Raw genomic sequence first — 72,089 nt, 5'->3', positions numbered from 1 at the left:
TTACTGTTAGAATACAGTAACTTTATTCCAAGATGCTTCTATGAAGATTGCCCCCATCCTCAACACTGACTTCTAAGCAAGTTTCAGTATCATTGGTAAGCTGCCCTCATCCTTTCATCCTTTCACCTTGGAAGAACTTGACCTGTGAACATCCCAGGAATTTTGTATAGCAGACTGCAATTGTCATTCACAACATTCCCAAACAAAACATGCTTGCCTCCCAATTGGTTCCTGGAATACACTGCTTTTATGAAGCCCTTCTGAGATGGCAGGTCTCTGCATTAATATTTGAAAGGGACATGCTTATTGGTGCCTGTGAGCTGTGATTGTGGGGGATGACAGTGCAACCTGAAACAAGTCACATCTCTTCTTGATCCTATTAATCCCCGTTACTGCTTTTTGTTGGTGGTGATAGTGGTACCTTGGTTTAAACTCAGGGCTCCTTACTTGCTAGGCTGGTGCTTTAGCACTTGAGCCATGCCTCCAGCTCTTCTTGCTTTAGTTATTTTTCCAGATAGAGTCTCAAGTTTTTGCCCAGGACTGGCCGCCTCAGCCAGTGATCCTCCTGCATAGCTGGGATATGCAGCTGGGACATACACCACCGAGCTCAGCTTGTCCGTTGAGATGGATCTCCCTAACTTTTTTGCCACAGGTTGTCTCAAGCCACAGTCCTCCCAGTCTCCACCTCCTGACTAGCTGAGATTACAGGCATTACCACCACACCTGGCTTTTCTAAATGTCTTAAATGTAGCAGGTACGTTGTAAGTATAATACGTATTTAAGTTGATAATTTACCTGCTATCTATAAAGTGCTGTTTCTAATCCGTTTTGCACATCAGTATCATGCTCGTTAGTCTAAAATATTTAATCGTGTCAATTTTTTAATTTTGATTAGCTCTCATTGCTTTCAGCAGCAATTGCCAGCTATCCTCAATCTAAGTCATTACTCACGGTTATTTAAGAAAAGGAAGGAGAGATTATGTAGGTTTGAGACATGCTACGTGCCAGGCCATACTCCTATCTGGGAAGTTTATAATGCGCACCAAAATATTAAGGACTGTTAGAAATTTCACCTAACACTTCCCAAAGGTATTGCACGTGGAACCTTTTTTGCTTGAAAATACTACTACAAAGAAATTTAATTTCACTTGAATGTTCAAAGCCTTCCATTTTCCCCGCTTTTCTTTTATAACAGCATCTTCAACTTATTCCCCTACTTACATCACCTGCATACTAACCATTTATCTTAAGTGAAACATTTGCCCTCCAGAGTATGTAAGGGGTCAGTATCCTGAATATAAAGAAATTCTATAGACAGCTAGGAAAGAGACAACCCAGTAGAAACCCAAAAAGCAAACAGGATAGGAACAGGCCTTTCACGAGAGAAATCTGAAATGAGCAGGAAGCATGTGAAATGTGATCACATCCACTATGAATGTGGAATATTTGTTTTCTCTAAAGAGAAAACTAACAAGTCCTGAATAATTTTTTAAATTCATCTCGTTCAGACACAGATTTCACCTTAAGACACATTGCAGTCTGGCATTGTGACTACCTTTGTTACTCACATGCTCTGTATCAGTAATCATCTAGGAACTTGTTCTAAATGTAAAATCTTGACCCTCACTGCAGACTTACTAAATGGGGATTTACAGATTAACAAGATCCCAGATGATTCCTAAGTACTTCAACCTTTGAAAAGCATTGGCTAAGGGTTTTGTTGAGCATTTTGAGACAGTGTCTAGATTCAGCGGGGAAAGAATTGCATGACTGAGGGTGATGGATGGTACTGTATGTAGAAGAGGAATATGGTGGCACTGAGCTAGTGATGAGGACTATGTGGACATGGCCATTTTTACTCAACTGTGGCATGACATTAAATAAGTATTTTATTGTCAAGTAATGTCCTTGCTTTCTCTAAACTAAACCTATACCTGAGTACTTATAAGTTTAATTTTCTACTTTATTCTTCTCTGGATCTTTTTGAATTTTTTTTTATGTTAGGATATTTTTAAATTGTTATCTAAATAAAGTAACATGGACTGTTCCATATTTTTAAGCACTGAGTACAGTGGTACATGTCTGTAATCCCAGAACTTGGGAGGCTGAGGCAGGAGGATTTTGAGTTTGAGGCCAGCCTCGACTACAAAGAAAAGATGGAAAGCAATTACAGTAATACATGCTGTTCTTTGACTTTTCTTTTCTGAGGTGGGTTTGTGGTTGCTTTACTAGGGTTTGAATTCAGGGTCTTGGGTTCTTAAGCAGGTGTTCTACCACTTGAACCACCCCCCTCCCAGCCCTTTTTGCTTTATTTATTTTAGAATAGGGTCTCACATTTATGCCAGGCCTATCTGTATCACGGTCCTTCTTTTTATGCTTCATATTTAGCTGGGAAATACATGACCACCACTACACCCAACTTCTATTGGTTGAGATGGGATCTTGAGAAATTTTTGCCTGCTATCGTCCCAATTGCCATCTCCTGAGTAGCTGGGATTACAGACATGAACCATTGCTCCTGGCCCAGGGTTTGGTTTTGTTTTGTTTTTTTGTTTTTTTTAATGTACTGTATTCTGAACTTCATAAAGTTTTTTTATGTTGTTTTTAATGACTATCAAATGTTCTGTGTATCTATAAGTACTGTATTAACTTCCCCAGTAATGGACTTTCCTTGAGCCAACAACTGGTTGTTCTAAACACCTAGTTTTTGGAAACAACATGAAACTAATTTATATTCACACAAGAAAGCAGATTTCAAAGATACACATGTTAGATTTAAAAATGTCTAATTGTAAGAAGAGCATCCTTTCAAGCTACCAGTGCACTTGCCTGTTAGGAAGAAAATGATCAATTTTGCTCTTCCTCTTGAGGCTGTCAAACAGTTGTGGCCTGATGAAACTGTGGGACTATTTAGCTCTCAGGATCAGAGATTCCAGCATCCTGGAAACATAGGTTTTGATTGTCACCTCAATGGGACTGCTTCCCAGAAGAAAAACCAGATTCATAAAACTTTACCCGGTGTTCTAGCAGAACCTTTATCAGCTGAAAGACGTGAATTTGTGATGATACAGTATGTGAATGAATTTCAGGTAAATTATTAACAGCATTATGTTTTTATTCATGTTATATTACTTCTTGATTATGATAAGCACATTACTTTCCCTATAAAAGTAAAAAACAAACCAAAAAAAAGCCTAATCGCAGTATCGACAGCTTTTAAAAACTTATCATTGTCCAAGTTGTTCATTATTTGCCACATGATTTCTTTTACTTAACTTTAGGTTATAATCTCTTTTGGATGATTAAACAATTCTTCAAAAATATGTCCCTTAATAACTACTCCAAATGTAAACAGATTATTCCCATATTACTGGAAATTTAAGTTTCCTGTTTTTCCCTTTTGAAAATGGCTATTATAATTTGTATATGGACTTAATTCCAGCCAACTTCTGAAGCCATTAACAAATTTTAAAGTCTCTGAAATTGTTCAGCTTTAGTAAACTAAAAGGGAAGCATAATAACTATTTCAATTTTTTAAAACAATTTCTAGTGGTTTGGGGGAGTGCTTTTTTTTTTGAGTTTTGCTTTGTTTTTTTTTTTTTTTTTGATTGTAGGTTTGAACTGAGAGCCTACAACTTGAGCCTCTTCACCAGTCCCTTTTTAGTTTTGTTTTGTGCTGGGTATTTTCGAGGTAGGTTCCCTGGAACTATTTCCCCATGCTCGTTTATCTCTGCCTCCTGAGTAGCTAGGACTGCAGACATGAGCCACCAGCGCCAGGTGCGTTTTGTTTAAATTTTGTAACTAGGAATTGCACTATATAGTTTCAGGTAGAGTTTTTGATCAAAGACATTTTATTAGGAACAATAATCCCTCATAGTTACTATGATTTTATTAGATGACCTGACATTGGGACCCAGTTGACTTTCCCTGTCTTTATACCTTAAATAATTCTTTCTCAGTCTTCTTGGTTTTTTTGGTCCTCTTCTGCCTACCAAATTTATTTGAAAGTGCCAGAGTTGAGTGTGCAATCCAAATATGTCCAGAATTGCTATGAAGAAGTATGTCACACTTTCCGCATGGAGACATTGAACATGTAGTAGGTAATACTAATTTTTCATCTGCCAAGTAAAGTGCTCTGTAGTAATCCTGATGCTCTGTACCTTAATATTTAATGCATCTGGCTCAAAATGATTGCATGTTAGAGATAAAGGCTTTCGGATGTCCCCTCATCTGACCTCATGCTGCAGTTAGGTAGGAATAGTAGAATTTGTCGTACCCTTTTCCCTAGAACTTGTCATTTCTACTCCTAGATAGTTATGATAGCTATATTAGCTCATGTATCATACAAAGAAAAATGATAATTTATTTGAAAATTATGTTAACAGCAATAACATGTAACACTGCTTATTCTTCAGAATTGTTGGCACACTGCCATTTCAGCTCATCCAACAAAACCAGAAGTCAACAAAACTGAGTTCATTTTACTTTTCAAATATAATGTGCATTTGTAAAAATGACTTAGTACAATAATTTAACTGAGTCCTTAATTTTCTAAGGTTATTTTTATGAAGTATGTGTCTTTCTAAAAAGCAAAGTATTTCATTTTTAGGTTTTGAATCACTATTTCCTGAAGTGGCTGATAGCAAACTAATGATTTTGTTACACAGAAAACTAACAGTGATATGACTGTTTGGAGTGAAGAAGTAGAACTTGAAAGAGAAATGTTTACAGAAAAGTAATTTTTTTAAAGTTACTGATTTCAGTACCCTGTAAGTAGTGCTTTAAAATGATGAATTTTTTCCAATTCATTTTGTGAAGTATTTCAAAATACTGAAAATTGTAAGTATTTTTTTTGAGAATTTAAACTCCTAAAATTTTTAGTTTCCTTGAAAAACTTAGATTCCATTCATTACTCTCCTGGATTTTTCTAAAGTTTGTCATCTTTCTCTTTGTTTCTCTCTCTCTCAACATCTCTCTTTCCTTCTCCTCCTCTCTCTCTCCTCCCCTCCTTTCCACCTCTTTACCTTTCCCACATTATAGCATATCAAATAAATAGCATTACTCCAAATCATCTCCAAGGAGTAAGTAGTAATAGTATATAGTACAATACTAGGACTGGGCATGGTGGTGCATGCCTGTGATCCCAGCTACTCAGGAGGCAGAGACAGAGGATGAAGGTTTTTGGCCAATCCAGGCAAAGAAGTTTTAGGAAGACCATATCTTAAAGAACAAACGGGAAGGGGAGGTGGTTGTCACATCTGTAATGCCAGCTACCCAGGCAGTAAAGGTAGGAAGATTGTGGTCCAAAGCTAGCCCTGGGCAAAATCCCATATGAAAAATAAACTAAAGCACAATGGGCTGGAGAAGGTGGCTGCAGTGGGAGAGAGTCCTCTAAGAGTTGGTTGTTGGATGATACCAGTTTCTTTCTCTGCAAGATAGAAAAGAATGTTCCTCTGCTTACATACTCGCTTAACTGATCTCCATACAGGATAATGTTAGGAATTATTTTATATTTTCTTCAGGATTAGATGCATGAGTCTCCACATTTGTAATAATTTAATTTGCATATTCAGCATTTTATGATAATTTCATACTTAAATGTTCCACATAGAACTCTCCAGTAAATTTCATGTAGTATCTGAGAATTTTGAACATATTAGTCATGTACTAATTAACAAGGAATTTATAGAGAGGCATAAAACAGTCTTTCTGAATTTCAAGGCGATCTGAATGTAGAGAAATGGAACTTAAATAAGCAGTAATTAACAATAAACATTCATACCAATAAACATTTTACTTACATATAAAGGTAATGCTTAGTAAATGTATACTGATCCCCATTGTTACTGAAGCGCTCTCATAACTGCATTGCATTAGTGATCCTAATTTTTGAAATTCTGACTAATTTGATAGTGATTCCAGTATAATTCTCATTTTTCTTTAACAAGTTGTAGGGCTTTGAAATAGCAACTGTGTAATTTTGAGATTTATAATGTTATGTTTACTGAAACCATTTCAATTTCTATAAAAAAGCATTCAGTTGAAGTATTTCAGTGATTATTTTGGAAGCACCCCCTAGCTAATTCTCCAAGTACATATATTTTTATGGCTTAACCTATTAGCATTTTTTCCAGCACATGTCAGTATTTCCTGTTGGTGAACATAAATCTGAAGAGAAACACTTAAACTGATTCTTGTAGTAATTTCATATTCTTTTAGTTAACCATTATAAATATTTGATTGCATTGTTCTGCTCTCCTTGTAGTTTTTATGTGTAGCACATCTTTTTATGAAATTGAAGTATGTTCTAATGACTATTCTTATTTTTAAGAATTAAAAGGATTAATAAGGTATAGTAATAGGTTATAATATGAGCATTAGCCTACAGAGTACAGTTGCATTTAGTGTTATGTTAATCATTACTTTACCAGTAGATGCAGGGAAAAAATACGTTAACATAGATGTTGTGCCTCTGTAATAGGGGTCAAATGTATTTTCTGTAAAAAGTAAAAGACAAAATTACAACAAACTTAGTTTTGTAAAAAGAAAAACTTTTGAGAAATTAAAGTGAACAGAGTTTATTTGAACAAAGGATAATTTAGAAACGGGCAGCCCACACAACTAGAATGAGTTCAGAGAGATCTGCAGTGCCTTGGGAGGCAGAAGGTAGCAGTAAGATCCAGAAACAAGTCTGAGCTTGCCTTATTTGTACAATCATTGAACAGCCTGTGACTAGGTAACACTTAGCTTTTTTGTTGTTGCAAAACGTATTCCTACATTAGGCTTTCCTATGTACTAAGTCTGATTGCAGACTTAGGTAGATTGAGACTCGAGGTAGGGAGGCAGCCTCAGGCCAATTTTAACAGTCTACATATCTAGGTGGCTTTCTCATTCTATAAAATAGAATGAATGCTCCCATAAGCTGAGCAGAGGATTTAGGCTGTATACATAGAAAAGGTCTGAAGAAAGTAGAAATGTAGAACCTTCTTTCAACATTCCTTTCCTTCTAAGGTAAAAATAAATGGGACTTTCTCATGATACTGGCTCAGGTAAATTCGGCCCCTCTGATTGACTGCTACCAATCTCCTGTCCTTTTTTCTTTTTTGAAAACTGGCCTGTTTCATAGAGAGTTTGATAACTGATTATGTGGCAAGTAGCATGCAGACTACATTCTGGTTTGGTCTGTTCTGCTTGTGCCCAGTACAAAAAGAGTGACCTCCCATAAACTTTGTTTAATGAAGATAGACTCCGAGATTAATGGGATGCCTGAAACTGGATAAGATTTTTCCTGTCCATTCATATCTGTGATGATGTTTAATTTGTAAATTAGGTACAGTGAGACAATAATAGCTAATGCTCCAGTTATGGTAAAATTACTGTAATCAGAGTTATGTTTCTCAAAATATATTACTGTACTTTTACTTTTCTGTTTAAAGAACACTTGTCTTTGGCATATCCAGGTTGCCTGCATCATTATTCTTGCTCTTTACTTGCTCATAATCACTGTGATAACATCTGTGGTTGATGTGGTAATCTAGACAGCTCATAAATGATGAACAGGGAGATAGGAAACAGTGTGGATGTGCTGGACAAGGGTGATTCACATCCTGGGCAGGATGGAGCTGGATGGCACACTATTCAGAATGGCATGCGATTTAAAACTTAGGAATTGTTTGTAGAATTTTCCATTTAATATTTTTAGAGGTCAATTGACTGCAGGTAACTGAAACCACAGAAATTAAATCCACAGGTGGGGGTCTCCTGTATCATAGGCATTGTGGGCTATTGAATCTTGGCTATCATGTCCATCTTTTATTATTAAAACAACCATAGATAACATGTAAGTAAATGAATGTAGCCGTGTGTCAATAAACATTTTCTAAACAGGCAAGCCAAATTTGGCCCTAGGGCTGTAGTTTGCTAGTTTCAGATTTAAAATACATCCTCCATTCCTAAACATACAAATGTATTTGTGACCCAGGATAAATTGTAAAATAGCCTATATCACCAAAAATATGCATCATTTGAAAACTATTCAGTAAAATAAAAACAAAGAAATATGTTACTTTGAAATAAAATGACATATGGAGAGATCAAATATGAGAGAAATGCATTTAATATAACAAACCAACTGGGGTGACATTCTTTTTCAGAACAACTGAAGTGGAGGTGCACATGTAATGCATGAAATGAAGGTACCCAATTTTGGAAAGTGGTTTTTAAAATGCTGCAACAGAATGCTATCTAGAGTTCCCAGTAGGAACCTTTTTAAGCATCTTTTTCCCCTGCTTTAAGATGATATGAACTTGCTGTTCATCATCTTGGCACAGAATTCAGTGATTCATTATCTTTGACCACTTTCAAAGGAACAAAAGGCTTGTTATTAAGGATTTGCCAACTGTTGCAAGACTTCATCTAGGTATTTATGGAGCTCTTTGCCTCATACTTATTTTTTCTGTGAAGTTGCATGATCTAAGGCATTTCACAGCCCCCTGATGCTCACCTTAGCAAATCTCTCTGAGGTGATTAGCGTGGTAGAAAAAATTGATACTGTGTACCCGGCTTCTGCTCATAGTGAAGTTTCACTGAAACCTTTTCTCCTCACAAGGGAAAGTTTTGTTTTGGGATCAAAAAGGCTTTGCTCTTCGGTGATTTGTGTATAGATTCCTTTATTCCATCTGGTGGAAAATACAGCTTTTCATAGGATTCTTTTGTAACTCAGATTTTTGTTAAATATCGTTAAGGTAGCATTTTGATACACATGTACATATTGAAATGTTTACTGAAGCCAAACAATTTAGCGTATCTAGCACCTTAATTACTTCATTTCTTTGCTTTTGTCATGAGAACACCTGAAACCTATTGTAGCAAATATCCAGTATCCAATTTGATATTATCAACTGTGGGTGTCATATTGTATATTAGAGCTCCGGATTTACTCATTCTACTTAACTACAACTTTGTGCCATTTGACCTAAGTCTCTGTATTCCTCTTTCACTCCCCTCATTCCCATCCTTCTGGGTAACCCACTCTACTCTTTGTTCCCATGAGTCCAATTTTTTTTTTTTTTTAGATTTCATATATGAATGAGGTCATGAAGCACTTTTCATTTAGCATAGTGCCTTCCAGTTTCGTCCATGTGGTTGCAAGTTGCAGTAACTGTTGCTAGGGATTGAACCAGAGCCTCGCACATGCGAGGCAAGTGCTCTTCTACTGAGCTACATCCCTAGCCTGGGATTTCCTTTTTAAAGGTTGACCAGTATTGTGTTGAACATATATACCAGAACTTCTTTATCTCCTTTCCTGATGATAGGCACTTAGGTTGTTTCTGTATCTTGGCTATTGAAAATTATGCTACAGTGCATATGTAAGTGTACATAAAAATCAACTCAAAGTGTATTGAAGACTTAAATGTAAAACCCCAAACAGCAAAATTCCTAGAAGAAAAGAGGGGAAAGCTGCTTGAAATGGGCCTTTCCAGAGGGTTTTTCGATGTCACACAAAAAACTTAGGTAATAAATGCAAAAATAAAGAAGTGGAACTGTATGTGACAGAAAAGCTTCTGCACAGCAAGGGAAGCAGTCAGCACAGTGAAAAGGCGTGGGTGCAAATGTTTGTGAACAACGTATCCATGAGGGGATTAATACAAAGACTTTGTTAAGTAATTAGGCCTCATGTCAACCAGAGTACCTCAATGCTAGAGGTGCTGTGTAATGCATGGTCCCTGTCATACTATTACTTTTCCAAAGTCCAGAATTTTTCAGCTGAGGGATTATGGACAATAGGGTGAGTAGAACACAATATGTTGTATAAGAGATAGAGGACAGTTTACCTACTGTGCCAGTGTGGATACGCTGAGTTGATCAAAGTCAGTGAACTCAAGCACTAACAAGGGCAATGGAGTACATTTAGGAATGAAAATAATAAAATCTTTCTGCTTAAAACACACTAATGGTGGACTTGAAGTATTACCCCCAGTACCTCAGGATGAGCCTTTGTTTGGACATACAGTCATTGCAAATACAGTTAAGATGAAGCCATACTGGAGCTCTGTTTCATTATGCTTGGTGTCCTGACAAAGGGCGATTTGGACAGACAATTGTAGGGGGACTGCCACATGAACATGTGGGTGACCTCTACAAGGCAAGGACAGGCCTGGGGCAGAGCCTTCCCAGTGCTCTGAAGGAACCAACCCTCCCAATACTTGTATTTCACATTAAAGCATCTAGGATTTTGAGACAATAAATTTCTGTTGTTTAAGGTACCCATTTGGCAGTACTTTTATCAAAGCAACCCTAGCAAACTAAGGTGGTAATTTTACAAAATAAAGAGTAAAATTGCTCTTCTAGAATATAACAGAAGAGGATGCAGGATCTGTTTAAGCAAAAGGTGGGCATAATTGTACTCAGACCTTTCTGGAGTAGATGTCACAGTAGACCTGATGTGGGAAACACTTAGTGTCCACTGTGTGCAGGTGTGTCTGTGCTGTCTTCAGTACTGGAGAACAAGAAGGCAGGAATTTCTACAAAATAACCTACTGAGAATGTCCTGAAGATGAAAGATCTAGAAAGACCACCCAAAAGTGAAAGTTGGGGACTTTGAATAAATAATAGAAAAATCCTCATTTGGATATCAGGAATTTGGACATTTTGATAATTTATTGAGTTCTACTTTCTATGTATTATAGCATTAGAGGAAGAAATTATGTAAGAATTAACTATTTTGAGCTGGGTATGGTGGCTTGTGCCTGTAATCCCAGCTGCTTAGAGGCAGAGATAGGGAGGATTGCAGTTTGAGGCCAACCTGGGTAAAAAGTTATCTAGACCCCCATCTCAATCAAAAGCTAAGCATTGTGGTATACACATGTAATACCAGTTATGTAGGAGACTGAAAGTAGGATCACGGTTTGAGGCTGGCCCTGGGCAAAAATGTGAGACCCTATCTGAGAAATACAGCAAAAAAAAGGTCGGGATGTGACTGAAATGGTAGAGCACCTGTCCAGTAGATGGAAAGCCCTAAATTCAAACCCTGGTACTACCGAAAAATGATTCATGCAATTACTGTTAGCATTACTAGGAGACCAAGGATTCGACACACACGGAAGCACTGAGTAGAGAGAGCAACAGCACATATGGTAGAGTTCCTGCTACTGCTGTGAGCTTGGAGAGTGCACAGGGAGGCTTCAGGGTCTCTGGAGAGGAGGAGAGGGGCAGGAGATGGGGAAGCGCAGTGAAGTCTCCCGAATGAGATGAACTCATGTCAGAATGGAGCAGGCTGGGGTCCCACTCTGGGCTGTCCCTGGAAAAACTGGCTCAGAATGATCCACTCCAAGATGATATAGCATAGCTATTTAGACTTTCAAAATAAAAATCATTAGGGCCTCCTGCAAAAAGAAAAATTACTTAATGGCTGAAAAAATTAGGCTGACTGGTCTGTACGAGAAGTTGATAAAAAGCAAGGCAAATATGATAAAAAAAATGTAGGGGACGGGAGGATAAGAAAAGTAACAGTGGGTGACTGTAGTCAAATTATATGTATGTCTGGAAATATCACAACGAAACCCCTTTGCATAATCTACACCTGATGATTAAACAAAACAAAACAAAAAAAAGGCAAAAGTGCAGCAGCATTTTTAAGAAACTCAGAGGTAGGAGGTTTTATATCTAGTTTTTCTTCATGCATCGTGGCGCTAGAAAAACATGAAACACACAAAAACTCAGCCCTTCCCAAGGATCTGCCATAGCTGTGGTTCTCAACGTGTGTTTCCCAGACCGGTAACATCAGCATCACCCAGAACCTTGTGAAAAATGTGTGCTTCAGGACCACCAAGCCTCCTGGCTCAGAACCGGGAGTGCGGTTCATCAGTTTATGTTTTGGTGGGTCCCACGGAGTCACTCACAGGAGGGTGAACCTCTTCAGCCACAGGAAGATTAGGAAACTTTGGCAGAGAACTGACAATGAGTGTTGATACTCATTGTAGACCTAACTCTAAAATGTGATTGGAAGATCAGAATGTAAAGTATCATTTGTGTTGCCAAAGTACAAAGAATACAACTAACAAATGAGAGATAAGGGGGTGGATGGAAGAAAATGGGATAAAATCATCATTATTACACTACCACCAAGGTAGCAGATGGAAGTCAGAAGATAACATTTAAAACTGTCCAACACGAGAAAAAATAGAAGTGAAAGTGGAGGATGAAGGGATCATAAGAGATAAAATGGTAGCCAGGCATGGTGGTGCATGACTTAATTCCAGCACTAGGGAGGGTGAGGCAAAAAGATTGTGAGTTCGAGGCCAGCCTGGGCTACACAGTGAAACCCTATGTCCCTCCAATCCCCCAAAAATATATAACAGCAAACATAACCAGTGGAACAACTCTATTAAATGCAGTAGGTAGGCAGTCCTGGATGAAGGAAAGAAAAAGAAACATTGCTAAGACTTTATTAGTGTAGTTGATGAAAGTATACTATGAAATATAGGTGTAATAAAGAATTGCATGAATTGAATTTGATAACTATAATGTGAATTTTCAAGAGAACTTTCTTAACCTTGGGAAGTACATACTCCTGATAGAGTGAGGTGGTGAGACATGGGTTCATAAAAAGTAGTTTGTATTAGAGAGAGGAAAAATAAATGTGGAAGTGTTGAAAATTAGTAAGTCTGTAGAGAATGCATGATATTTTTGTACTATTCTTGCAAATTTTGTTTAACATAGACTTGAAATTCCAAAATGAAGAGGTTATTTAGTTATTCTGTACTTTGCAGGTTTTATGCAGGCTTATTACATGTACTACATTTATCTGGATGAAACAGACTTTACTTTCTTTATATAAAATCTGCACTTCAGGCTTTACAATGCACATCCGTTATCTCTAATTGGTATTTAGTGAACTTTACTAGGATAAGATGATGGTGACATGTCTTTCTGAAAGTAGCAGAATCACACTAAAAAGTTGGTAGAAAGAAGGACAATTTTTTTTCTTTCATTTATATATGCATACAATGTTTGGGTCATTTCTCCCCCTTTCCCCCCCAACCTCCTTCTTCTCCCCCCCACCCCCTCGCTACCAGGTAGAAACTATTTTGCCCTTATCTCTAATTTTGTTGAGAGAGTATAAGCAATAATAGGAAGGACCAAGGGTTTTTGCTAGTTGGGATAAGGATAGCTATACAGGGAGTTGACTTGCATTGCTTTCTTGTGCATGTGTGTTACCTTCTAAATACATTCTTCTCAAGCTAACTTTTTCTCTAGTTCCTGGTCCCCTTCTCCTATTGGCCTCTGTCACTTTAAAGTATCTGCATTAGTTTCTCTGCATTGAGGGCAACAAATGCTATCTAGTTTTTTGGATGTCTTACCTATCCTCGTATCTCCCAAGTGTGCTATCGCTTTATCATGTGATCGAAGTCCAATCCCCTTGTTGTGTTTGCCCTTGATTTAATGTCCGCATATGAGGGAGAACATATGATTTTTGGTCTTTTGGGCCAGGCTAACCTCACTCAGGATGATGTTCTCTAGTTCCATCCATTTACCTGCAAATGATAACATTTCATTCTTCTTCATGGCTGCATAAAATTCCATTGTGTATAGATACCACATTTTCTTAATCCATTCGTCAGTAGTGGGGCATCTTGGCTGTTTCCATAACTTGGCTATTGTGAATAGTGCTGCAATAAACATGGGTGTGCAAGTGCCTTTGGGAGTAACCTGTGTCACATTCTTTTGAGTATATCCCCAAGAGTGGTATTGCTGGATCATATGGCAGATCTATGTTTAGATTTTAAGAAGCCTCCAAATTTTTTTTCAGAGTGGTTGTACTAGTTTACATTCCCACCAGCAGAGTAAAAGGGTTCCTCCCCCCCCCACCCCCGGCATCCTCACCAACACCTGTTGTTAGTGGTGTTTCTAATGATGGCTATTCTAACAGGGGTGAGGTGGAATCTTAGTGTGGTTTTAATTTGCATTTCCTTTATTGCTAGAGATGGTGAGCATTTTTTCATGTGTTTTTTGGCCATTTGAATTTAAGAAGGACAAATTTTGATATTAAAATTTTAAATATTGGAATGGCTCAAGTATTTAAAAATGTTCACATATGCAATGTGATTTGAAGCTAACCAGTGATGAAAATCTATTTGATGGTTTCCTTGGGTCTGCCATCCATACTTCATGATCATCCACTACAGACCTCATGTGGGCAAAGCAGGCAAATTTTTGCATTGAGGACTTTCAATGGTTGTTACTTTGTATTGTATTACGGTAATGGAAGGAGGGGGGAATACATCCAGTTGTTTCTTTTTGAATATATCAAAACTCAGAGTTAAGGCAACCTAATTTACTCAGGTGGAAACAGTAAAGATAAGTAGTATTTCCTTTGTTTTTTCCCCTGGTGGGACTGGGGTTTGAACCCAGGGCTTCACACTTGCAAAGCAAGCACTCTGCCACTTGACCCATGCCTCCAGTCCATTTTGCTCTGGTTATTTTGGAGATAGGGTTTTACAAACTACTAGCCTGAACTGGTCTTGAACCTTGATCCTCCCAATCTCAGCCTCCCAAGTAGTTGGAATTACAAGCACAAGCCACCAATGCCTAGCTTTTCCTAATATTTTAAAGTTCATTTATACCAGTTTTAACTAAAAAAAACATGAAAATAATAGTGGAGTCTTTTTCTTTTTTTAAAGATACAGCTATAATGAGGCCCTTAATAAATGAACAGAATTTCGATAGTACTTCTTCAGATGAAGACCACAAAGAAGCACTCCTGCCTATTCAGAAGCACTACCAACTTGATGACCAACATGGTATTTCGTAAGTATTAGCATTTACAGTCTCCTTTTTGTCTTCATTAAGCATGTATTTTGTAATCATCTACAGGAAAGGCTTGGAACATAAAGATGATTAAGCTGCAGTTTCCACCTTAAAGGAGTTTTCAATCTAGTTGGGAAGCAGTAATAATTTAAATGACAATGCGCAGTGTCTAAGAGTTACCACAAGGATGCATGTCACATGCTGTGTGTCCTGAGAGAAGGGAGATTGAGAACGCAAAAGAGCGGTATGAACAAAGTTGTAGGAAAGACACAACTTACTGATGTGTCCTTATCATTAATGAGTTCTTATCCTGAAAGGAGTTCAGTGATTAAACAAAGTAACATGAAATTTGTTGGAAGAGAAGAGTATGAACTAAAAGATTCTAGGCAAGCAGTTTTGCCTAGTAATTCTGTGCTCTTCCTAGCTTTAATTTCTTGGTCAAGAAAAGTTTCTTCAGCTGCTGCCTAGCAACTATTCTTAGGTCAGATCCCTGAGGGAATTTGTGATGTTCAGAAATTAATTGATAGTTATCTTACTTGATAACACAGGTAGTTTTAAACTTGTGCTTTTCTTTTAATTAACTTCCTCTCAGATTGATAATCATAGGCCAGGTGTTTAGTGCCCTGATTATATAGACAGTGCCAGTAAAGTGCTGTTTTACCAGCCTAATCTTCCACATTGTTCTGAAGTCATAGCAGCAAAGTATCTTACAAGAAAGTCATCATTTCGTTATCACTTTTCAGTGTGCAAAACCACTTTCAGTTAAATATCTCATTCAATTTTCACAATAATTCTCTGTTCCACTTGTAAGTAACAAAGATAGGACTGGAACCAAGTATGAATTCTGGATTACGTGTGAAGTGGAAATAGGCTCGTCACCTAGATTAAATTTTCACTTCCCTTCTAATAGTAAAATTATAATTGTGATTTTAATAGTTTTGTTCTAAAATGTTTAAAATCTCACAATTTTTACTTTTCAGGTTTGTGCAAACTCTGATGCATCTTCTTAAAGGAAATATTGGGACAGGCCTTTTAGGACTCCCATTGGCAATTAAAAATGCAGGCGTAGTGGTAAGACTTCTTTGTAATCTGCACTCAGCTTGTAGGTAATTGTAAGCAAAAATCACTGCCAGCTAGCATACAGCCTCACCAAATATAACCGGTGAAGTGATATTTAGGAGATCTTTGTTGTAATGATAAAATTATGTGAACTGTGATAATGATATAAGATGAGAATTACTGTTTTCATTTGTTGTTAATTACTTATTTATACTCTTTGATAAAACCCCCATGAAACCTAGCACAATATTGGAACTTTCCAGGTATGGTTTTGTCTTTTGGAATTTCAGAGATTTGAGCAGTGTACTTACAACAATAAACGTAGTTATAGAGCAGATTATTGTATAGTCTCCATTTTTCTTTAGACTCAGAATGAAGTATACAGTTTTCAGACAAGGAAACATAGTTAACAAAAGGAGTAATGATATCTTTTAAAAACAAACATTTAAAACATTGTTAGAGAAATTACTGTAATTACAGAGAACCTTGATGGGGAGAACTCATTTATAAAGTAAAGAAGTTATATTTAACACTTTTGATTGGACCCATTTCTTTTTTTGCAGTGTTATCATGCGTGTTGTCTTAAATATTGCTTAATGTCCTTTCTGTATCAAGTTTATTGATTTTTTCCCTTATGCAAATAACTAATCATTTTGTCCAATTTTTTTCATTGAAAATCAGTAGTACACTGACTTACTGATTTTATGATTAACCAGTGTCTTTAAATTTAAATATTTAAACATTTTGCATTTTCTTTCCCACAGCTTGGGCCAATCAGCCTTGTGTTCACAGGAATCATTTCTGTTCACAGTACGCACATACTGGTGTGTTGCAGTCACTTTCTGTGTCAGAGGTAAATGTGGATTCATTAAGTCTAATTTATTTTAAAGCTGTGTGCTTATTTAGAGCATCGTAGCCTTATATGTCTGTGCTTTTCAACCAGAGGCTGTATTTCCTTTCATCTGTATGTAGACACATCTAAGATAATGAGTATGGGATGGGGTAGCATTGCATAAGATGTAAATGTAGTCATCTGTTTAGTCATCCTTAACATTCTCAGAGTATTGGTCCCATCTCCACAGACACCAAATCTGCAGCTGCACAAGTCCCTCACACTCAGCAGTGGAGTGTTTGCGTGGTGCCACGGCACTTCCTCCTCATAAGTCAAATCATCTCTAGTTACTTGTAATGCCTGATACAGTGTAGATGCAATGCAAATAGTTGTTATGCTGTATTACTTAGGGAATAATGACATGAAAAATAAGTCTGAATATATCCAATACAGTGTTTTCCATATATGTTTGATTGAATCCACAAATGAGCGATCTTCATAGTACTTATGATATGAACCTTATTAGTGAGATAGGGTGGCCTTTTTTTTTTTTTTTGCCTAGTACCAGTGGGAAAATCAGAATAGATATAAAGAGGAAATGGAGTCAGTGGTACACTTTCAGTTATAGCCCAAGGTCTTTAATTTATTAGCAGTTTAGTTTTGGGTATAGTGTCTTCAGTGCTGTGTACTGATGTATGGGGCTTGTCGATATCAGTAAAATAATACATGCCTTTTTGTTTATTTTTTATGAAACATTTCTACTGGACAACAAACCATTAAAAAAAAAATCCTATTCCAGTAGACCAGAATTCTAGTCTTGGCTCTTTTGTCATTGTTGAATGTTCTTAAAAAGAGGCACGTCACTTACGATGTTTAAATAACTATGCATACTTGCAAAAAGAAGGTTGGAGAGAGAATGGTGAAATAATGCCTTCCTCATGGTGCTATTTTGAAGATTAAATGAGATACTTTACATGAGAATATAATGGAAATTCATGCAGTTACATTATAAAATAATCGGAACAGGAGCAGTCTAGTCAATTTTTTCATGTATTTCAAATATCAAAATCATTGAAGCAAAAATACTAGCTCCTCTGAATTCTGTAGCTAGGTAAACTTTAGCAGTAGATAAAAATTAAAATTCTGATGAAAAGGACAGATAAAGATTTATAGTATCTTGAGGCCTGTTTTTAGGAGTATATAGAGCTTCACATTTTGAAAACTAATCTATCACTTCATAGCCCTGTTTTCATTAATTTCCACTTATTAGAGTTTCCTTTTTAGGAGTGGTTTTGTGGACCAACTAAATGTTTTTCTTTTGTGTGTGTGTGTGTGTGTGTGTGTGAGTGAGATTAAATGACAGGTTTAAAAAGCCAGCCTTGGGTTATAGTGACACCATGAGTCTTGCTATGGAAGCCAGCCCTTGGAGTTGTCTTCAGAAGCAAGCAGCTTGGGGAAGGTAGGCACTTGCTATCTTTTTAATATCTAGCTGCTGAAATTTTGTTAATTTTTAAGTTTCTTAATCTGATATAAATCAAGCTGAGAGGACATAATAACTGGCCTTCAGAGTTAGACAGCCTTGGGTTCAAATCCTAACTCTACCAACTTTCTGTTTAATAGCCTTGGTCTAGTTATTCATTGTTTTGGTTTGAGTATCTCACTATGAAATGAACTTACATTTCACAAAATTTTTATAATAGATTAAATAAAATGATATTTATAAGCATCTGGTCAACCAATGAGATAATCATGTTTAATAATTATTTAAATGAAAGGAAAAAAATCAAGAAAAATGTTACAGTCTCATTATTTCAAATAAAATTGTGTTTAACTATATGTTCATAAAACCTCTGAGGTCTGTTTGTATTTTATATCTTACTGTCTTATTAGTTAGATAGCTTTCTTATTGGTAACATGGCACCTCTAAGCCAGGTGAACACAGGATATTTAAGAAAATTAAGAAAGCACGAATAATCAACAAAATGCTAACTGTGGTACAGATGATATATGTGGTAGGAATTAAAGAAAAAGAGCAACGTTAGTAGTTTATGATTAAAGAAGGCTTTTCTGGTGATTTTCATAAATTTAGGTTTGTTCATAAGTTCATGAGGTTCCTGAGTTCTTGATATACTGAGGAGAAGGAAGGAGACAGAACCTAACACTTGGAAATAATATACACTAGGAAAAGAATCTCGGTCTTGCCTACAGAATCCAGAACCCCAAACCCCATCTTTCTTCTGCCCCAGATTAGAAGCAGCTTTGTTTACTTCTATAAGGAAAATGGCTTTCAGTTAGAAATGGCTGGAAACATTGTGGGTAGGACACTAAAATCAAAGGTGAAAATGTTAAGGGAATACTAAAATACTTGAATGTAATTCATCAGAGAAATGAAACTTGAATTTATTTTAGGGTATCAAGGTAACTTACAAATCATATCTCTGAAGAACCAGGGAGAGAATGGTAGCATTATGGCAGAATGAAGATAGGCCAGGGGCCTTTTAATTCCAAGTGAGAAGGATTATCTGTGGGTTTTGTTGACACTGATGGTCAGACAAGAGACCATTATCAGTTAATGGATGCATGCCGTTGCAGTCACACCTTGTCTCTGGACCAAAACAGTGAAGTGTGGCTGTGTATTGATAACATGGAGGCAAATGTTGTAACTTGAGAACTGCCATCCCAAATAATGTCACTTTGACTGATAGCTTTGGTGATATTTCTTTCTCTTTCCTGTATAGTATTTTATATAGCTGGAGTTTCCTAGCTCACTCACTAAAAATAGAGAAAAACTAGTAAGTGAGCTCTTGGTTTGATTTAAGCTATGTCCTCTTACTCTCCGTTCTACATCCTTAGTAATGGTTTGAACAGTACCAAGCATGCGTCACACATTTGCAAATGCCGTGATACACTGCACTGACAAGAAAAAGAACTTGGGATGTAGAGGTGTGGTATTTTTTGTGACCTTGTTTTATAAGCAGATGTCCTCCAACTGTTGAATTTCAGGAATAGGTAGTGATGTAAAAATCTTGGCTTTTTAATTTAATTGGGCATTCTTTTGCTCTATAATTCTTTTTTGTTTTGTAGTGAAAACAATAGCAAAGTTTATTAGGAAAGAAATTTACTATAACAGGATGAAAGTAGGGAGATGTGGGGAAAAGGAAGAAACATTTCTGTTCCTCCTTGCTCTATAATTCTAGTGGCATACTGATCATAATATATGATGTTTGCAGGAAGCAAAAATTTTAAATGTTCTTCACTTAAGGAAGTAAAAACTATATCCTATCATAAAGTAGTCCATGACAAGGAGCTAAATAGCAGTCCAAAGGAGAAGTACTACACTGACATTTTACCAGTTGTTACTGACACTTATTTGTGGATTCTCTTTATAGGAGTGTGGTTGACTTTTTTCTGGTGATAACACAGCTGGGATTCTGCAGTGTTTATATTGTCTTCTTAGCTGAAAATGTAAAGCAAGTGAGTATTTTTCTCTAGTTAGTGACATCATTTTCTTCTAATGCTCTGCTTACGGCATATTTCTTCTGTGGAAGCCAGGGTTAAATACTAAAATGTCTTCCTTTCATAAACGTTCTTATTTTACAGGTTTTCCTTTAGTCTTCTGTTTTGCAAGTTGGATTTCTGATACTATTTTGATTTTTCTGTTTGTTTTATGGTATCGATGATGTCTGTTCTTTCAAATCAGACCATGACATGATTTGCTAATTCTTAGTGACTTGAAATTTAGCCTGGCATAGTGGCACATGTCTATGGTCACAGCACTCAGAAAACTGAGACAGGAGGATTGTGAGTTCAAGGCTACAGAGCAAGACCCAGTCCCTCAAAATAAAAATGAAATCAACCCCCCAAAATTTAGATCTCAAAAGCATATGTATAGATATTTCAGGGTCGTATTCTTTACTCTGATATTCTATAGAGAGTACATGGATTATCCAGCAACCCAAAAAAGTGAGGTTTATAAAAAGTGAGCATTTCTTACTAAAATCCAGTAATTGCTGCCATTGTTTAAAAAGGTAGTATCTGAGCATTATAGTTTTCTATATTCTGTCTGTGTTAGAAGGGTTTGCTTGAAGAGGAGGTGGTTTGCAGCTTTGATGGCAAATACAGTCGACAGTCTATGTGGACAAGCGTGCAAAATACCAGAATAAAAACTCATGCCAAAACAGTCAGACATATTTCTTTATGACTGGTACTAATTCCTATTTACCCCCATCTTCTTTAACCACCTTTTCAGCCAATAACATTATCCAAATATATATAGTGCAGTAAACATTATACGTAATAAATAAAGAATTGTCTTACAGATGTTTAATACAAGATGATGTAAATATGTTTTCTAAAGAACCTCAAAGTATATATAAGTATACATTTGACTCTCTTTTTCTAAATACAAAGTGTGCTTCATTTTATGTTAAGACCAAGAATTGGCAAACTTTCCGTAAAATGTTAAGTAAAAAGTATTTTCTGCTTTTCAGGCCATATGGTGTCTGTTGCAACTACTCAACTCAGCCATAGACAACAATATGTAGACAAATAAATGTGGCAGTATTCCAGTAAAGTTTTATTTGCAAAACCAGATGGTGGACCATATTTGCTGTGCAGGTTGTGCTTTGTCAACCCCTGATTTTGTCCATCCCTGTAGATTACACTTGAGCCACAGCTGTTTAATGTTGAAAGAGTTGGTGGAGCTGTCGTACAGAAATGAGAGGGTCTCTTAAAGGGTCACACTTAGTTGTGAGCGCTTTATTTCCACATCTCAGCATTTATAAAAGTTTTGTGTATTTCTGGAAAATTTCCCAGTTTCAGTGTCACCTGGGAAACCTTCCATAGCTGTTTCTCCATGACATCCTTTTCTTCACCTCTTCCTGGAATTTATTATTTTTTCCTCACTTCTGTAAGACTTCAAAAAATAACCTTGATCATACAGTATTAAAATTAATTTATAGGTTGATTTCCACCACTAGACTCCCAAACCCTATGAGAGAAAGGACAACTTGCGAAACAAACTTTTCTGGAAGAAAAATTTGTAACTTAAACTTCTGCTGATCCTTTAGGTACAGGTGTTCTCTCAGATATATGTTATTGTAGAATAGAGCGAGAGACCAGTGACAGCACGTAGAGAAGAGACGTGAGGGGATGGAAAGAACCAGCAGTTCTGCTTGTGCTCTTGTTTATCAAATAAAGTGTCAGTGCTTCCATTAGCATTACTTGTAGGGAAGTATATGACATTAATTCTTTAGCTTTACCAAAGAACTTAATTTGCCTTTGGAACTTTAACCATTAAATTATAAGCCATTGAAAAGTTAAGATTTAGTAGATTTTAGTAAATTTGAAGTCTAAATGGAAAGAACTAAATTTAGTAATTTTATTTTATAATATTTGTTCTAGTGTTGTACCTTCTGGTAAACATGTGAGACCATAGAAGTCCTATTAGATAGCCCATCTCTGTCTCTAGAGGGCACCGAAGGACTCAAATGTTTACCTGAATCTTGCTCTAGGTATGTATCTACATTTTTATTTATTGTAATTTTTAATCCTGAGAATTGTCATAACCATCTTTCTGCCAATGAATGCTAAAATATATTTATGATAGAATTAATTTTAAGTTACCAAGCACCCAGTAATTCAGACAGCCCTTTAAAAATGGTTTGTGTTACTGCCTTATTTTTTGCCAGAAATTCATGTTAGAGCTTAACTTTCACCTTTACCTAATACTGTTTTCAGAGGTACTGCTTTGATAAGAAGCCCTTGGCTCTAAACAATTTAGTTGTTGCAAGAATTGAGTTAGTAATGAGCTCTCTTCTTAATGCCAAAGGATGCAAGTTGCCAATTTTGCTTCAATTCAGATTAATAGAAACTAAAATATAAAGCTCTGATGCCAGTTACCAGAAAGATAATGGTGAGCTATGCATCTCTTAAACGGTGCGTGGCATAGCATGAGAGAGTGCGAGTTATAAATTGCCACATAGCTTAAAAATGTAGTCGATGAAGTCCCCACCACCTGAGTGACATTAAGCATTGCTTATCATAAATTACAAATGTACAGTAAAGTAAAGGAAACTCTTGAATTATCAACCATATCAGAGCTTTGTTTCAAAAGTTCTGACTTGTTGGCCTCTTTCTCCACTCCAAGAGCGATGTGTCAGCGCAGGGCAGGTGGCACTTGCTCAGAGCACCTTCTCTGTGTTGCAGAATTTGGTCAGGTTAACATGGAGCTCTCACAATTCTCAGGCCTAAGTTTGGATTCTACAACCCCTACTCCCTAGCTTGGTACTATGTAAATTTTTCTACTTTCTAAGCTTCAGTTTCCTGTAGTTTAAATTGAAATTGGTACTGTAACCCACTTCTGAGAGCCATTTTGAGGATATAACGAGGTATATAAGAGGCATGTAGTTCAGTGCCTGATACACAAAAAGTGCTAAATGGTACTAGCTGTTGTGATTATAGTCAACTTCTTAAGAATCTATGTATCCAGGCTCTTGATTGTAGCAGTATATTCCAAGGAGGGTGCAGAGTGTGGGGAAAATGGGTTTTCATTGGTACTTATATTGCAGTGTGATTTCTTTGGCTGTACGTTTTAAAATTGTTTCTAAAATCTTCTATAAATTTCATCTATTTTAGTAAGTTGGATTATATGATTAATTGAATCACAGACAATTTTTAATATGTGGAACCTGCAAATAGTAAATCTGAAAATCGGGTTATGGAAGTGGGTGAATAAGTTTTCAGATGAAGTTGGTTTATCTTGTAAAAGATTTCTACTCAAGCAGAAGTGACCTGCTGTCTAGCAAATGGCCGTACATGAATCTGGTGGCGACTTAGAATATATGTATTGATAGTGGTGGTAATCTATAAGCAGTTGCCTTCTGCATGGTCTTTAAACTTTGCTTTGGCTGCTGTGTGTTTCGGAGAAGTACTTAGCACTCGTTTCCTACTCTGAAGAAGGTGCTGAGATCTCAGAGCAGATCTTCAAGACCTTTGCTGGGAACTTGAGCATGATAGTCACAGAGCTCCAAAGTAAATTAGTAAATCCATCGCCATAATTTCCTGGTGGACTTTATTTTTACAGTACAATATAAGAAGTTATCTCCCGAAGGAGATTCTCTTACCTCAGTTATCCTTACACCTGATGTCTACATACGTAAGAGTTTCTAGGAAGCCAGAATATCTTGAAAATATGTAAATATCTTATTTATTATAGTGCATGCCCTGGGAATCTATCGTAGTGTGTATAGATTATGGGTTTCTGTGTACCTTTTATGTTTGTAAGTTGGATGTTTTCCCTGCTTCCTTACTCCTTTGCTAATCTGATACAGGTTCATGAAGGATTATTGGAAAGCAGAGTGTTTGCTTCGAATACTTCCAGTTCATCTAGTGCATGTGAGAGGAGAACTGTGGACCTGAGGATATACATGCTTTGCTTTCTTCCATTTGTAATTCTTCTGGTCTTCATTCGTGAGCTAAAGAATCTGTTTGTGCTTTTGTTTCTTGCCAACATTTCCATGGCTGTCAGTCTCGTGATAATTTACCAATATGTTGTGAGGGTAAGTACACTTTTAGCAAAATGTCACATTTAAGTAAGACTTTTGTTTACTTTAGAGGTAATAGTATGATATGTAAAGAACTGCACTGGATGTGAGGCACACAGCAGACAAGCAGTTACTGTTATCCTTGGGGGAACTTTTGACTAGAAAAGTGTGTGACAGACATGACAGGTACAGGCTTTGTACTCAGGTCTGGTTTTGACTCTTGGCAAATATGCTTCAGAATTTGGTGGTACCTGCCCACCCTGTTAGAGATGTTGTGAGATTTAGGATTGTGCTCTTAATACAGTGTTCACATGGGACAACTCATTGAGTGTATTGTTACTCATTTAAAATTTTAAAATCACATGCCAACCCAATCACAAGGGATGGATATGTATGTAATTCTGTCATTTTCTTATCACTGCCTAAGTCTGCTGCCACTCTGTGAGGCTGTGGCCCCTTCTCCTGGACTGCATGTAAAACATGCACTGATTTCATCAGCTGTGGTCTGGGATTCTTTACCCAATTGCTTTAAAAAGATTTCTTTGGATTTAGGAATTTGAAAGTCCCTTAGAATTTTTGTAAGACTTAGCATTTCCTTATATGTATATGCATTTTCCTGCTAAGCAGTGAGAGGACTTTCGTATCTGAAAGGGGCCAATGACCCTAAAATGGTTGAGAACCCTGTTTTGTTCCCTCCTGTCTAACCCATCCTATACCTTCTTTCAAGGTAATTGTAAAATCTCTATTACAATTCATTGCAAACTCTTCTGGGGAGTCTTTTTTGTTTTTCCCATCTCTGAATTCCCAAACCTGTATTCTTTTTCATAGCACAAATGAATGTAGTAAAGCAGGAAAGAAGATCACAAAAGGATTTTAGGGTCTGTGACCCTAGCTGAACGTTTAAGACTTAGTGGGACAGAAAAGGTCATTCCCATAGGGGCAGAGGGAACAGTGTGAGCTCATGCACGGGGAAGTGAAATAGCCTCATGCTCGCCTTGAATAACGGTTTAGTAATATCGGATGACCCTGGCCTTTGGGTCCCTTTCCATTCTCACACTGTCACATGTTTTCACTCATGTGTCACTAAGTCATGTCACACAGTGCTGTGTGTACTTCAGGTGTACCGACCTCTCTATTCCCCAAATTATCCAAGGGCTTTTACACTTTGGTCTTCCCTTGGCCTTGAATTTTACTTCTGACTAGGTAAGAGAGTGAACTCAAGATGGTGGGGAGGTAGGGAGTAGACTTGGGGGATTTAGAAGAAGTAGCCATTGTGGTGCTACAGATCTTGAATAAGGTGTGCTGTTTGTGAGTTTGTCTAGATTGTGAGGCTGTGAGTCGGGGTCAAGTTGTCAAAGGCAGTGTGAGGGCATATAGAGATAAATACTAAGGGTAATAACTAAGGGTCATGTCAAAGAATAAACATGAAGCTGGAAGAGACCTGTTCTGGGGAGCAGCAGAGTTGTGAGGTAGAAAGCCTAGGTCAGGACCAGGTGCTGTAGAGAACCGAGGGAGCAGTGATGGAGTGGAGACAGCAGCAGCAGTGGGTACCTGAGACCTGAGCTGCTTGTGTGTTTCCTGTTATGACAGGAGCCTTGTCCAGTGCACAGCCTGGATTGCAGGTAGAACAGATAATCAGGAGCATTCAGTTAGATGGAATGTGTGGGCATGAGGGAAACAGTTGCTTTGGCAATTAATCCTAACAGCTTAGCCACATGTAACATAGGATGCTTATTGTGTTTATTGAAAGAAATATTCACTTTGTAACTCATGTTTGCTGCTGTGAAGTCCAGGAGAACATGATTTTGCTTCCATTTTCAATTCTTAAAAATAAGTAAAAATGTAACTTGTCTTTCCCCCTTCCTTTCTGCAGAACATGCCAGATCCCCACAATCTTCCAGTAGTGGCTGGTTGGAAAAAATACCCACTTTTTTTTTTTGATACTGCTGTATTTGCCTTTGAAGGCATAGGAGTGGTAAGAATAAGTGTTTATTATTGTTTTAAAAAAACTCAACACTAGGATTTGTATAGTGAAACCACATAAAAATGCATGTTCCCCTGCCTTTTTTTTTTGGTGGGACTGGGATTTGAACTTGGGGCTTCATGCTTGCAAAGCAGGAGCTCTACCTCCAGTCCATTTTGCTCTGGTTATTTTGGAGATGAGATCTCAAAAACTCTTTGCCCTGTCTAACCTCAAACCGTGAGTGATCCTCCCAATCTCAGCCTCCCAAGTAGCTAGGATTACAGGCATGAGCCACAGGTACCTGACTAATGTTTCCCTTTTTTGTTTCACTTGTCTTTATTTCTAGAATGTGATTTCCAATCTGGTGTTGACAGACTTGATCATTCTTCCACTGACCAGTAGATTGCTCTTAAACATGTAACTCAGGGTCTCTAATTCTTTTTCTTTATAAATAGAATAATGGTATTAGACTAGATGGTTTTTAACATTGTACTATGGAAAATTTTAAACCTTGTCAAAATTTAAGAGTAGTATTATGGTCTTCTATGTACATAACACCCAGCTTCAAAAATTTAAGTCATGGCCAGTTCAGATTTATCCATATCCCTCATATTCAAGCACATCCCCAGTGTCATATTTTATAGGCTAGATTATTTGACAGAGTTATTGTCATATGAAAGTCAAATACAAATTCTCCCTTTAGATGTGTGCATGTCAGGCTTTCTTTTCTTTTCTTTTTTTTTTTTGAGAAACATTGTTACCCCAAAGCTAATGCTAAGAGATAAAGGCATCCTAAAGCTCTTAAATATCCATTTAAGTTTCTTCCAGTTTGTATATAACTTAGAATTTGTAGATTTGGGGAAAGTAAACTATTTGAATTTACTTTGTTCCATAGTTTGATGATTTGGTATTGGGAGCAAAAATTGCTATAAATACCTATCTGTCTCTCTGTCTGTCTATCTATCATCTATCTGAACCCCAGACAGAATAGATTGAAAAGATATATACCATTTGACATGGGGTTTTGCTCTCTGAGTTCTCCTTTAGAGAATTTTCACATCTATTTAATTTTAATTTTTGTGTTTAACTGGTGAGTTCTAGTATTTCGTTAACTCTTGGAAATTTCTAGTTAAGCATTGTCTCTGACATCTCAGATTCAACAACTTCAGAGTCCATCACATACATTCTCATCCAGAACCAGCTTCACTTTCTCATTGTCCTTTTTTGTTAGCTTAACTGTGCTGAAACATTGCAGTAAATCCTTCTCACTCTGTTGTTCATTCCCCATTCTGTCAGTTATTCAGGCATGCTGATTCTTCTTTCCTATTTCTCCAGTCTGTTCCAGAAAGCATACTATACATACAACACCTGCAATGCTGTGTGTCACAGAGGAGGCTCAGGAAATGTTAGTTTCCTCCCCCTCTCTTTTCTAACAGCACTGGCACATTCATCCCTGATGGGATCTGGAAGGTCTCCACAGAATCACCCTGCTTCTTCACTCTGTTGTGCTCTTAATAACTAACTTACTTTCAGGAAAAGTGGGGATAATAGTAGAGTTATTATCATATTGGGATGTACTGATGACTGTGAGATGCTGCTTGCAAAGCTGTTAGAATAATACCTACCATATTGTAAACACTCAAGTAAATACTTGCTATTGTAATTACACAGGGTTTTCATTAATAGGATCAAAGTGTATGACCAAACCCTCTGAAGATTAGCTGAAAAAAACTTTATTTCTTCTTAGCCCTTACTGACTTTCTTTAAAAGTTTTTTTTACACAATGAAAGTCATCTATTGGTCTTACTAAAACTGACAAACAGTAGTATAGGTGTATGCATGGAAATAGTCACAGATGTGTCCGTGGGTCAGCAGACATGAGTACATTACCTACCTCTGTCTCCTGAGGCCTACAAGCAGTGACGCCCGGTAGGAACAAGCACACCAGCACCCAAATCTGAATTTTAAGCACCACTCTCCAAAGTCAACCATACTTCTTTGGAGAAAAATGTCTGATTTAGGGTGGAAGCAAATAAGTAAGATGAATGTGGAGTTTCTTGTGCTATAAAGCGGGAAAGTGCTCCAAAACAAAAGTGGAGGCCTGTGAAAGGACACAGGAGCCTTTGTGGGAGAATTCACAGTGCTGCACAATAGGAATAAAAGAGTATTGGGTGTAAGCCTGATGTGTAAAACAGATCCATGCAAGTCCATGCTAACATACACAAACACATGGGAAAGACTCCCAAGCAGTTCATGTAGAGCTGGAAAAGAGGAAACTCTTTTGGGGAGTTCATTCCCCCTTAGTCCTTGAAATATGGGCTGGATTTAGAGACTCACTTTCAATAAAGAGAGTATGAGGAGGAAGAAGAAAAGTAGCTTTACAACAGAGAATCCTGGGAAACGGCTAGGTAGGTTGCCATCAGGATAACATGTCTGATGAGAAGAGCGCTTCCTCTCTGTGGTGTCCTCTAAAACCTGTAATACCAGTCTAATGACTAGGAAAGTGTAGACAAACCCACATTAGAAACATAATGCAGAACAAATAATACTCCAAAAATGTCAAGATAATGAAGAACAAGGAAGGATTGAGAAACTCGTAGACCAGAGGAGACTAAGGAAGCAAGGTGATTTTTCCGGATGAGAGCCTGAAACAGAGAAAAGGCATTAGTGGAAAACTAATGAAATTCAAATGAAGTTTGGAATTCAGTTACCAGTCATGTCCCAGTGCTGTTCATGCCAGGGTACTAGGAAAGGTTAACAGCAGGAAAGCTGTGTCGGTGTGTATGAGGTTTCTGTGTCTTCTTTGCATCTTCTTTGTAAATGTAACTTACTCTAAAATAAAAAGGTTACTTAAAAAACTGATAAGTTTGTCTGCTAAGAGCAGGTTTTCAAATCTTCTTAAGAATTAAAAGTATGTAGTATAAAAACACATAGCACATAGAAAAATACCTAACAATTATATGTGTCGCTTTCAAAGAAAAAATTTGTATATAGACCAATTTGTATATATGAAACGCTGTTATTTTGAGATATTTGTATCCTGTGTCCTTCAAAAAATAATTTTATCCTATTTTTAGGTCCTTCCATTGGAAAACCAAATGAAAGAATCAAAACGCTTTCCTCAAGCATTGAGCATCGGCATGGGGATTGTCACAGCTTTGTATGTTACCTTGGCTACTTTAGGATACATGTGTTTTCGTGATGAGATCAAAGGCAGTATAACTTTAAATCTTCCCCAGGATGTGTGGTAGGTGACTATAAGTTTGTGAATTCTAGTTCACATATTTTATAGATAGACCAGTATTTGATGGATGTATGATTTAAACATTTCAAGTTTTTAGTGTGATTTATTTGTGTAACCTAGAATTTTTTCATAATTCTCAGAGGAGACCATTTATGAATCCCTTTGGGATTCTTTTAAAAAAGGATTTAAAAATTGTAAGTCACTCTAAATTCCAGGCAAGTGTAGATGCAGAACATGGGTTCATCCAATACAAAGACACTTTAATAAAAATATTAATAACTTTCTTTGCTACCAAAAAACCAAACACTGTGCATTTATAATAAAATAAACTATCCCATAATTTTATGGTCCTTGCTCTTTTACTGGTGAACTTTATATTGTTTGTACCTCAAATCCTTTCAAACTCTAGTTGGGGCTCACTCTAAATGATGAAATGATATACCTGAGTGTTTTCTTTAATATTAAAGCTATTGCGATGTTAAACAAAGCAATTTATATGGTTTTTCCTTCTTCCAGAGGTTGTTCCTTGGAAACTTTAAAAAGATGTTGTCCATGACTATTACTTTACTTATAAGATGAAATGGAATGCATTAGATTTGATAAATGCGAAGAATAAATGCTGAATTGATGACTTAATTAGATAACACTACTTCTTTAGCTACTTGGATAGAAGACTGAAACCTAGATAAAACCAGCAAGAGCTGAAATGGTATCTCCAATGCTTCCTGATGAGGGTTTACCACTTATTCATCATTCAAGTCCTGGAGTCAATTAGAAGAAATTGCATAAGAAGCCATTTATGACACAGGAAATGTGATTGGGGTGATTTCTGCTTATATAGGGGCACATGTGCAGTCTGCTTATCTTTTTATAAAATAACAGTTTTCTTTTAGCTGACATTTTATAAATGTATTTCATTTATTACAAAATGGAGACATGTTTCAAGTGTTATAAATATGGTACAAGCTGGAGTCATTGCTATAAATAAGACATAGTTGTTCAGCAGCCATTTAATTAACCAGTGTCATTCATTATATCATTTTGTATCCTTCAAATGTGCTTTTTTTCCTCTTTATAATACGAACAAGAAGCTTAGGAAGGACTAGATGCTTTAATCAACAGTTAGTATAAGAGTGATGGCTAAGAAATGTAGTGTAGCTCATCTTTTTGAATACTGTGCAGACATAATATCATTTAGACTGAATCTTAAAAAGCATGCTAAATTTGACAAGTATTTTGTTACTTTGGTTTTTTGATCGACAGTACTTTTGTGTATGTATGAAGTACAATGTGATGTCCTGATTACACACACATGAGGCAGTGGTCAACTAAGGTTAATTACAAAGTTATCACCTTAAACCTTCATTATTTCTCCATGCTTGTACATTCAGATTTTTTTGCTTGAAACTATTTTGAGATACATAATGCATGATTATTAATTATACTCACTCTCTGTGATTGTTAGTTTCATTGGGTTTGTAAGGCACACCTTGGGTGTTCCCAGAGACGATTAGCTCGTGAGGGCTCTGACCTAATCAGTGGATCTGTCCCTTGATGGATGCAGACAGTGATGGCATCATGGGGTTGTAAAAGGTAGGAGATAGGGCCTAGTTGGAGGAAGTAGGTCGCTGATGACCTGACCCCTTCTTGCACCCCCTTTGCTCTGCTTCCCGCCTGCCATGATACAATCTGCTGCACCACACTGTCCCCACCATGAGCTAAAATAAATCTCTCTTTACGTTGTCTCTCAGGTATTGTGATCATAGTGATGCAGAAGCCTGACTAATACATCCTTCTGTGCCACAGACCACCAGAGCTTACTCTCTAGCAAGCAGTAACATTACACCCATTGACTGCCTTCCTCATCCAGCTCCCCTGTTCTTCTCAGTAGTCTACTCTCCACTCTGTGAGATCAGTTGTTTAGATCCCGTTACCAGTGAGGTCATGCAGTATTTTTCTTTCTGTACCTCTTATTTAACATACTGTCTTCCAGGTCCATGCTTGTCATGATTGACAGGATTTCATGCTTTTTATGCTAAATAGTATTATATTAAGTATGTGTACAATAGCACATTTTCTTTATCCATTTGTCTGTTGATGACCATTGATTCCACATCCTAGCTACTGTGAATAGTGCTGCAATGAACATGGGAGAGCAGGTGTCTTTTTGATGTATCAAGCACTGGATTGCTGGTTTGCACAGTAGTTGTATTTTTGTTTTTTTGGGGAACTTTGAGCTATTTCCCATAGTGGCTGCCAGTGTTGTGCAGATTCTTGCCAGCACTTCTCATCTTTTGGTAATAGACACTGTAAGCAGAGTAAGGTGGTATAATTTCACTGAGCATTTTCTTCATATATCTGTTGGCCATTTTGTATGTATTCTTTTAAGAAAATTGACAGGCTTAAAAAATTTTTTTTGGCTGTAATGCAGTGAACTCAGTGCCCAGTGCTTGCTAGGCAGGTGCTCTACCACTTTATCCATGTCCCCAACCTTTTTTGCTTCAGTTATTTTTCAGATAGAGTCTTGTGCATTCGCCCAGGCCAGCCTGGACCATGATTCCAGTGTTTAAGTCCTCCTATGTAGATGAGATCACAGGCACACACCATGACATCTGGATTATTTGTTGAGATGGGGGTCTAAGTAGCATTTTGCTTGGCTGTCCTCAAATTGCAATCCTCCCAGTTTGCACCTCCTAAGAACCAGGGATTACAGGCATGAGTCATTGTGCCAAGCCCTAAACAGGCGTTTTTAATGTCAAATATAAAATGTAGGTAGAAACAATCTCAGAATTTTTTGTTTCTCGTATTCTCAAAAGCATTTAAGGAAAATCTTATCAGAGAAGGGACTGAAGTGGAAGTATGGACCCATTCAAGTTAAGATATTCTTATTCCCAGACAGCTAAAAACATGAAGGAGCAGTGGACAAGAATAGGGGGAGTTCAGTCTTGGGGTAACAGGGTCCCTCTCGTAGCTCCAAGTGGCCCTTCTCTTTGCCGCAGCCCCTCCGCACCTCTCACCTCTCACCTCCTCTGGTCCTCTGAATCTCCTGTTAGAATGGAATTAGCTGTGCTCTCAATTACAAGGAGACTGTTAGGTCATAGTTGCACTCAAGGAAAGTCTAGCAAGTCTCCTGATTTTTCATCTAGAAAACCTACAAATATTATTGTAAGAAATAATAAAAGCCTGGGGCAAATGGGAAAGCAAGTCAAGATGAATACTTCCTTTCAGAGAACTTCTGTTAGCTAATTCCTGTTCATTACTTAACGATGGAGATACGCTTTATGTGGTTTGCAGTTGTGAGACTGTTAATATTCACCCTGAGGACAACACAGTCTGTGGCTGCACTGGAGTAGAGTGCAGATTCTTGTAGTTACAGCCTTCTATAACGTGAGAGTGACTACAGTGACCCTGGGGTACTGTCTGAGATTCTTTTCATAATATGCTTCCTGCCTTCTCTTGCCGTGTTTAATTGAAGCGGCCATGGAAGGCACAGTGTACCACTGAGTGTGAAAGAGGATGGCCGTCACCAGAGCAACCGAGGGAACTAATGTTAAGAGACACCAAACAGCTTTTGAGGCCAAACTGATTGACAGTCTGCATCTGTAAGGGTTTTCTTCAAGAAAAGATTGAATTGGAGAGAAACACTAGGGTAAAGGAAGTGTGGCTTAGAGAAGCTCCAAGTTATTGATATTCTCAATCTCTCTGACATATCTCTTTAAAAAACTGTTTATGAGCAACACTGTTCAGTGTAATAAATTTGGCATGTGAAGTGAAGAGTGTGATTTAAAGGTGATAATGAGGCAAATTCATGATTCTGAGCTAGATAGAACCTTAGCGTGCGAGGATGGGCTCTGCACCTTCCAGGTCTGTGTTCGCCATCGTCCTGCCATCTAGACGATGACTCACACGTGGGAGGCACTTGGTGCAGAATTACTGAATACTGTTCAGGTTTAAAAGCACTCCGCATGTGAACAAGACACCACCTCTAGTCCTAATCAAGTAGAGTTTTAGCAGTTTTTCCAAGTTTCTCTGTAAAGTAACTTACTTTCTGTTTTAACAAATACCTCAGATAATAAACTTATAAAGTGAAAAAGTAAGGAAAAATCTATTTGGCTTTCAGTTTTAGAAATTTCCGTCCACGAGTAATTGGCTCTGTTGCTTTGAACCTGTGTTGAGGCAACACATCATGATGAGAGACAGCAAAGCGAAGCCACCCACTCACCTCAGGGCCCAGCAGTGGGAAAGTTGAAGAGGAAGGGGCTGTGTTCCTCTGCCTCTTCAAAGGCAGCCTCCCCCCATGACCTGAAGTCATCCCACAAGACTCCACCTCTTACAGGTTTCACAGCCTCCTAAAAGTCCCAAGCTGGGGACTAAGCTTGTACTACATGGGCCTCTGGGGCACACTTACCAAAGTATAGCAGTAACCGAAATGGCAGAGGAAAGAAAAAGGCAGTTCCCCTGGGGGCAGTACGACAAATGGCCTACTTTCAGCACAGCATCATTTGCACTCTACTGTTAAACACTGCACCTTTTAGGCTGGGTGTGGTGGCCCACATCTGTAATCCCAGCTACTTGGGAGATGAAGATTGAGAGGGTGCGCTGCCAGCCTGGCAAAAAGTTAGCAAGACACCATCTCAACATAAAAGCTCCATGTGGTAGTTCATTCCTATAATCCCAGCTACACAGAAGGCATAAATAGGAGGATCACTGTCCAGAATACCAGGCAAAAACAGGAGACCCTGTCTTTAAGCTAAAAGTGCTGGGAGCATGTCGTAAGCAGAAGGAATAGCAAACAGCATTTGTGTTCTGTCTTAAGGAAGCCTCTCAGGTGATGACATACCTCATAGGAGCAGAGACTTTTCTTTGTTTCTTTTTGTTGTAGTTTCATTTCTTCACGTTCGTTTTGTGCTTCCCCCACCCCTGTACAGGAGGGATGAACTGAGGACCTCACGCTTTCTACACTGGTGCTCTACCACTTGAGCCACTCCGAGAGCCCTTTTCATGTTGGTCGATTTTGGGATAGGGCCTCCCTTTATGACCTTGATCCTCCTATTTGTGCTTTCTGCTAGCTGGGATAACAGGTGGGCAGCACAAGTCTGAGTCCCTATCTGTAGCCTGCTAGAGATCGGAGTCTGAACAGTGTGGGAAAAAACTGATGTGTAGTGGCAAGAAATCCAGCTGCCATCCGTGATGTCCTGGTAGTCAGTGGGCCAAGCTCAAGGAGGTTGGCACCTACGTGAAGGTATTTAGGAAAGAGTGGATTCACCAAGAGGCACCAAATCAGTCAGTCAGTAATAACTATCTAAGTAAATGTGAGGACACTGAAAAAGAAGATTCGTATATCCTCACAACCTCTTAGTAATCGACTTCTGATATTAAAGTTGCCTGTAATGGGGGATCTGGTGCAAACTGCCTCTGGTATGAAGATGGCTGGTATGAATTATGTTAGACTTGAAATGAAGGGTGTCTACCAAAGTCATTCATTAATCCAACAGGTATTTACTGCATGCTGAATATGTCCCAAGTTCTCTTCACTCTATAGATACCGAGGGAACAGATAAAAGCCTTGGTAAAGCTTATGTTCTAGGGAACATGTTGAAGATGGTTACTGGATTATAGCTAGTCCTCCGTTGGTGTGACTTTTCCTCTTGACAGAGCTAAGCTGTCAAAATTCTCAACCTGACTTTGATGAAAGAACAAAGAGGGAAAGTGAGTTATCAAGTATTTCAAGGCTAACTTCTGTATTCAACCTTGAGAGAAAGAATCAGCCAACAACCGATTTCCCAAGTTGGGTTTTTAAATGTAAGGTGTCCATATGATTAATTAACATTAATATGTGTCTCCTACTAAATGCATTGCAGTCCTGTATAGAGAAGACCAAAACAGTCTCAAGTCTTAGGAACTTTGGAAGTGAGCTTCAAAAAGCAATGCAATTCTTTTAAATTAATAATAAATTAATGAGAGTATTCATTTAATTCTCTGCAATTGCATATCAGAGTCTATGAACCAGCAACCTTTTGGTTTTAGTTTATATATTTTCAATAACTTGAATTTAGAGTTATTTAACTTTTAAGCCTCAAGCTGAGAAATGCATCCTTAGCTAATTTAAAATTAAGATTTATTTTTGATAGCCTAAAGAATTCCTTTATTTCTTACATACTGTATTTCTACTAAGCCTTATTTCTTCTCATGCCTATGATTACTATGTTGTTACAAAAGGAAACTTACTGATTCCTTCTTGCTTGGCCATCAATTAGAGAACTGGTTATAATCCTTACTGCTTTAAGTCTAATGTAAGCTTAAAGTCCAATTAACCACTTTACCCAAAGTGGAATAGTTTGTAGCCTTTTAAAATGATAGCATTTGTTTTTAGAGAAAAACTGTTGTCTGTACATAGAGCTCATAGGTGGGAGTAGGGTATAGTGGCTGATACCTGCAATCCTAGCTACTCAGGAGGTAGAAGCAGGAGGATTCTGTGAGTTTGAGACCAGCCAGGGAAAATTAGCTAGACCGTATCTCAAAATACAAACAATGGGGAAGGGAAATGACCCAAGTGGCAGAAAGTGGGTTCAGCATCTGGTACCACAAAAAATTAAATAAAATAAAAGTAACTCATAGATGGGAAAATTGTGGCTATCAGTGATATTTCTGCTGAAACAAAACGTGTTTTCATTACAGCCCTTAATGCCACAGCATGGTCTCCTTTTTAGTTTGTTTCTTTAAAAAATAAGAGTGATTGGATATTTCTTTTGATTGTTGGAAAGTATTAACATATTAAAAATGCAACACTTTATTATTGGTAACCCAAGGGCATCATCAGTCTGTTTATGTTTTTCTAAGCCCTGTGATTTTCAATATTGAAAAAGTCATCTTTTGCTGAAGGAACTTTACCAAGGTCTTTATCAAGAAATGCATGCTAGGCTTTGACAGGAGGCTATCAACAAGATAGAGATCTAAAGATCATCACACATCATGTACATGTGCTGAAATACCACACTGTACCCTCTAAATGTGTGCAACTTTTATGTATCACACAAAAATCTATAATAAAAGATATAAATAATAAGTAACTAAAGAAATCTAAGGATATTTATAGAACTGGAAATTGTTATGCAGTGTTGAAATACTGAGTATCAAAGTGGTGAATTTACTTGGACAGAGCAATAACCCAACAACTGTATTTCCCTGATGAGTGTGATTTAACACCAAGATCATACAGATAATTTAGAGAACTTTGCAGGATGAACCATTAGATGTCTTCCTTTTGGACTTAGGATTCATGGCATTTCTCCAACTAATGCCATGCCTACCAAGATTTTTAAATAAGGAGAACTATGTAACTCGGAGTTTGATAGGAAGTTTTTCTTCCACATACAGACCACTGAGATTATGACTCAGAATTTCAAAGAACTACAGGTATACCTCAATTTTTAAAAAGAAAGTTGAAAAAACATTTGTTCTTCATGGGACTGAGTGTTGTCTAAGAATACTGGCTGAGCACAAAATAAACTGTTCAAATAATATGTTCCAAATTTTTGTGAACCACATTCCAACCTTTGAGGCTCCTCAAAGTGAGATAAACGTGTATCATTACAAATTTAGGGGACATCACTTGGCTTTTTTTTTTTTTTTTACAACTAAGCATTTTTAGTTGGTGGGTTCTGTATTTCTTGTTTACTTTATAAAAATAAAAAAGGAAAACTAGACTGATACTAAGAATTACTAAATTTTGAATTTTTTTCAACAGGTTATATCAATTGGTGAAAATTGTATATTCCTTTGGCATTTTTGTGACATATTCAGTTCAGTTCTGTGTTCCAGCAGAGATCATTATTCCTGGAGTCACATCCAGATTTCATGCTAAATGGAAGCAAATCTGTGAATTTGGGATAAGGTCCCTCTTGGTTAGTATTACTTGTAAGTATCATTACATATTTATATCGCAGTTTTTATTGTTGCATTTATTAAAGTGAAGCTGTTTAAATTACATATTTTATTATTTTAAAAACAATTTTATTCACCTAGTTGCATGTAGATGACACAGGACAACTTATTTAAAACATAATCCTGTAGTGAATTTTTGTAATGACTAAACTATCCCTTGATCTATTGTTTTTGTTCATTTGAGTTTTATATGTTTGGTTTGGTGAAAGTATACTAATAACATCAAATATTGAGCCTTTTCTGTAACAAAGATTTGTTGCTTATATAATGGTTTTACAGAATGGATGTATCTCACTGTAATTATACTATTACATGACTTAAAAGTGTCTGATGATAGAAATTAAGCGTGTAAATACTACAGTTACACAGTGTTCCTCCAGATGGTTTCCAATGTTATTTCTCTTAATTTACTACTGATAGCTTGGATTATTGAAAAAGATCACTGAGAAAAACTAGATTCCAAATGGAAAGTTGTTTTGGATGGTGAGGTTCTGGTTATGTTTATCTGGCCTTATCTGACTTTTAGCCGTATAGGTATGAAGTTAGATTTGTAATTTCAAAGCAGTTTTATGACTAGCTTCCAAAACAATTTGAACAGAAAATGGTAAGTAATAGCTTCAGTTTCTATGAAAAATACAGTGGTAACTTAGTTCCAAATTAATCCTACATCCTCTTGAAAAACATGGAGAGTTACAAGGAGAAGGGATTAAAAAACTCATGAACAAAAATTAACAAATAGAGAAACCAGTAGACTGCAAATCAAGATTAAATTACAAAAAGGACAAATTAAACTGTATGTATAGGTATAGACATATCGATACCTCACAGAATGTTTAGTAAAAGACAAAGAAGGTAGAAGTGTTGAGAAACAAAAGGAAATGGACTTAGAAATACAGAGCAGGATAACAAGGATTAGAGAGAAAATGGTAGCAATGGGAGACCAGCATGGACAGCTGCCAGCTGCGTAATTGGACGTCAGAGAAGCAGCATGGTGGCAGGATTATGTCTGGAGGCACCGGTAATGTCCACAGCTTCCAGAGGAACAAACTCCAAACCCTCAGTAAACCACTCAGCAGATGATTTAAGGATGAATTGAAGAAAGAATATAAGACTAGGTTTTTGCACATCTGCTGTGGGTACCTTTTGGTAAGATCAAGATACCGTCAAGAAAGCAGCAGATTAAAACTTACAGAAAACTTGTGAATGACTTGGAAAGATAATCCTGCTCACAATACTGGAGTATGCCATTAGGTAGGAGGAGTAAATTCTCATGTTCTATGGTACAGTAAAGTGACTGTAGTTTATAACAACTCACATAGTTCATGAAGAGCTAGAAAAGAGGGTTTGGAAGGCTCCAAACACAAAGAAATTCTAATATTACTTTTTAAGCACAACTTGACTTACTGAAAAAAATCACTTCAATTTGAAGTAATTTAGATAGGAAAGTTGTCAAATTAAGTAGAGTTACTATTAACCCTTTACTTAACTTCCTCTGATGTTAACAGGTGTATAAGCATAATGCAGTTACTAAAACCAGGATAATAGCATGGATACAGTGCTACAATTTATAGACCTTACTGTAGTTTTGCCAGTAATAGCCTTTTCTGGTCCAGGAGTGAATCTGAGGTTCCACTTTAATTTAGTTGTCATGTCTTCTTAGTTTTTTCTAATCTTGATAGTCCTTGCCTTTTTGGATCTTGATGCTTTTGAAATGCCAGTAGTTTCTGTAGAATTTCCTTCAGATTGGATTTTTCTGGTGCTTTCTTGTGATTGAAATTAAGCTTTTTTTTTTTTCTTCCTTTTTTGAGACAGAGTCTAACTGTATATTCCAGGCTGGCCTCAAACTTGTGGTCCTTTTGTGTTATCCTCCCAAGTACTGGGATTACAGATGTACAGCACCACACCTGGTTTAAAGTTAGGCACGTTTAGCAAAAATACCACAAGACTGATGCTAGGTACTACATCCCAGTACCTCTATCTCTTATTGGTTATGTTAGCTTTGATAACTTGGTTAAGGTGGTCTCTGACATATTTCTGTACTCCAAAGAACTTTTATCATTAGTGTGTTAGGGAAGATACTTTTAGAGTTTATAAATATCCTTATTCAGTTTTTTTTTCATCGTAAGGTTGGAGATCCAATCCAGGTCCTTGGGCATGCTAGGCAAGTGCTATACCACTGAACCACATCTTAGGCCTTTGACTTTTTGGAGACAGCAACTTGCTGTGTAGCCCAAGCTGGCCTTGACTAGCAGTCCTCCTGCTAGTCTCTCTAGTGCTAGGCTTGAAGTTGTGCACCACCATATCTAACTCATCCAATTTTTGACCACAAGTTTTAGTCTCCTTCAGCAACTCTTCTTGCTCAGTGATTATAGTGGTGTTTGCATAACTGTGATTTGCTGTTTCCATTGTTGCTTTTATATCAGTTAATTGGAATTCTATTGCAAACTATCTCTTACTTACTCAAACCATACCACCTGTTTTGTGTATTGTAGAATGAGCTGTGTAGGAGGCAGAATAATGGAAATGCTTTGGAAATAAACTACATGACTTACAGTGGAAAAATAAAGTTAAACTGTTCACAAGTGACAGTCCAGGAAAGATCACTCTCTGTTCTAGTTTGTTTTCTCCCATCACTCAGAGCAAAATATTTTTCCACAAGGAGTAGTTTAGAATCTGACTTCTGTTAATTACATTTACTGTATCGAAAAGATGTACATTTAGTATTCATGTAAGTGCCAAACATTTAAATTTAGAAGAGCATGTATTTCTGTTTTCTAGGTGCTGGAGCAATTCTCATTCCTCGTTTAGACATTGTGATTTCCTTTGTTGGAGCTGTGAGCAGCAGCACGTTGGCCCTGATCCTACCACCTCTGGTTGAAATCCTTACATTTTCAAAGGAGCATTACAACATATGGATGGTCCTGAAAAATATTTCTATAGCATTCACTGGAGTTGTTGGCTTCTTGCTAAGTACATACGTAACTGTTGAAGAGATTATTTATCCTAGTCCTAAGATTGCATCTGGCACTCAACCAAGCCCTCCTCCAAATTCGACTTCAACATGCTTAGCCTCTGGCTTGAGGTAGAAGAAGCAGAGCTCTGAGGCCACTGCTACTATCTCAGTTCTGAAAATTGTTAAAAGAAGAGCCAGAAAACACATCGCCGTGTTCTTAAAAATAGTGCCGAGTACACTGTTGGGTTGGTAGAGCATTCAGACTGGACAGTAAACTAAGTCTTTCACAGCAGTGCTGTACCATTAGAGACCCTTGGTTTTATGCACTAGGTATATAGTTTTTAAAAATTCATTATTAAATTTCAAATATAAAAAATTAAAGAATAAAAGCACTCTATTATTCTTCATATAAACACTTTAACCCAAATTTACCTCTCTTCTCCCTGTGTTCTTCTTTTGCTGCTGAGTTGAGAAGGTACAGGATTTCAACTATAAGGGAATTAAATAAGGCTATATAAATATACAATTTCTCCAGACCATCCAAGTGAATCTCAAAGTAGACTTTATGTATAATATAAAGTGCATTTATTATGTTTTTGTTAGATAAACAATACTTATTAGCTACAGCAAGTGTAGAAAACTCCAACTAACCATAATACAAGCATCAGAAAATCCTCCAACTCGGAATGATTTTAATGCTGTACTGTGATGGTAATTGTTCTTCATACCATTTGAGAAGCACTAGGCCAGATTCTGACTTAGTGTTTCAGTCAAATTTGACAGGCCTTTGAAGTTTATCCAGTACAACCATCTTATTTGCTGTTGGAGGAAATAGTCTCAGAAAGGTGAAGTAACTTGTTCAAGACCACTCAGCCTTGAGATCAAGAAAACCTGATCTGATTCCCAGGCCAAGAATTTGTTTTTCACATCACATCGAAGAAGAATCAATTACGTTCTGTTTTAGTGTTGAGTCTATTTAATTCTGTTTCTAATAATTTTACACTATGGCTTCATAAACCTCAGAAAGGAAAGAAGTAGCTATCTTAGAACAGAATCGAGACACTCATTGGTGTAACTGCTGGTGGTAGAACAAGCCCAGTTACAGTGTTTATGACTTGAGTTCTCCTTGAGTTTCTTAACTTTCCTTGGTTTTGTAGGCAGAAAATAGTTATTTTGACAAAATACGTGATTTGTGGACTCGTTCTAACCTTGTGGCTTTCCTTACCACAGTCTTTTATTGATCTGGATGTGCAGGATAAAAGAACTATGAAATGCATGCTTAGGTTCTTTCCTAAACAACAACAAACTTTCTAATAGATATTGAGACACTCCAGGCATCTTCCAGAGAAGTACCTGCTATCACTCCATATTTTTCAAGCACACAAATCTCATTTGATGCGGAAGCTGAAAAATTACTAAGCTTTTAAAGCATTCAGAATAGGATTGTCTCCTGATAATCTAAAAAGATTCACACTTTAAATCGTGAACTTTTTAATCAGCTTGATATAGTATTCTAATATATAATTCTATGAGATGCCATTAAGCTCACTGTATATATTCTCTAGTTTTTGTATGTAAATGTTAACTTATTCAGGTATTTTTTGCTTACATCATTAACTGGTCATGAAATATGAGCCTACAGATACATCAGAAGCTTTATTTTGGTACAAATTCATAAGAATACATTTTTGAACACTTATATTAGGTATTACCAATAATTGTCATAATTTTATATTAAATTTGTTACATTGAGCCTTTAGCACACTAGGAGAATGTGAAAGAGGTCATAGGAAAAGTAGTCTCCATTGTACTAAGATTATATAGTGTTGAATCCAAGAATGAAGTAGACATTTAAAAATTTATAACTTGGTATAAAATGAATTGAAAATCATTACTTAATAGAAAGCAGTATTAGGTTTTTGTCACCTGTCTTTATATGGTATGGCTAGTCTGTGCACAGTTTTATCTTTGTACCTGTTTATTTCCTTATGGAATTAAATGCAATTAAATTTTGAATAGTTGACCATAGCAATAAGTAACTTGTAAATTCAGTGCAAACACATCTTGAGCATTATTGTCAAGGAGGCTTTCTTATTCAGTGAGAAGGCTGAATCAACATCCAATATCAAAGTCACTCAATTACAAAACCTTAAATACAAGAAAACAGTTGAAATGCAGAAAGGAAGAAGGGCTAAAAAAGGAGAAAGTTTTAATCCTTAACAAGAAACATTATTTAGAGGCAAAGTGTAAGTGCACTCTTACTAAGGACTTTTGACAATATTTTATCATTGGAGAATTTTTTCTCTGATATTTAGTTTTAATGAGTGTAACATCCTCTGCAGATACTTTGATTCTGCCGGCTGTTGCTTTTGTTCTGGAGCCTGGAGAAATGAGAACAATTACACCTGTCAAATTCCGTGTCTGCCGTCATTTGATCCATCACATTGTGACTAAGATGACCTCAGCATTTCTCTGTTACCACCATGAAGACTCTTCTGAAAGGTGAACCTTGTCTGAGAGCCACCTGTGTGGGTGAGTGAAGAAAAGCTGTGTTACCTGTGATGAGCTGTCACAAACCAGTTCCCTCTGTTCCCTTACCCAAAAGAGTTGTCAGCATTCCAGTCAACTTTTTGGTGCACTTAGTAGTTCCCAGATTTGCTGTCAGAGGATCTTTTCCTCACATGGCCAGATTCCTTCACAATTCAAGAAATAAAAATTAGGGATTTTTTTTTTGTTGGTTAAAGACCAGTTTACATGGTATTTGCAAAAGGAAGCAAGTACTGTATTAGCAAATGGCACATTATGCTTTAGTTCTGCCTTATGGGATTCTTTATTAAAACCATTTCCAACTCTTTCAGACAACACAGTGCATTTTTACAAGCAGTTATGATAGTGTATGTGCTGTAAATTTTGTAGCAGGGTTTGATTTTACTCAGTATTTTCATAATAGTTATACTTCAAAGTACTGTAAGATGCTAAAGTTCTATGTAAATGCCATTTTTAGAGGTGGAAAAGCATAGGTCTTACCATACCTTAATGGTCACATCTCATGTCTTTGCCATAGAGTCAACACAGCATCTGAGTAGTGCATTTGTTTACTGACAGCATGTACCCTAAAAATGTCATCTTGTCCTCGCTTCTTATTCTTCATTTAAGAGGGAGGACATAGGAATAGAGCTATGGAAATAATAAATAAAATTATTTAAATAATACCAGTGGCTCAATAAATACTGTCTGTTGAGAAACACAGTAACATCGTAAAAGCGTGCAGTGTTGACAATGTAAAATAAGTTTTTAAAATGGGGTTTAAATTTTTTAATTTATTTTTACTTTTATTACTATTATTTTTTCTTAAGACTCGCTAGGCAGGTGCTCTACCTCTTGAGCCATACTGCTAGCCCTTTGTTTGTTTGTTTGTTTGTCTGTTTGTTGTTAGATAGGGTCTTGCTTTTTCTCTGGCTTGCCTGGGACCATAATCATCCTGCCTGTGTCTTCTGAGTAGCTGGGATTACAGATGTACACCACCAGGCCTGGCTTAAAAGTACGTTTATTTTAATCACTTTGATTCAACTAGCTTCCCTTTCCTAAGAAAACTTGAGAAAGTGATCTAATAGGTAAAATAGGGTATCTTCTAACACTAAATGGCTGAATGCGATAAGGGTATCCTTCTAACACTAAATGGCTGAATGCGATAGTTAATACTTTGCCAGAATTGTTTCATTGTAATATGTGCTAGCCACACACCATTCTGACCCTGGTTGGTTTTGATCTAAGAAATTAAAAAATAGGATTAAGAAATGGTATTTATTGCCCTATGAATAGTAAAATGACAGAGCACTCTGATCCTTCATATTTCTTATTAAAATTGGCTACTTTGTACTTGCACATGTGCATACACACACACGAAATAGAAATACTAATTTGCTATTTAAACTAACCCAGCTGTATTGAACAGATCACTCTAAAACTACTGCATTGGAGTTTTCTTGCTGAGAGAAAAATATATGTTTATGCCCTGAATAAACTATAGATTTTCATGGTTTTCAAAAATGGTTTTGTTAGTTTGACTGAAAACTAAATATCATTGAGCTTGAGTCAGTTCTTTCATTTTTCTTTGTAAAAGAATATGAAAAAGTCTGTACTGTAACTTTTCAGTTTTTAATAAAATACAATTATTTTGCTTGCAGTTATCTTTTGAATTTGTTTTTGTATGGTTAAATGCCATTGATAAATGTCTAAGTTGAAAATGGCACCAGTATAATATTCTCATAATAAATAATATTGTAGTCATTCTTTATGGTTGATTCTTTGTCATGTTGGAAGTTGATGTTAAATATCTCTTAAGATTTAAGAGCAGAAGTTGACTAAGAATGAGAGGACACCCTCAGAACTGTGATCTGAAATTCCTGTAGTGACTGCAGGGTTAGCATTCATGATTTAATTTACCACTGTCTTAATTTCAAAAAATATCTAGAACAAAAGTGTTAAATGTTATCCAGAAAATGATAAACATTTAAGGTGATGAATGGCAGTTCCTTGTTTTGAACATTTTATAATAGTCAAATATAATGTTACATGTACTGAAATGCCCTGAAACCCCATAAATGTGTACAGTTTCTATGTTGTTAAAAAAAGAACTGAGAGAGAAAATAGTAACATTTTAGTAGAAAAAAATTCAAATTTCTTGGATAAAAAAAGGTGTAGCAACATTTTGCTTGCATTATAAAACTGGAAATCTGCATGCCAACCATGTATCAGAGACCACAAAGGAATTTCTACCTTTTTCCCAGGGATTTGGCTCTGGGGAGCTTCCCGCAGGATGTCCCAGTTTATCAGAAGAGATTCTATGTTGCATCTGCAGCATTAGGTCTCATGAAAACTGGAAGTGACCTAAGTGTTCTGAGTATAGAGGTCATAAATGATGATGTCTTATCCTAGAATACAATGAAGAATTGTACTAATTATACTGAAGTTATGCTGAAGACTAATAATTTGGGAGATGAAAATTAATATTTAATTGCAGCTCTAAAAATATGATTTTGGACTGAGACAAGAGACTTTTAGAAAATGTTAAGATAGTATTCTAAATAAAGTGTGTCTTAATAGTGTTAGGATAAAGAAATTGGTTTCACTATTTTTAAGTGATTAGGTAGGAGGGAAATAGTTTGGGGAAGGTAATGGTGTTTTAAAATCTTATTAGGACTGGGGATATAGCTCAGAAGTAGAGAGCAAGTTGAGGTAAATGCACCAAACAACAACAGCAAACAAAGCTTTTATAAGTTGTACATGCTCCTGATAAGCAACAGAAGGAACACAAAGAACAATATATATCTCTATCTCTATATCTATCCATCTATTTATGTGTGTGTGTGTGTGTACCTAGTCCTATCCCTACCTTATGTATATCTATAGCTCCTCAAGCTCCTTAATATCTATACTAGCGTATACCTTATATATCTTTGAAGGTAGGGAAAGGACTAGGTACATAGAGTTGTAACTGAAATGATAATCCCTAAAGAATATTTGCTGAAGGAAAAATATGACTGCTATGTAATATTGCTTTTTTCAAATGTAAAAGATTTAGAGTAATTGTACTTAAATTTTGTATATAGAGTAATGGGGTTTATGTTTCAAGTGTCCATGGACTACTGGGGAAGGTTTCCTTGAGGGGGGGAAAAACATGCATTTGTTTTTGAGGATCAGACTTGGTTCAGTTTTGCTGTAAAGGTATGTTTGTCTGGTGACTTGAAATGGTATGAGGCAATCAGGCTTTTTTTTTTTAAAAGATTTTCTGGAAGATATGTTTATGTCCATAAGGAATGGCATATCTGAACATAAGAATAAACAATCTGTCTTAATTTATTAATTATCTGTACACCTATGTTTGTATTTTGCTCACTGTAACAAAAACTATCAGCTATGACCCAGTTCATTATACTTTCCAGCTAGGACCCAATTCATTATACTTTCCAGCAGCTTTTTTTTGTTACAATTTTTTATTAGAATGTATTCATTATACAGGGGTGGATACATAGTGACAATGGCAATTAGGCTTCTATTGTACATTGGTTAGATCACCTCCCTCATCCCTCCCCCTCAACTCCTTCCCAGTCCCACTTAAAGCAATTGCAAGAGGTTTCTTTGCTGTATTTCATATAAGTATGTGAAGTTCATCAACCATATACCTTTACCTTAATCTGCATTCCCCCTTCCCCCACTAGTATCCCCCCAACACATACTGTACCTATTTTACAGTCCTTTCATCATTAATATTCAAGTTTGGTGTTCAAAAGGGTTTCTCAATTTATCCCTGCTGTGAATGTACTTTACAGTGTTTTGGTACTATGAAACAGGACAAGCTGGTGCCTGATAATAAATTGCTTAAATTGCTTCTCAAACTAAAATTAGTATGTTACTCTTTCTGAGAAGTTAGGAGGCCATCTTGTTACTCTGTATGCTGGATCTTAATCAGTGCTCAAGGATAGGTACTGGGAACAGAACACCCCACCTGCACTGAGTATGTGTGTGTGGGGAAGGTGTGTTGAATGTGGATCAAGATTTAGTAAGTCTAAAGTAGTGTAGGAAAGTAAATAACACACACACACACACACACACACAGAGAGAGAGAGAGAGAGAGAGAGAGAGAGAGAGAGAGAGAGAGAGAGGCAGGACAGGATGTTTCATGGTTTACCTGAAGGCTTTCTTGTATTTGTACCTCCAAAACATGAAAGTACTCCACAGAGGCATAGAAAGGTACTCAAAAACCTGATCTTGTCACCGTCCTTTCTTAATTCCTCTGTCCTTCCCCAACTGTGGCTGTACAAAGACCAAGCTCCTCAGTAAGCACACTAGCAGGCCTAAGTTTCTGCAGGCCTCATCCTATCAGTTACAGCAACACCAAATGGCTAATGACACCACAAACACACCACACAGTCTATGTTTCATCTGTGTGACTGTCACTTCTAAATGCTAACATGATTTTCCTCTACTTTTTCCCCTATTTTTTTTTTCTTGGCTAATCCTTAGTTATTGATTAAGCTTAGGGAGAGAGTTAAGATGGTGGATCGGAGAGATACCCAGCACTTTCCTGGGTCTCCATGAATCTGAAACAAAAACATCAGGTTCATGGATCAGAGAGAGAAGAGTAGTGAGGAAAACAAGCAAGGAAAGGCAGCAGTAAACAATAGAGTTCAGGTGGAATCCAGAAATATTGAACTTCAGATTTGTAAAAGAAACAACAAATTCTCACATGGATTGTTGAGCAGAATGGTAGGGAGGGGGGAAGAGTCCGTCCCCCGAGGTGGGGCTAAAGCAAGGAAGATAAGCCTCATAAGGATCCACAGGAACACACCAACTGGCACTCTCAAAAAAAAAAAAAAAGACAGGAGACTGACATATCACATAGCCCACAAAGGAGCCCAGCATCTATAATCTAAGGACTTTCTCCTCTATTGCCTAAGCTAACAACTTGATCTCAGATTCACCAACAGAATCTACTTGGGTGGGAAGTGCCAGTAGGAGCCCAGCTGCAGAGTCTAGGACCAAAGCAATAATGGCAGAGATGTGTGTGAAAACTCCTGTGGTGGAGGCAGAGGCAGAGCTGCATCACAAACTCTGACCTAAGAAGAAAGGAGAAGCAAGGTGTCTGTGCTGAGACAGACTTGTGAGACTAAGGCAGTCAGGATCGATTGGAGTCCTGTGCCTTGCCCAGCCAGTGCAAACTGAATTGTCTTGAGCACTTTGTACATCTTCAGAGAGACAGAAATTGATGGCCAGCAGCCATTACTCTGGAATTCATTTACAGTGGTAAACCAACCCTGTATTTCCTACACCCACAGGCTTTCTTACAGGGGAACACTGTCTTGCATCCAACCCAAAAGGAAGACAGGTCAGGGCTCAGCCCTTTAACAGATTGCATTAATAAAACTTCTTAGAAATTTAGAGAGGAAAAATTAAACAGTTTCTGTTTCATTCTTTTCCTTTTTCTTTTTTCTGTTTTGACTGTTCTGTCTTTTGCTAGTCTCACTTTGCCCTGTTCTCTTTCATTATTATTCTAGTGTTTCCACCTCATATTCTGTTCCTCTTTCATAGTTTGCTTCTCTCCCTTTTCCTTTCCCCACCCCTCATTCATTTTAGAACTTAATTATAAATACTTATAGATTTAGTAAGTTTTAAACTCTCACTGTATCCTATAAGTATTCATTTGTGACCTTATTGGGGGTGGTGTTGTTTCCAATTGTTTTATATTACAGCTAAATATCTGATGTGCTTTTGAATTTTCATAAACATTGCCTGCTCTCTTTTGAGTGATAGCAGGGATTGTGACACCAAGAGTCCACTAAGAAGACTCAATCCATCAATAAACAAACAATAAATAAAACAAGGAAATCTACATCCCAACAGATGCTCAAATCACAATGTAGAAACACAAGCAATATGAAAAAATAAAGCAATATGATTCCTCCAGAACTTCATAGTTGAATTCAGACATTCTTTTGGCTGCAATACCAAAGAATTCAAAACTATACTTTACAAAATGATCAGCTGCCATAAAGATGATTCAAACAAACTTATGAAGTAAGGAACTCAGAAGTCAAATGCCCAGATAAAAATGTCAGCACATGGACAAGAAGTTTGGCAAGAATATTTAGGTTCTGAAAAAAAAAAGGAAACAAATATGGAAATAAAAAATTCAAACTAAATAGAAAACAGTGGAAATGATCACCAGTAGACAAAACCATACAGAAGAAAGAATATCAGGAATTAATGGTAGAGGAAATACTGCATTCCAGTAGCCAAAAAAATACTTAGAATAAACACAATTTTCAAGAACTCTGGGACACAATAAGAAGGAGCTGAGATATGAACTAAAGGCATGGGAAAGGTATTTGATGAAATTACAGCAAAAAAATTACCATATGTAGGGAAAGTTATGGACATCCAAGTACAGGAGGCATATAGAACCCCAAATAGATGGGATCAGAAAATAATCTCTCTATGCTACATTATAGTTAAAATGCCAAGTCTAGACAACAAAGAAAGGATATGAAAACTGCAAGAGAAAATGTCAACTTAGTTACAATGGCAAAAACAGGAGAATTATGTCCGTCCTCTCAGCAGAAACTCCAAAACCTAGGAAAGCCTAGAGTGACAATTCAGGCCATGAGTAAATAACTACCAAAAATAATATATCTGCTAAATTATCCTTTAAAGATCAATGAGGAAATAAAGAAGTAAATTCATGACCACTAAGCCAGCATTGCAGAAAATACTCAAAGGAATCCTATACACAGATAAGGAAGAAAGACAGTCACAAAGCCAGGTGCTGGTGGCCCACGCCTGTAATCCTAGCTACTCAGGAGGCAGAGATCAAGGGGATTGTGGTTCAAAGCCAGCCCCAGCAAATAGTTCATGAGACCCTATCTCAGAAGAAAAAAAAAAAAACTTCACCACAAAAGGGCTGGTGGAGTGGCTCAAGGTGGAGGTCCTGAGATCAAGCCCCAGTACTGAAATAAATAAATAAATAAGACAGTGACAAACACAAGAGCTGAGGAAGAACTAAATTTCATGAGAGTATAGACAAACACATGAGAATTAGGAAGGAATCAATCATGTTCAGCCCAATAAACCAGCAAACCCAAGCTGAATAAGGGCAAAAGAAAAGAACAAATACAATCAGGAAAAAACCAACAAAATTATAGGAATCAGAAAACACCTCTCAATAGTAACCCTAAATGTAAATGGCCTTGACTTATTGGATTAAGTAATAAGATGTAACCATTTGCTGTCAACAAGAGGCAAGTCTCACTGGAAAAGACACACAGACTGAATGTGAAAGAAAGAACAAGCAAGTGGAAGCTGAAAGTAAGTAGGAATAGCTATACTTACATTGGACAAAATATACCTCAGGCCAAATTTTGTCAGAAGAGATAAGGAGGGACAATATATATTTATAAAGAGAACAAATCCATCAGGAAGATAAAAAATTGTAAATCTGTATGCACCAAATGTTGGTGCACCCAACTTCATAAAACAAAACTAGTGGACATAAGATAATAGTGGGTGACTTCAATACCCCTACTCTCATCCATAGCTAGATTTGTCAGACAAAAAAAATCAATAAAGAAACTTCAGATTTAAACTGCACCATAGACTAACTGGACTTAGTAGACATCTATGGAATATTCCATCCAAAAGATGCAGAATACATATTCTTATTAGTATTCTTAGTAGTAGTTCTCCAAAATAAATCACATTGCAGGCTATAAAGCAAGTCTTACCAAATAAAAAAATTAAAATAATGTCTTGTATCCTATCGGATCATAATGGAATAAAATTAGACATCAATAACATGAGAAACTATCAGTGGATCACTGACTAAATCATGGAAGAAATTTAAAAGATTCTCCAAATTAAAGAAAAGTGAGCACAACTTGCCAGAACCTCTGCAATATAGAAAAGACAGTTCTCCTTTAAAAATTAGAGAAATAATAGAGTAATATTCCTCAAGGTCTAAGAAAAATAAGAACAAGAGAACCCAAAAATTACTACACAAAAAGAAATCATAAAGATCAGGGCGGGAATTAGTGAAATGAAGACTAGAAGAATAGTACAAAGAATCAACACAACATAGAGCTGGTTTTTTTCAAAGATAAACAAGATGGACAACATCTACCCTAACTAACCATGAGAAAGAGTGAGAAGACTCATAATAATAAAATTAGAGGTGATAATGAGGACATTATCATAGATGCCAATAAAATGCAGCAGATCATAAGGGAATGTTTGAAAATTCCAGTAATGGGAAATCTAGAAGAAATAGATAAATCAGGGCCTCCACCTTGAGCCACTCCACTAGGGCCTTTTATTTTTGTGGTGAAGGGTTTTTTTGAGATAGGGTCTCACAAACTATTTGCCCAGGCTGGCTTCAAACTGCAGTCCTCCTGATCAGCTAGGATTATGGGCATTAGCCACAGGCACCTGGCTTGTACCTGCCTTTAAAGAAGAACTAACATCAGTACGCCTCAAATTTTTCCATAAAATAGGAAGCCAGTATTATGCTTATCCCCAAATGGCAAAGAACAGAAAAACATTAAAGGAAACCTATAGATAATTTCCTTGAGGGACATAAATACAAAAATTCTTAATAAAGTATCTGCAAACCAAATTCAACAACACATGAAAAGATTGTATATCATAATCATAAATAGAATCAGGAACAAAAACTCACATCATTTCCAGAGATGCAGAAAAAGCATATCCCTTTATGACAAAAGCCCTGAAGAAACTGGGAATAGAAGGAACATACCTCACCATGATAAAAGCTACCTGTTACCAATGTATAACCAACATTATTCTAAATGAGGAAAAACTGAGAGCATTCCCCTAGAATCAGAAATGAGACAAGGCTGTCCATTTTTTCCCTTCTTATTCAATATGGTGCTTTAATTCTTAGCTAGAGCAATAAGGCAAGAGAAAGAAAGAAAAGGGATACAAATAAGAAAGGAAGAAGTCAAATTATTCCTATTTATATATGATGTGACTCTAAACTTTAAAAACTCTGAAGATTATGCTAGAAAATATTTAGACCTGGTAAACACTTTCAGCAAAGAAACAGGATTAAAAAAAAAAACTACACAAAACCCAGAGACTTTTCTATACACCAACAATGAAAATACCAAGGAAGATATCAGGAAATCAATCCCATTCACAAGAGCCTAAAAACTTACATAGGCATAAACTTAACCAAGTTGGTGAAAGACTTCTACAGTGAAAACTATAAAGCACTGAAGAAAAAAACTGAAGAAGACAACAGAATATGGAAGATCTCCCAAGATCATGAATTGGCAGAATTAAAATTATGAAAATGGTATACTACTGAAAGCATCTACAGATTCAATGCAATAGCCATCAAAATCCCAATGCCATTCTTCAGAGAAATAGAAAAAAAGATCCAGAATAACCAAAGCAATCATCAGTTAAAAAAAGCAATGCTCTTTACCAGACTTCAAACTATATTACAGAGCCATGGTAATAAAAACAGTATGGTACTGGCACAAAAACAGACATGAAAACCATTGGAACAGAAGATCCAGAAATAAATCCACACAGTAACAGTCATCTTACTTTCAACAAAGATGTCAAAACCATGTGTTAGAGAAAAGACAGCCTCTTCAACAAATGTTGCTACAGAAATTGGATAGCCCCAGATAAAGATTGAAATTAGACTCTTACCTCTCATCCTTACAAATGGTCATTCAAAAAGAATCAAAGTCTTTAATGTAAGATCTGAAACTTTGAAAAAATAGGGAAACCACTCTAAGATATAGCCACACAACTTTTTCTTGAATAGGACTCCAGAAACTCAGCAGATAAGGGCAGAGTTGACAAACAGGCCAGCATCAAATTAAAAAGCTTCTGTCCATCAAAGGAAACAAGTACCAGAGGGATAAGCCAGCCTAATAAATGAGAGGAAATCTTTGCAATCTGACAAGGAATGAATACCCATACCATATAGAGTGCTCAGAAAAGTAAATACCAAAGGAATAAATAATCCAGTTAATAAATGGGCAAATGAATTGAACAGTTTTCAAAAGAAGCCATACAAATGGCCACTACACACACAAAGAAATGCTTTGGCCATGAAGGAAATGCAAATAAAACCACACTGAGTTCCATCTCACCCCAGTCAAAATGAAAAAACAAACTCCAAATGCTGGTGAAGATGTGGGGCAAAAGGAAACCACATCCAAGGCTGGTGGGATGTAAATTAGTGCAGCCATTATTGGAATCATCATGGGAAGTTCTGAAAAGCTAAAATGAGCTGCCACACACTACTGCTGTCCTGGCTGCTGGACTTAAAGCTGGAGGCATTAAAATAGCAGCGCTGTTCACTTTCCCCAAGCTGTGGAATCAGCCTAGGTGTGCATCAGCTGATGAATGGATGTGGTATGTCTACACAATGAAGTATTATTCAGCCATAAAAAGAATGAAATTATGTCACTTGCAGGAAAATAAATGGATCTGGAGGCCATCCCATTAAGCAAAATAATCTAGACTTGAAGTGACAAATACTGTATGTTTTCCTTCAAATGTGGAATCTAGGCCCATAAATAGAAATGAACAAAAAGACACGAATCTAAACAGAGGACTGTTTGGGGCGGGGAAGAAAGAGGATGGAGACAGGAGGGTGAGGGATATTTATAAGATCAAAGTGTGTCATATGCATGTGTGAAAATGTTATACTGAAACCGATTATTTTGTACAATGAAAAAAAAAACAACAGATTCGGCTTAGCTGTCTTTTCTACTTTTCTCTCAGGAAACCTGTATCTTTTCTCCTGCCCTGCAGTATTTGTTTTGTCTTTTTTTAAAGACAAATTACAAGGTATTACAAGCTTGTAATTGTAATTACTAGGTATTGCAAGCTCCAAGAAGGAGGCAGTTTTGTTGGCTGAGTTTACTACTGCCTAGAAGAGTGTTAGGCAGATGCTCATAAAAATTTGGTGAATGAGAAAATGAATTGGCAAGAAGAAAAAAAGGAAGGGAAGGAGGGAGAGAAGAGAAGGGCAGGAAGGAAGGAAGTGAGGGAGGTAGGAAGGAAGAGCCAGTATAAGAGCTTTGGGGCTTAAAATCTTCATGCATGGGAGCAAAATTGTGTTATTTGTACTGTCCACCTTGCCCCATGTTTATTTGCTGAATTTTCTACTTTACATGCCATCTCAAAAAGCTGTCATCCTGTAACACAAAGACAGTCAAGTCCGAATGTCTTACAGGGAATTCCATGAGAGGAGATTGGTAAATAGGTACAAAGTCTCAGCTTAGACAGGAGGATTAAGTTCTGGCTTTCAAGTATAGGGAGGTTGATTACAATCAACAATTTGCATCATGTAATTTTAAATAGCTAGAGGATTTTAAGTGTTCCCATCACAAAGAAATGATAACTGTTTGATATTATGGATAACCCAAATATTAATATATAATGTACCGAAGCATCACACCATACTCCAGAACAGTGCACAATTATTGTCAATAAAAATTTTAGTGTGTGCCTATAATCCTAACTACTCAGGAAATAGAGATAGGAAGATCACAGTTTGAGGCCAGCCTGGGCAAAAGTTAGCAAGACCCTATTTCAAAAACAAGCTGGGTGCAGGTCTCTGGTTCCTGTACATAGAGAAACCCAAGTCACCTGTGTGTTTACTTGCATGGAAGGAGGCCACTCAGAGCAGAACAGCCTCAGATGGAAAAAACTGTATGCAGTGTTCTGAATCATACAACGTTCTAGAAAGTGCTGCTGAGCCTGCATTAATAGAGAACACACTATAATCCAGTCACTCAGGAGGTAATGCTAAGAGGATTGATGTTTGAGGCTGACTTAGGCAAAAGCACAATATAAAAAAGAAAAAAATAACTAAGAGCAAAAGGACAAGGGCATGGCTGAAGTGGAAGAGCAGTTGCCTAGCAAGCATGAAGGCCTGAGTTCAATCCCCAGAACTACCATAAAAAGAAAAGAAAGAAAGTACAATGAGTCAGACAAATCTTAAAAACATATTCAGAAGGGTCTGGTAATGTGTGTGAAGATAATAAGAAGGAATATATTCAAAAATCCTTCCTTCCCAGCCTTTCTGTATTCATGTTTTACATAAGGAGAGTACATTTTGTGGAAAAACATCAGAGTTATACTTTCTATCTGTTGCTTAAAAAATGAGGTAGAATGAAAATGTTCTATTTCTGTCTCAAAGACAAAAGAATAACATTTCCATGTAAGAATATCTTCCTGGACTTTGAAAGAGTCCCTGCTTACAGAAGAGATATGTTATTAAGTGGTTTTTCGGGAGTTTCTGAAAAAAGAGGGCATTCTCTGGCTGCTCTTGAAATTTGCCTGTCATCTGAGAGAGAGAGTCTAGAAGTGTTGGAAAAAGTGTGCCATTTTGTAGAAATAGAAAAAAAATGAACTTGAGGATGGTGATGAATATCTCCAAGTGGAGGCAATGTCACCAAATATTCCTTTGCTCCTGCACACTAGTTCTCATGAGGCGTTGCCCAAGTGGATTTGCATGTAAAGCAGAGTTTGCTCTGTGGTTTAAAGAAAGCAAATACCATAGTCATACCTTTCATTAAAAAACAGGTTAATTTTGCCACTGGAAGAAGCCAAGTGACCTCAAGATTAGCTTCCTTGTGGCAAAAGCAGATGTGAGCCACCTTTTTCATGATAGAGAATGCTTGAGGAAACAGGCAGTCCAGGGTAAGGACTGGGGAGAATCTGTCAAAGACACGGCTGGAAATCACATAACTTCACAAGTGACGCTGGCTATTGGGTAGGGCAGCCACTGGCAGCATCTCACTGCCTAGCTAACATGCATGGTGGGCCCTGTGTCAAGTGCTGATGGCTTTGTTATGGTAATACAGAAAGTGGCACCACATGGACAGAGGTTTTGTTTTTTAAATTGTTGTACCAGGGTACATTGTGACATTTACATTACAGGAGTTTTTTCAGTATATCGAATATATGACAGTTAAATTCACCCCCTTCATCATTCTTCTTTATCCCCTCCACCCCCCATTCCTAGAATACTTTCAACAGGTCTCATTTTTCCATTTTCATCCATGAGTATGCAGTATTTGCAGCATATTCACTCTCCTGCACCTAGAGGGGGGTTTCAAAATTAAGATAACCTCTTGGAGCCATCATAGAGACTGGAGAAGATATGTTGTATTGGATTCCAAAAGATCCCCAGATTATGAGAAGATTTGAAGACAAGCTCTAAATGCAGATCCACACACTGCTTAGTTTAGCAGGACCACAGGGCCTCCTGCCATCATTGCAGCCATGGTGGACCTCTGCAGGCAGGCAGAGCACTGGTGGGGAAGGGAGTGCGCTTGGCCCTGAGGGAGGAGCTGGGAAATTGGGATGGGGAGCTTCCCCAGTACCCCAGGGCACCAGTAAAGCTTTCCATCCTTCACTGACTACCTTGACAAGCTGCAATGTCTCACGTCAGGGGTGATGTTCTGCCAGTTTTCAGTGGTAAGAATATGGTGTCTGTATTAAAACTGACACCATAAAATAAAATGAAATACTGTGATGCTAAAGCCTCAGCCACGAGGCTTTTGATTTATTCACAATATTTGATGATTGTCTTTCCCTTAGAGAAAAAGCAGTAAAATTTTAGTTGCATGTAAAAACCCCATGAAGGTGCTACCGTAGAGCCAGGTGCTGGTGACTCACGCCTGTAACATTACCTACCTGGGTGGTTGAGATTGGGAGGATCACCATTCCAGGCTGGCCTGGGCAAAAGTTAGCAAGACCCCATCTCAACAAACATGTTAGGCATAGAAATACATGGCTGTACCCCAGACACACAGGAAGCCTAAGTAGAGGATGGCGATCTGGGCAGAAATATGAGACCCTATCTGAAAAATATCTAAAGCAGAAAGTGTTGCAGAGTGGCTCAAGTGGAAGAGCACCTGCCAAGCAAGGGCAAAGCCCTGAGTTCAAACCCCAGTATCACAAAAAGAATAAAAAGATGCTGCAGTAGAACACAAAGCATTGCTCTGCAGAGTGAAATACAATCAAAGGGCAGATTAGAAATGTGTTTCTCACTACCTCCAAGTGGAACCAAACTGCTAGGTCTCAACTGGGTTCTGGGCTTTGCTACTCAGTGATAAACCCCTCCATTAATTCAGCCGATGTTTGAGATGAACGAAGATGAAGCCATCAGAAACTTTCTGACATTCCCAGTGGCTTATAATTACAGTTTTAAATTGTCTAATTTTTGAGCAATAAAGAGGCAGGCAAGAAACGTGCTGTCTGCAGGACTGAATGTTTCAAGTTTTGAGCCAAAAACCCAGTGGAAAGTTAGTGATGAGATTATCCCTCCGCTGGTGAACGAAACAATTGTTCTTACCATTAATAGTACACTCAGTTTTCATCGTTTAAGAACTCAGCATGCATGTCTTTTCTTTGCCTACACTGCAGTTTGAAATCAGGGTCTCACACTTGCTAGGTAGGTGCTCTGCCATGTGAGCCACGCCCCGGTCCTTTTTTTAAAAGTTATTTTTCAAGCAGGGTCTTCCATTTTGGCTGAGGGCCAGCCTCAGATGAAAATCCTAGCACCACAGCCTCCCTTATAGATGGGACCATAGGCATACACTACCATGTCTGACTTATTAATTGAGATGGAGGTCTTGCTAGCTTTTTGCCTAGGCTGAACTCCAACTTCCTTGAACCTTAACCCTCCTGATGTCCAACCCTCCTGAGTAGCTGGGATTATAGGAATACACCATTATAGGAAAGACCTCATTATGTCTTTTTCTATTCTCTTAAGGGCCCAAGAAGACATTGAGAAATTAAGTGGTTTGAGGATAACAAAACTTTGAGCCAAATTCTCTCATAGAATTTGGTGAAAGAGTTTTAGTGAAATGAATTGGGGGTGGTGTCTAGCATGCACAATGCCTGAATGTGGCGAAAGGTTTCTTGTTCACCAGGTTGTAGCCACGAAAAATTGGAAATTACTGAGAAGTGCAAGGGTAAGGTGTTACAAGTCCTGCGATTTGTATTTGATGATGACCATGAATATGGAGATGGTGAATCTTTTGAGATTCTTAATATATAAGTATAAGACATTATCTTATTAGTACAAAGTTAATGGCATCATTGATCACTCATATATTTTCAATTGAAATTGACACATTAACAGAATGGCAGTGGGTCAGGAACCCTTTAAATCCTCCATAGAATGCTAAGGATATTATTTCTGGACAAGAAGATTCGCTCCTCACAATGCTTCCTAGCTGTCTTAATCTCCATGGTGGCCTTGACAGAGCTTTATGAAAGAAGAAAACTTTTTGATACGCACACATTTTTGTGAGTCTGGGATCTGGAAATATTGTAATAGCAAGAAAGAGGAAAGAATGAACAGATACAAGCCTGATAATGTATTCTTTAACTCAGTCCCGTTTTTAAAATGAACTCAATAAAATTGCATCTTGATAAAAGAAATTCCAGTGGTGCATTAGTTGGTGCAAGTAATATGTCTTCTGTAACAAACCATACCTCAAATCTCAGTGACTTATCAGAATGAAAGTCTGTCTCTTGTGTATTTCACCATGTGCCATTCATTGGGCTCCTCCCCTCCACGTGGCAGGAGGTAGAGGGATCAGCCCTTTATCTATCTCACTGCCATAGTCTCTAGAATAACTATTTAGAAGAAGTAAAAGCATGGGCACTCCAGTCTGGGGTGTTGAGACCTGGCCTGGAACAGGGGTCCATCACTTCCACCCACATCTGACTGGCTGGAACCTAACTACATGGCCCTATGTTATGAATTCCAGGAGGCAGGGAACTAGAGTCTTCACATGTGCCCAGGTAGAGGAAATGGTAACCAGCCAGTGAGTCTCAGGAATAAAAGCATTATTTTATATAAAGAAGCATTTATGCTACTGAATAAAATCTGAAAAAATAAAAGTTTAAAAAATTTATTCAAAGACATTTTGAGCTTTAGGGTTCTAGCTCAGGTTCTCCTATAGAGCCCGAGGGACTCTCATCCACACTGCTGTTGTCAGTTTGGCAAACTGCTGATTGTGCTTTTGGTCTCCAAAACTGAGAGCTAAAGATGTCAGTAGCAACAGGCTCAGACTGCGCTGTGCACACACTTTCATCTCAGTGATCAACATCAGAGAGCCACACCAAGCGTGCAACCGCACACAGAACATTTCTTCTCACACATTCCCTCCCATCATGCCCTGCTTCACAGAGACAATTGATCATGAGCGACTGAAACTGATGAGGGGATGATCATGACATCACCACTGTGAACTAAGCCACCTCATCGTGGTGTCTAAAGAGACAATGATTGGGGACTCGTTTCTATTGTCAAAAGGTGGGAGGAATCCAGTCTATTTGGCTTTTGGCATTCAAAAAGTAGAGAAGAAACATTGACAATGGACAAGTATATAGAACAAGGTTTCATTTGTACTTTGCTTCAGAAATTAATGTATATCTTTTCCTCTTCAATTATTAATCGCCAGCATTAAGCATACACCAAACAAGGAATGCAAGCACTGAAATACATTTAAATGTTCCTCCTAATCACAACAGGTGTCAATAAACATTTGATGAATCAAGGAGTAGATTAAGGAACAATATTGCAAAACTGACAGCTCCTGAATATAGCACTCTATCACTTTTTGCTAAAAAGAAAAAGTAGTCAAACTTATCTTTTAATAAGTCTTTGTACTTATTAAAAGAGACTTTCTTGAATTGCAGTAGCATTAAATATGCAATCATGAAAAGCTGTAAGTGAATAGTTACTAAAACTTTCATATTTTTCAGGAAAATGCAATATTCAACGAATACCACTGGAATTAGTAGGTAAAATGAAAGCAACCAGCTATGGTTTAAGTGTGTCTCCTCAAAGGTTCACGTGTTGGGAGTTGGTCCTAAGTTTGGTGGTATGGAATCTTTAAGAGGTGGAGCCTAAACCAGGCACTGGTGGCTCATACCTATAATCCTAGCTACTCAGGAAGCAGAGATCAGGAGGATCATGGTTCAAAGCCAGCCCAAGCAAATAGTTTGTGAGACCCTGTCTCAAAAAACCCATCACAAAAAAGGGCTGGTGGAGTGGTTCAAATGGTAGAGTGCCTGCCTACCAAGTGTGAGGCCCTGAGTTCCAACTCATTCAAAGGTCATTGAGGATGTGGTCTCAGAAAGGACTGTGAAACCCCAGCCTCTTTCAGGCTTCCTGTTTCAAGCTGTGATTTATTTATACTCTTACATGTGTAACTGCTGTCTGTCATTGTGATTTGCTGTGGGGCCTCTGCCAGGACCTATGCCATGCTGTTTGGACTTTCAGTCTTCAAAACTGTGAGCTAAAGAACTTTTCCTTCATAAGTAGTTTGCTTCAGGTATTTCATTAGAGGAGCACAGACTGACCAATATACAACCAAGCCTTCATAATTGTTCCACCTAAATCATAGACTAAGCCAGATTCCTTTGTACTGATTTTTCAACATTCACCATTACAAAGCTTATTTTCTACTCACAACATAAAAGACAACCTGAGATTTCATTCTGTGAACATTTAATTACATATTTATACTCCCTTATTTCTGGAGGGTTCTAAGTTCTGTATCTGGTTTCCAAGCTAAGACGTTGTCCTGTTCACACAGCAGCCCCTCTGTGTGGGAGCACAGAGTGACACAGGGAGAGATGGCAGTCCTCATACTCACTTCTCCCAGATTCTCATCTCTGAGAATTTGCTTCCTTCGGCAGCCTGAGCTTAGTGCTGTCTAATCCCTCCATTTGGTTCCTTGCAACCCTGTCTATTAATGAGAGGCATGCAGAAAATGAGGTAATCTAGTGGTCATTCCAGTTACTTTTGACCACCACGTGGCAGAAGTCACTGAGAGTCACCACCCATGCAGCATTGTCCACATGTCTTCCAAAAAGCTCAGGGAGCTTGAGGACATTTGACTTCATGAACATGAGAAAAACCCAAATAATTAAGAACTAAACTTACTCAAAATTTATAAAAAAATTAAAGACTTTCCCTTTTTTTCTGTACTTAAAACAAGAAACACTTTTTAAAACAAATAAATAAAATTCCCATTATTACATTCAAATTTGACTTCATGGAGCAGTGAGAATGGTAAGATATCTCTGAGACAGTTCATAGGGACAATGACTATTACGGGATATCTCATCGCCCTCCTTTAATGGAGTGGGTTGAGTGCAGATAATAAACAGTAAAAACAAATACTTATGGTTACCTATAGGTGTAGGGCTCTTTATATACAGGCAGCATCTTGTCTGAGTCTCACAAACATGGAACAGAGACAAAAGAAGGCTTAAGAATGTGCCTGAAGAGACTTGGCTGGGAAGTGGTGAAGCCAGGAGAGAATCATCAGTCTGATTAACGAAACCCCATGCCCTAACCAATATGTTACTTACTGTATTCGATTGCTTCTCTGTGCAGGGAGATGACACTGTACAGTTAAAGATCAACTTAATTATCATTCTGTGGCATTATTTAACTTTAAGGATAATAGCTCTTGGCATTTTTCAAAAGTCAGCCAGTACAGTAGTAACTTTGGGTGATTATGTGAATACTTCTAGGATGTTCTAGTCTCTTTAAAAAAAATGTCAGGAGACAAGTTCAAATTGGGGCAGGTCAGATGTCAAAAAGAATTTCCCAAGAGTGTAATAAGTATGGAGATGTTCTTCTGAGAGATGGAGTATGTTAAGACATCTGTAAAAGGTTTAAAGATTTCAGCCCAGAGCAAGACTAATTGATTAAATTACTTGTGAAAGTCTTCAAGTGTTTTCATTGTTAGGGAAATTCCAAACCAAAATTCGAATTCTAGAAAACATCTAAAATATATTTGGCTATAATAAAATTCATACAAGTCTCTCTGAATATGACAATTAATCAGAAAAGTTAGGTTTTGATGATATTTCACTGCTTTTTAAGACCTACAAAGAAAAAGTAAAAATCACATCATGAGAATTTCAATGTTAGCCCACTATTGCTATAATTTTGGATGTGTGTGTATATACGTATGGATTTGTGTATGTATATGTATACACACATATGTAATATGCACATGTGTGTACATGTGTGTATACACATTAAACATTAAAATTCTAAATATATATATTACTAAAATGAAGACAAAAATGTATTTAGTGATTCTTTGAATTACATCTTCAAAGATATAAAATATATTCCAATTTTGTAAATAAGAAAAGTTCAACCAGTACAAAAGCAACATAATATAGTCTGTAAAATCCCAACACAATGAATTTAAGTCAGTTCAATTTCACAAACATTGAGAGAGCATCTACCAAGCATTAGTTGTGAGGTTAAGCACTGCAGTTTCATCTCATAATGGTAGGCTTCTTTCATGGGACCCCTTTGGAAGAGCAGTGGAGATATCAAAAGTAATAAATACATTATAGCAAAGAGAACTGCAGGAGAGTCATCAGAAAATGAAAGATTTCTGAAAATCATGTTGTTGAATGTATGAAATAGAGCAAACCTCAGTTTGCTCTATTTGGACATGAAGGGGCTTTGTGGGAATGGTAGCCAGCCTTCTCAGCAGAACCCTGGGAAGTACAGCCACAAGCCTGCACAGTGAGACCCTGTGAAGAGAACTGAGACAGGGAAACTAACCATAAGCTCATCTTTGGAATAGCTATGCCAGTTCATCTCAGTCCCCAATTCTGAAAGCTGAGCTAGTTTTAAAGATTTTAAACCACTCCTTTATAAATTCTTCCCCCAAATAGAATATGTCCCAACTCATGTTGCCAAACACCATATACCTGATACCAAAGACATCACAAAAAGAAAATACTATAGACCACTATCCCTTATGAATACAGATTCAAAATACTAGAAAATAGAATCCCACACTTATTTAAGGAACATACAACATGACCTAGTGAGATTTATTTCAGGAATGCAAGGAGGTTTTAACATCCCCAAATCAATTTATGTAATGTATCATATCAATAGAACAATCCTTCCCAAAACCATATGATTACCTCAATAGATGCAGAAAAAGCACATGTTGACTTTAAGCATTTTTCCATGATACAAAACTCTTAGCAAACTAAGAATGGATGAGAATGTCTACAATGTATAAAGAACATAAACACCCTGCAGCCAAATGAAACTTGGTAGGTGACTGAATGCTTTCTTCGAAGATGGGGAACAAGACAGAATGTCCATTTTTACTACTTCTACTTAACACTGGGCTAGAGGTTTAGTCAAGACAATTGGGTAAGTGCTGTAGACTGAATATTTGTGTCTTTTCCTCTAAACTCCTATGTTGAAATCTAAATTCCCAGTGTAATTATATTTGGGCTTTTGAGAGTTAATGAGGTCACAAGGGTGTAGCCCTCATGAATGGGATTAGTGCCCTTACAGGGGATCAAGAAACCAGAGCTCTCTCCTTCCAGAACAGAAGATGACCATCAGGAAGAGGGCCTTCACCAAGAACATGACCATGCTGGTGCATGGATCTCAGACTTCCCCTTCTCCAAAACTGAGAGAAATAAATGTTTATAATTAAGTCACAATAATCAAGAGATGGCAACAACCAAAATGCTCAATGGATATGCATTCTATATGTATTCTATAAATAATAGAATGTTCTTTATTCAGCCTTGAACATGAAAGAAATTTGGTAATGCTATAATATGAATAAACCTTGAAGACACTATGCTAAATTAAATAATTCAGACACAAAGAGACACATGTTATGTGATTAAACTTTTACAAGGTAGGTAGTATAATCAGATTCAAAGAGTCAGAAGGTAGAACAGTGGTTACCAGGTCTGGGGAAAGGTAGGAATGGAGAGGTATTTGATGGTTGCTGAGCTTCTGTTAGGGCTGTAAAAATTGTGGTAATGGATGGTAGGGATGGATGGTGGGGATGGTTTAGTGATGGATGGTGGGGATGGATGGTGGGGATGGATGGTGGAGGTGGATGGTGGTGATGGATGGTGGGGATGGTTGCGTGGATGGATGGTGGGGATGGATGGTGGGAATGGTGTGGCGATGGACGGTGTGTGGATGGATGGTGGGGATGGTGTGTGAATGGATGGTGGAGATGGTGTGGTGATGGTCACACAGCAGTGTGACTGTACTGAATGCCACAGAACTGACACAAAAATAGTTTAAATGGTAAATTCTGTTACATATGTTTTATCACATTGGAGTTAAGAATAGAATTCCATTTATAATATCATGAAAAAGATAAAATACTTAGGAATGCATTTAATGAAAGAAGTATAAACCTTTACTTTGAAAACCACAAAACATAGTTGAAAGAAATTAGATGTAAAAAATGAATTGAAAGACATCTCAAATTCATGGATCAAAGCATTAAATATTGTTAGGATGGAAACACTCAGCTGGGTGTGGTGGCACATGTCTGTAACCTGAGCATTGGAGAGGTTTAGCCAAGAAGACAATGAGTTCAAGGACAGCCTTGGCTACATAGTTAGTTCCAGGCCGGTCTGGGTAACACAGCAAGACCCAATCTCAAGAAGGAAAAAAAGAGGACTATAGTCCTTTATACTATGTATAGAGTCAACACATTGCAATTCCTGCCCAAATTCCAGCTGCTGCTTTGCAGAAACTGACAAGCTGACACTGATATTTACATGGTAATTCAAGGGATACCAAATAGTGATGTTGTGCTATTATCTAACAAGGATTTTAAAACAATGACCATAAAATAAATAATTGTGACCACCTTGAAACAAAGGATAAAATTCTCAGCAAAGAAACAGAAGATAGGAGGAGAACAAAATGGAAATTTAAGAACTGAAAAATATAGTAACAGACAAAAAAAAAAAACCAAACAAACCCAAAACTTACTGGAGAGACTCAATAGAAGAATGAATGCAACAGAGGAAAGAATGAGTGAACCTGAAGCTAGGACAACAAAAATGACAGAATCTGAGCAACTGGAGGAAATAGAGACAGTGACCGGCAGGGCCCTGTGGAGCTGTGTCAGTGGCTCTGATAGAGTCAGGAGAGAAGAATGTGAGTGTGGCTCAGAGGACTTGGAGACATCATTCAGACTTTTTGAGCAAGTCATCCCCTATAAAACATTAAACACTGGGCATGATGCTTATATCTGTAATCCTAGCTATTTTAGAGATGAGATAGAGGTTTGAGGCCAGCCAAGGAAAATAATTTGAGAAACTCCATCTTCAAAATAACCAGAGCAAAATGGACTGGAGGTGTGGCTCAAGAGATAAGAGTGTCTGCTTTGCAAGTTTAAAACTCCAGTCCTACCAAAAAAAATTAAAAATTTTCAGATACTTCCCCATCATGACTGCCAAACTTTAAACTTGTATTCACAGAAAAAATACAAGTTACCAGAAGTCACAATAGCTGGCAGAGTGGCTCAAGTGGTAGAGCACCTGCCTAGCAAGCATGAGGCTCTGAGTTCAAACCATAATACCGCCCCCCAAAATAAAGCCACAATAAATTTAGTGGTGCTTTTGAAAAATGTGTTTGTGTGGCCTTCATGGTTTGCAGACTCTTCAAACCAGGGAGTCACTGGCTCACTAGTTTCTCATTCATTCAGCAAATACTTCCTGTGCCCTTACTGTGTTCTCAGACTGGGAAGTGCTGTTTTACCAGAGGGCAGCGTTGGCTTACATGGTGTTCTGCTTCTCTAGGAAGCTAGGAAACATCTTCTCTTGGCGATGGCTGTATTCGTGCCTCAGGGTTCATTTTGGGGTCAATCTGGTGAAGATATAAAGCCATTTTATTGTGAAGCCATTAAATATTCCAAGCTTCCTTATGGTGTTTTTTTTTTTAATGAACTCATGTATTTATTCAACCATTCCCCCAAATTCCAGTCTCATTCCAAATGTACCTTTTTACTCTGGAAGCCCCTTCAAGTTCCCCATCCCATTGTCCTTGCTGCCTTCTGTGGTTCTCTCCATCACTGTTGGAGCCACTGGAAATAGACTTGGCTGGCAAGCAGCTGAGTTACTATCGAGTAAATTGAAAATTGGGGTGAACAAAACTGGGTTCTACTTAGATTGGGTTAGATTTTACACTAACATCTTTTTGCTTTTAAGTTCTTAATATTTTGTGTCTGTCTTGCTGAGCTACTAAAAGAGCAGAAAACCACATTTCTTTTCCATACCTTAGTAACTAAAGATAACTAAACCAATAAGTCAGTGAAGTTTACTAATTAACTGAAAATTTGTTACCCTATTTAAATGTGATGACAAAGGACAGTTCCCAAAATATAATTAGGTTTGTGATTTTCAGATATAAAATGAATGTGTCAAAGGTTTTCTTTAACTCATTTATGTTTGATTTATAATGTGGGAAAGAAATGCTGAAATGAATTTGCAAGAGCTGTTATATCCATAGGGAAACAGTCAATTTTATTCCAACTGGACTTTACATTCTTATAGATACAAGTTCTTTGCACTGCTGTCAATTTACTGCAAGCTAACTCCTATCCCTATAGAGTTTTAAAATAGCTTGCTAAAGGTACTTCCATATGGAATTCAGTAATTCCTAGTGCCTTCATTCTTTTATTGAAAGGATATCAAGTAATCTCTTTTGCCTGTTCCAAAGTCTTCAGTTTTTCTTTATAGTGATAAGCCTTAGTACAGCGATAGAAGGTAGAACAAGGAATTTATTCAGTGAAACTATCAGAAAGAAATCACATCTCTTATATGATTTGTGCTTCATGGGGTTTTTAAAACAAGTAAACAGAAAAAGGCAAACGTAAATTTTAACAGTCATAAGGATACTATCAATATTACCTCTCCTTGGTTATTCAAGATAGCAAATGGAAACGTACAGCTATGAATTCAATGCAAAATGAACATTCATAGTCAATGTGTTCTGCTTATGTATGGAGTGTTTGCTCTGCCAAATGCAAATAGACGTATATTTATGAAATGAGAAATTATCCCCACCAATTCTTTTTCCCTTTAACAAAGTAATACACACAGCCAGGTAAGTGATTCAAGCCACAGAAGTGTAGGAAGAGGGGCAGGGAAGAGAGGTTGTTCTGGTTTACTGTGAATAACCTAAATCGGACATTCAAAGGAGTCTGATAAGTACTTTCCTTAGATATTGACATTTAGTTGGCCCATTTTCCCTAGGATTAATTTTTTCTCTTGTCTGTAATGTGTGCTCAATACATTTTTACTTAAACAGTAATTCGTTCAGTAAGAATTTAGTACATATCCTTCCTGCATGCCCTGAACCATGCTATTGTTACCTTCTGTTACTCATTGTAGTAAAGGACTTCTTGTCTTCAGTCAGGTGGAACAGCAGGAACTAAGGTCAGGCACTTTTATTTTTTAAGCTTAGTGTAGAGAATGTAAAGTCTCACTTAACAAACTGCAAAGTTTGTCTGAAGTTTGGGTGTAGTGCAGTTTAGAATCAGTGAGCTACCAGACCTTTGGGCTATAGATAAACAGCTGTCGCCAACACCAGGACATCATCTATATGGACAGGACTGATAAGGCATGCACCAATATGGCGTCCAATATGGCTACACTTATGCTAAGACGTGATGACATCTAGGGGCCCCACTTTTGGGTGTAAGCAATCAGCAGAGGACTAAGTGACATCAGAGGGGCACAGCCTGGAGGAGAAAATCACATAAAAAGGACACCTGCTGAGGGCACAACAGAGTGTACTTTCCCACGTCCTCACACACTCATGGGCAACATACGCTAGCATCAAGGGACTGTCTCCTGAATGCGCCTCTCCTTGCCAGAGGACTCTCCCCTGAGTAAGAGAGGCCCTGCCGTGTGACAGCTCTCCCTCCTGACCGAGGGGATTGAGCTCTGGCACTCTCAGCCCAAAGGAGCTGACCACTGACAGCTGGGCAGGGCTCCCCTTGGAGGGTCGGCTCTGCCTGCCAAGTCTCAGCCCTAAAGAACTGACTGCTTGGTGGGCTCCATCCCGAGTTGCACAAGCCTTGCCTGCCTCAGTGTCCTACAAGGGGACTGACCCTGTACTGTGACTCCCTCTTGGACCTGGTAAGTGTGCATTTGAAGTGTGACTAAATGCTGTTGCGTTGACCGAGTGTCTGAGTGGTCTTTGAGGGACATTGCCATGGTTTAGTTGCCTCTGCCCTAAGTCTGGCCTGGGGCCACATCCCAAACCCACCACAGGGCTATTGGCCCAAGTTCAGGACATCGCTAACTTCCCCGCTGAGGGGAGAAGGACGGAGTCCTGTTCAAGACACTTGGTAGGAAAACAGTGGCTAAGGTAGGGCTAGCAAGTGCTTACTGCCTAGGCTCAGGTGTCCACAAGATGTAAGCAAGGAAGAAGCGGCCCCTGAGTTCAAAAGCCGCACATAGCTCTTTGTATAGTTCAGACATTTACTCACTTTTAAATAATTGTATCAAATAAAAACTCCAGACTTGGTCAGCTAAATGTCCTCTGCCTGTCTCCATGAATACCTGCTCCTAAACCCTTCCAACTAGACAGTTCTTTTGGAGCCATTCTTTCTTGTACCAATGCATGTCCCTAGCACCTAGAAGGTGGAGACCATAGTAGGTACTCAAAACATTTGTTAAATGGTTAAAGAAGAAATAACATGATTAAAAAAAAAACTAGGGAAATGTCTGGGTTCTACAATATCCTCTATAAAAATTCAGAGTTCTCACAAAGGATTAGAGGACATCAATGACTAACCCCTAGCAGGTTTCTTTCCAGTACCCAGTAAAATCCAAAGGGCATTAGGAGTTATAATGAAAGAGCCTGGGAACAAAAGCCGAGAGATGTCATTTTTAAGTTTGGGGCAGGAAGAAAGAAGTTGCCAGAAGCACAGGAGAGGCAGAGATGTGAAAATCCCGAGGAACTAGCTTCCCTTCTACTATGCCACTTACCTACTTGCCCAGAGACCTTAGGAGGGATCATTTTTCCTTTTGGAAACCCGGGCACAGGGGATAGTCCCACTGTCCTTCCTCAACTTGTCCTCCAACCTCCGAGGGCCTGGGAGGCAGTGGAAAGACCAGGGCTCTTCAGTCCATGTGAGCGACTGATTCTTTGGAGTCTGGGAAGAAGGCATCCACCATGGAGAGCAGGAATCAGACCTGCTGAGAAAGGTATCTTTTGTTCTGTGAGTAAAACTTGAGTCTCACAGGTGGCCTACTCCAATGTCACTGACAATAAAGACACCATATGTGTTCCCCCTTTTCTTCTCAACATCTCTCATGGCAGCAACTGCCTTTGGTTTTTCTCTCCTGGGTTGGGAAGGTACAGTTAATAGAAAAGAAAAACGCTAAACTTCAAAGTAGATGAGCCTTCCTCCATTTAGACCATGGAATATTATTCAGTGCTAAAAATGAAATGAACTATCTAGTCATAAAAAGACATGGAGCAACATTAAATGCATATTACTGAGGAAGAAACCACATAAATCCACATTACTAAGTGACAGAAACCAATTTGGAAAGGCCACAGACTGGATGATTGCAGCCATCCAGCATTGTGGACAAGGCAAAAATATGGAGACAGTAAAAACATCAGTGGTTCCCAGGGGCTGAGGTAGGAAAAAGATGAATAGGCAGAGCACAGAGGATCTGTAGAAATGAAAATGCTCTGTATGATACAGTATTGGTGGGTACATGACCTTATAAAGTCGTTTAAACCCATATTGAGTACAACACCAAGAGGGGACATTAATGTAAACTATGGACTTTGGGAGATTATGCTGTATCAATGAAGGTTCATTGATTGCACGAATGCACCACTCTGATGAGGGATGTTGATGTAGGGCAGATTGTATGTAAGGGTAAGGAGAAGAAGTGTGTGGGAAATCTTTGTATTTTCAATTTTGCTGTGAACCTAAAACTGCTCTATAAATCAATAAAAATACTGAATCTCCAAAAAGTACCACCAAAATAATGTGTTAATAAAGCAAAGTTGAGTTTACTTTTTCACTGCCATGGGGAGATCATTGATTAGTTTGGGCTGCTAAAGATAAATACTATAGATCTGGTGGCTAAAACAACAGGAATTGATTTCTTTCAGTTCTGGAGTCTGGGAAGTCCAAGATTAAGAAGTTAGCTGGTTCAGCTCCACACACTGTAGAGAGATTCTCTCCCTCATGTCTTTTCTTATAAGAGCACTAAACCCATTTATGAGGGCTTCACTCTCATAACTTAGTTACCTCCCGAAGTCCTTGTCTGTAAATACTATCACACTGGGATTGAGGCTTCAGCATGTGAATTTTGGGAGGACACATTCAGTTCATAACATCACTACATCGACAGACTCTTAGTAGTATCTCAAACTTGGGAGGACAAAGAAAGGATGTTTCTGAGGCGTTAGAGTCTGGTTTGAGAAAAGCCCTTTTGTTGCAGGGTCCTTAATAAGAAATTCTGTGGGAACAGGGAGATGAGGGTTTTAAAAGAAGTTTTAGATTGTAAACAATTATTTGAGGCTATGTGTTACAGAAGACTAAGTTCATTTAAAATAATTTTCTGTATTCTCAAAATGAGTAACACAGTTACTTGCAACTTTGTCATCCTGGGGAAGAATATCCTGGAATAATAAAATCATGTTGGTGAATTCAACATTAATGCAGACACTAAACTCTGTGGACACAGGCAATTTCTCAAAGATTAATGGCACATCTTTCATTTATTGAGTGGGTACTGCACTATGGACTGGGCTGGCAGTTTTAAAGTAAGATGGGCCTTTCTTCTTTGTTTTTCTTTCTCTTTCAACACAAGCTTAAGCAGATGGCAACTCTATTTGCCTTTTGATTCTTGCTTTCCAAATAGAGGTCCTGGGAATAGTGTCATCATCTTCACCACCTGGGGATTTGTTAAAAATGAGAATCTCGGACCTTTCAAATTAGAATCTTCATTTTAACAAGATTCTGGGGGAAGGGTACACATGTTGAAATTGGTTACAGTTTTCTGCCAACTTTGGCAGAATGTGATTAAAAATAAAAAGTATTTTCAACCTTTGAAACATTAAGGAGGTCATGTTCCTTGGCACCTGTGCTTTTGGACTCATACTTGTTACTATTTTATAGGCATTATTTGATTGAATACCCAGAACAACCTATGAAGTAGGATTTTGTAGATAAGAAAATGTGGGCTTAGAGCCCAAGGTTTTGAATTGTGATGAGTTTGATACCAAAGCCAAAGTTTTCAACCATAATACCACCGACTCCTGAAGCACTTGCAAATGACAAATGCCCACTCCACACTTGGAGTACTGAAACAGGCTAACAAAGGGAAACCCACCATTGGAGTCCCCTTCTCTTAAACAGGCATTCCCCAGCACAGACCCTGAACCATCTCTACAGCAATGAATTGTAAATACTTGGTGGTTGTCAGATATCTTTGCAAAATAGTGTCCAAAAGAGGTGCCTTTGGATCTGCCTTGCTGGGTAAAAGAGGCCTACCCCCAATTTGATCTCCCAGGCCAAGTCCTCTTACATCGGACTTCATTGGTATTGGTTGCATCTAGTACATACAATTAAAGGCCTGGAAATTAGCATAAGCACATGCGCAGAAGACTCCATGTTATGTGATAAGGCTGTTAATTAAACCTGCCAGCCACCCTAGCCCCTCCCTAAGGACTGCCCAGACTTTTCCCACCTTGCAACTTATAAATTTGTCTTTAAACAAAGAGATCAGTGCTTCCGTGCCACCTGGCAGAGCCCACTGCTTCTCTTGCTGCACTTTCCTCTTCTTTCAATAAAGTTTTGCTACTGTTTTGCCATTTGTCTCTGTCCAGTTTTCTGTTCAGATGACACAAGAACTCAGAATCTTCTGGACTGGAGTCTTCTTAGACCACTGTGCCCATAACACTACAAACACCCATCACCTAACAGCTCAGTGCATACCTACTATGTGCCCACCACCTCCAACACAATGCTCTTTATACAATGCTACTGCAGACCACTGAGTAGCCACACCTCAGGCAAGACCTTTAGCAAGTTACCTTGTTTCTCTGAGTGTGTTTTAGTCTCTATGACATGGGCATGAGAGTAGTACCTCCCTAAAATGAGATAATACTTGTTCTTTGCATAGGACGTGTCAGATGGAAAGATGTGGATAAGCGTGGCCTAGTGACATTACATATAAAATTCAGACACTACTTACCTCAAAGGTTGCTACACTGACATGACTTAACATAAGGAAATCTCTTTGCAGTGCACCTGCACATAGACAGTAAGCAGTAACAGTAGGTAGGAGCAGTGAGGTTATTACGA

At 37.7% G+C, this 72,089-nt stretch overlaps 1 protein-coding gene across 2 annotated transcripts; it reads left to right on the top strand.

Annotated features, from left to right (window-relative positions):
- Positions 1-14,703: 14,703 nt before the first annotated feature.
- LOC109676825 (neutral amino acid uniporter 4-like) lies at positions 14,704-40,924 on the top strand. 2 transcript variants are annotated; one of them, XM_074081065.1, is made up of 8 exons: positions 14,704-14,808; positions 18,063-18,158; positions 20,089-20,173; positions 24,031-24,258; positions 26,117-26,218; positions 29,284-29,453; positions 37,198-37,367; positions 40,173-40,924. In XM_074081065.1, exons 2-8 carry the CDS (start codon positions 18,097-18,099, stop codon positions 40,478-40,480), a joined length of 1,125 nt encoding a protein of 374 aa, XP_073937166.1. In that variant the 5' UTR covers positions 14,704-14,808; positions 18,063-18,096; the 3' UTR covers positions 40,481-40,924. The 2 variants fall into 2 exon arrangements, with proteins under 2 accessions (XP_073937166.1, XP_073937173.1); XM_074081072.1 differs by lacking the exon at positions 14,704-14,808 and adding an exon at positions 16,635-16,691.
- Positions 40,925-72,089: the final 31,165 nt, after the last annotated feature.

Source organism: Castor canadensis, chromosome 1, assembly GCF_047511655.1.
Source record: "Castor canadensis chromosome 1, mCasCan1.hap1v2, whole genome shotgun sequence".
Classification (NCBI taxonomy): domain Eukaryota; kingdom Metazoa; phylum Chordata; class Mammalia; order Rodentia; family Castoridae; genus Castor; species Castor canadensis.
Note: the sequence above shows the minus strand (reverse complement) of the source record. Positions and strands in the feature narration are given on the sequence as shown.

Coding starts and splice junctions, on each gene's coding strand:
- LOC109676825 (XM_074081065.1), top strand. CDS start 18,097: ATGAGTCTTGCTATGGAAGCCAGCCCTTGGAGTTGTCTTCAGAAGCAA. Junction 18,159..20,088: donor AAGCAAGCAGCTTGGGGAAG/GTAGGCACTTGC, acceptor TTCTCTTTATAG/GAGTGTGGTTGACTTTTTTC. Junction 20,174..24,030: donor TAGCTGAAAATGTAAAGCAA/GTGAGTATTTTT, acceptor AATCTGATACAG/GTTCATGAAGGATTATTGGA.